General features: G+C 38.4%; 5 protein-coding genes across 5 annotated transcripts in view; 1 reads left to right on the top strand and 4 right to left on the bottom strand.

Moving 5' to 3' along the window:
• Nucleotides 1-2,247, bottom strand: part of bnip4 (BCL2 interacting protein 4) — a 3,063-nt gene extending 816 nt beyond the window's left edge. Inside the window, exons 1-5 of the mRNA XM_062430041.1 lie at nucleotides 2,111-2,247; nucleotides 1,559-1,730; nucleotides 1,346-1,406; nucleotides 1,111-1,217; nucleotides 603-752 (exon numbers count right to left, since the gene is read on the bottom strand). Coding sequence (XP_062286025.1) covers nucleotides 603-752; nucleotides 1,111-1,217; nucleotides 1,346-1,406; nucleotides 1,559-1,730; nucleotides 2,111-2,192 — 572 coding nt within the window. The 5' untranslated portion in view covers nucleotides 2,193-2,247. The remainder of the gene's footprint in view (nucleotides 1-602; nucleotides 753-1,110; nucleotides 1,218-1,345; nucleotides 1,407-1,558; nucleotides 1,731-2,110) is intronic.
• A 10,547-nt stretch (nucleotides 2,248-12,794) lies between these two features.
• LOC133992054 (alpha-2A adrenergic receptor-like) lies at nucleotides 12,795-14,000 on the bottom strand. The gene has a single exon (XM_062430730.1). It carries the CDS (start codon nucleotides 13,998-14,000, stop codon nucleotides 12,795-12,797), a length of 1,206 nt encoding a protein of 401 aa, XP_062286714.1.
• Nucleotides 14,001-17,482: 3,482 nt separating this feature from the next.
• smndc1 (survival motor neuron domain containing 1) lies at nucleotides 17,483-21,899 on the top strand. Its single transcript, XM_062430948.1, has 6 exons — nucleotides 17,483-17,619; nucleotides 18,018-18,137; nucleotides 18,259-18,401; nucleotides 19,516-19,671; nucleotides 20,372-20,525; nucleotides 21,257-21,899. Exons 2-6 carry the CDS (start codon nucleotides 18,018-18,020, stop codon nucleotides 21,392-21,394), a joined length of 711 nt encoding a protein of 236 aa, XP_062286932.1. The 5' UTR covers nucleotides 17,483-17,619; the 3' UTR covers nucleotides 21,395-21,899.
• Nucleotides 21,900-23,841: 1,942 nt separating this feature from the next.
• Nucleotides 23,842-30,226, bottom strand: LOC133991669 (max-interacting protein 1-like). Its single transcript, XM_062430158.1, has 6 exons — nucleotides 29,947-30,226; nucleotides 28,630-28,732; nucleotides 28,303-28,332; nucleotides 26,814-26,928; nucleotides 24,450-24,621; nucleotides 23,842-24,256 (listed from the first exon to the last, which is right to left on the bottom strand). Exons 1-6 carry the CDS (start codon nucleotides 30,164-30,166, stop codon nucleotides 24,093-24,095), a joined length of 804 nt encoding a protein of 267 aa, XP_062286142.1. The 5' UTR covers nucleotides 30,167-30,226; the 3' UTR covers nucleotides 23,842-24,092.
• A 3,367-nt stretch (nucleotides 30,227-33,593) lies between these two features.
• add3b (adducin 3 (gamma) b) lies at nucleotides 33,594-47,942 on the bottom strand. The gene is made up of 15 exons (XM_062430157.1): nucleotides 47,792-47,942; nucleotides 46,693-46,947; nucleotides 45,592-45,736; nucleotides 44,733-44,884; nucleotides 43,651-43,731; nucleotides 42,258-42,407; nucleotides 41,847-41,990; nucleotides 40,686-40,784; nucleotides 39,945-40,118; nucleotides 37,933-38,193; nucleotides 37,619-37,735; nucleotides 36,714-36,803; nucleotides 36,470-36,593; nucleotides 35,445-35,540; nucleotides 33,594-35,258 (listed from the first exon to the last, which is right to left on the bottom strand). Exons 2-15 carry the CDS (start codon nucleotides 46,891-46,893, stop codon nucleotides 35,014-35,016), a joined length of 2,079 nt encoding a protein of 692 aa, XP_062286141.1. The 5' UTR covers nucleotides 46,894-46,947; nucleotides 47,792-47,942; the 3' UTR covers nucleotides 33,594-35,013.
• Between the last annotated feature and the right edge of the window lie 3,914 nt (nucleotides 47,943-51,856).

Here is a 51,856-nt window from a genome sequence, read left to right as displayed (position 1 = left end):
TATGGTTACATGCTTTGGCCACAAATCACTAAGAATAATTCTGAGTATATACTAGTAATTAACTGTCCTAATCCTGTCCAATTCCATATCCCACCAATCCATTGAGTAATCATCATTTTCATGGTTTGTTTTGGGGTTTTTTTTAACTAGAATTTTTAAAATAAACTTTATCAGTTTGCTGTTTGGTGGATGTACTATCAAAGATTATTAACAGAACAATGATCTTGTTAGAAATAAAAGCTTCACCCCACCACCACAAATACAAACACAAGATTGGAATTTGCATCCCTCTCAAATTGACTGATAGATCTTTTAATACAGGAACTAACACTCGATAACCACTAAATTATTCATATTGTGTTGCTGCAATTAAAGGTCTGTTTATATCAGTGATGTTTCTAAGCAGGTCTACGTTTTCAAGCAAGATTTTTTGCTTTGTAAGTCAAATTACTATATTTATGAACGTGAATATACATACATTTTATATGGTCAAAATGTATGGGTTTCCGCAGCTGCGTCAAGAGGTTCCTGTAAGTGTTTTAAGTTTTTGATACACTGTCAAATACAATGTCAAAAGTTAGAGATTAAATCATGTTGCTTACCCTAGGCCAACAGCAAGTATGTGTGAAATGATTAATGAGGGAAGGAAAAGCTTCAGAAAGTCAGCAGAGAGAACACCTCCCTTCTTCATGACGCTGGTGTTCCTAATGCTCAGGGAGGTCGAGCGCTTAGGGTACTTCAGCAGGAACTCCCTACAGAGGAACACATTTATTTTTCATTGTTCTGAATACATTAAACTCAATGAGTGCCAGCAGTTTAATGTCATACTGGCACCTCTGCTCACACAGACTTCATACTCTAATTTCTATAAATAATTATAATCACTGCATAAAATAAATATATTTAGGCTAATATTTGTAAAAGATTTAGGCAGTAGGGTTTACGATTTACGCTATAATTGTTGTCACATGGTACATAGTCATCTACTGTTTGTTATATCATTGAACTTAAATATTAGCCCAATGATATTGATTAATATAACCCTACTGAAATTATAAAAACAATTACTACCAAATACTAAGAGTTACCATATTATTAGTTGCTACATACTTTGGTGGATTGTTCTCAGGTCGACTAGACCAGTCCCAGATCCAGTCAGCATTTTTCTTCATCATCATCTCCACTTCCCGTCTTCTTTCTTGGAAGTCTTCATCTGACTAAAAGCACCAATTGTGGATAATCAACTGCAGATTCAAAACAACCTTACACTACACAACAGCTACACATTTAGTTAATTCCACTTTGATAAATAGAGTTTGTTAAAGGTTTTTGACACCAAATGTACCTGTGAGCTGTTTCCCTCTGAGCCTCTCCACACAAGAAGGGGGGTCTGTGCTCTGAGTGGGCTGTTGTGAAGAACAAGGCATGGCAACATAAGGCAAACTTTGGCTACTCAATATTTAGATGATTTGATAACACAACTTCTTGACAGTTTGTATTACACAACGCACAAAAAAGGCACAAACTGTGCTTCCTTCCCTTTTTCCCCCCCACAAACCTGTTGCACTGAGAGCTTCCTCTGGAACTGGATCTTCCTGACTCGTGCTGTGCATCCAGCAGCATTTTCTCCAGGTCTCCCTCCTGGCTGGACGTGGGGATCTGCTCCTGGCTGCCATGGTGACTACTACTTTGAGAACCAGTGCTACTGAAGTGCAGCTCAACCCAGGAACCTTAAATCAAACACATAGTCTTTACACAGGAAACTTGATGTGTATGAGGTACGACATCGCTGGCCTAATTAGGCTAGGACAACAACAGACACAGACTGTGCCAGTCTTGAAGGCATTTACATGGTGTAACGTTGCATAAGCCTCGTTAACTAACTAGGACAATGGGCTGTCCTCTTATTCTCCTCACGTCTTGTAGGTCGATAAACTAATGTAATAACGCTAAGCTTTAATGTAGCTAGTAAGACTCACAAGCTCAAGCTTTCCACAGGGTTAGCATGCTTTAACATTAGTTTAAGTGCGTGACGTGTCCTGTTCACTGTCGACTAGCCTCTAGCATCAACACTGGTGAGCTACAAGCTCTTGTGTTGTTTATACTTCACCTTGCAAACTCTCGTCAGACGAAAAGTCCTTCTGAAGCGACATCTCACCGGTGTAATCTTGCTGGTCCGCTCGTTTTTGCATATTTAGAGGCCTGAATGTAATCGAAATGGTGGCGAAATCTGTGTCAGCAGCTGGAGCTACCACAATAACAATGACGCAATATTTTGTTTATCTTGAAGCTGATTGGCTGCGAGAGCACGCGCATCGTGCACCTTGAGCAATAACCATACACATGTTTTGCCAAGTCTCATACTAGTTTTGTTAAAACATTATAATTATCATCCAGTTTTGGGGAGTGAGTTACGTGTAACGGCGTTACGTAATTTAATTATAAAATCAATGTAACTGTAATCTGATACAGTTACTGAGAAAAAAAAATGTGTAGTTAAGTTACAGATACTTATGAAGATGTTGATTACAAATGGGGTTACATCTGAAGTCAGACCTTTAAGATTTTGCTCAGGAGGGTTTTTTTCCTCAAAATATTTAACATGTTAATATATTTCTGTTTTTAATTTTTTGAAAGCAATATTTTTTTATACTTATAAATCATGACGTGGGCTTATTTAGAGCACACATGGGCTTCAATGGTGTAACAGTACCAATTAAGCCCATGTCAGACGTTAAAATATCTTTATACTTCAAAATCTACATTTTCAAATGAGAGATACATCTTGCTTTATAAGAAATGATTTCCCTTATAAATCATGTCAGTATCCATGAAAATCACCTGAACTTAGATTTTGGTGGGCTTAATGGGTACACTTACCCTAACAGTTGAAAACATTTGTTATTTAGAAAAGAAAAGTAATCAAAAAGTAATCAAATGTAATAAGTTACCTTACTTTGATTAATTGAAATAGTTACATTATTTATTACATTTTAAATAGAGTAACTAGTCATCTGTAACCTATTACATTTCCAAATTAACTTTCCCAACCCTTTTATCACTGGAAAGGCATCCTCAATGTATGTCATCTCATTTTACCTGTTGGTCTAACTCATGGATGTTAAAACAGTTTATAGAAGCAGTTTTACACACTTGTCTGCAGATGGCAGTCATTGCACACTCCCCCTTCTCTCAATTGCTATTGATCAGAGCATAGATAATGAATATACACTCACTCACACAGCCACTATATAAGGAACACCTGTGCAATATAATGCAATCTAATACATCAGCTTTGCCATATTCTAGTTTTTGTTGACACTGTCAGAAAGGTGACAAGGTGTACTGGAGGGCATTATGTTGAAAAGTGTTATAATATATAGGCTAATGTTGTAATATCTTGCCCCCTTCAAGTAATGGAGTGAACAAAATACTATGACCAACAGTCAATATAATGCACCTCAGTACACCACCACCACCCCAATAATACACATAAAGTAGAATTATCACCTTTCTGACAATGTAAACAAAAAATTGAAAATATATAATATCATTGAACTTAAATATTAGCCCAATGATATTGATTAATATAACCCTACTGAAATTATAAAAACAATTACTACCAAATACTAAGAGTTACCATATTATTAGTTGCTACATACTTTGGTGGATTGTTCTCAGGTCGGCTAGACCAGTCCCAGATCCAGTCAGCATTTTTCTTCATCATCATCTCCACTTCCCGTCTTCTTTCTTGGAAGTCTTCATCTGACTAAAAGCACCAATTGTGGATAATCAACTGCAGATTCAAAACAACCTTACACTACACAACAGCTACACATTTAGTTAATTCCACTTTGATAAATAGAGCTTGTTAAAGGTTTTTGACACCAAATGTACCTGTGAGCTGTTTCCCTCTGAGCCTCTCCACACAAGAAGGGGGGTCTGTGCTCTGAGTGGGCTGTTGTGAAGAACAAGGCATGGCAACATAAGGCATAAGCTTCATAGATGTAGAATTGATGGCAGAGCTGTTGTATTGGATTAAATTAGATGGCACAGTTGTACCTAATAAAGTGGCCGGTGAGTACTTACAAAATACTATGGTATTAAGGACACTCACACATTAATAAATAATTTTACCTAAAAGAATGAAAGAAATATCATTCAATATTAAATGTACCGTGGTTAAATGTGGTTTATAAGTATTTTTTCAATGCACTTTCTTGAAATTTCTTTAGGTCTCTTACCTGTATTGATCAGTGCCCAACACTGTCTTGCTATTTACAAATAAATGAATGTTTTATTTATTTACTTATTTTAGAGTTTATTTGCATTCTGACCGGAGGAGCATAGTCAGATATTAACCAAGCAAAACCTTGTTTCTGTTGACTTCTTTTAATGCGCTACATATTACACAAATGACTAACAATGTGCCCTGTTTTGACAAGATAAAACATGTATTCATTGTTCATGCTCTCTTGAGGAGGTGACTCCAAATGTGAGACCGAAAAATCTAATTATGTTTACAACCATGGAGATTCGTATGACTGATTATTCTTGCAAAATTAAATTATTTCTAAAATTGAGGGGGGTTATTATTCTGGGAAGTGTTCTCCTTCCTGGCAGACCATGGTTTACTTGAAGCTTACTTGATTATTTCGAAAACTGAAATAAACAACTTTGGTAAAAAAGTTATTTTTTTCAGTTATCCTTATTAATAAACAAGCTGGTACAAATAAGAAAAATGAACGAAATTCCCTTTTGTGCTTCATCAGGGTTCTGTTTTGCAATTAGTCCTTTTTTTCTGTACACTGTTTGTTTTGAACAGTTGGTGAGTATTGACATTGTGCTTACTCTAAACAGTGAGTCTTTATTTTATCACAAAGTTGATTGAGAGAAGAGTCAATTAAGAATCATCCGTAGTCTGAAGGAGATACACATTGATTAAGTTGGAAAACAAAAGCAGTACACTCCAGCAGTGGTGAAAATATATCCATGGTATAACACCTGGGAACACAACTGAAGCCAGACAGATAGATCATTTAGAGTAGACATATTACCAGATAATGGCAATGTGAGGGCAAATTCTCCAATATTTTAATCAGTGCCATAACATTGTGTCAATAAGTGGAACTATTAAAAGTCAAAAACAAAAATGTATCGCCTTAGAAATCAAGTGGTTTTATATATTCTACAAACATATATGCTTATTATCAAGCCTTCTGAAGGTATTATGTTCAACACCGTTCAATGTAGTATGATAAAATGATAAACAACATCTAAAAGTATATATATACATCCAAAATTGATAACATATTTGTCACCAGTAATATCAAATATTATTACATTCTGTTGGTGTAAATTGTTTAGACTTCCACGTAGTGCTGTCAGAATTTATGATGGGGACAATATTACCAGTAATTCTGTTACGTGTTATGAATGTTTTGTTCTGTTCCACATCTCAACCCTAATTACAAAATTGCTTTCAACAGGTGGCATATGTGTTACAATAAATGCATTGTGCAGTGTTATAATACCCCTACATTGTTACATCATGCTATTTGCCATTTCATGTCTGCCACATGTATGCTTTAACCCAAAGCTTTATAACACAGAATCTGAAGACAATGATCAAATCAGAGATTAAACCTTTGAAAAAAAATACTTTGACCCATGTATGTTATGCACCTCACAAGTAAAATTAGCAACAGGGTTAGAGAATACCTCAGAATGCACACTTAAGGCATAAACTACAACAGCAAAGCTTATGATATTATCAAGCTGCATGGATGAGCAATAGTTTTACAAGAAAAACTCAGAGCAACTCAAATAAAAAGAAAGTGTATCTGTCCAAATAAAAAACAAATACCGCTAGATTACAATTAGTTTAAGGTAAATAGGATTCGGAGAAACTGGTAGGATGGTGACAGAGAACATTTACATTTTAATAATTTATAATGGACCAAAGCCCAAAGGGAGGAAGTCACCCCCCTCCAGGCCATTAAATTACACCAGAAATGAACATCTGGAAGTCTATCCCTGATTATCATAGATAATTTACCCCGATCAGAGGTATCCCTTCAAGCCAAAAAAAAAGAAAAGAAAAAAGACATCCTGTGTTTCTGGCCAATGCCAAACAGGCTACTAATTAATTATGTAAAAAATTAAAATAATAATAAGAAGAAAATCTATTATCAACGAGTGAACAGTGTTAACACAAAAACAGGGAAGATTGACATCCACTCAAGATTCAAGCTGTAAACTCACTATACACTTGTAATCAGCCACATGATGGAACAACCAATGAATGAAATGATGCCTATGCCAGTTCAGTGGTAGATGTTTCACAAGAGCAAAGTAAAACACTCTAAATCTTTCAAAAAATGTCTTTCGACTCTGGAATAATATGTTTATTGTTACTGTACAGGATGTACAGTCCACATGTCCACATGCCAGCTACCAGCCATATGTCCTTCCCTGGAAAAACTTCCTCCAATACCTCACAGAGGCTCCAAAAGTACTCTATTTCAACCACAAGCTGTAAAAGATATATCCACTTAAAACAGAGCAGTACAACAGTATTTGTCCTCGCTCACTTAAAATATTGAACTCCTTTGTCAAAAGGAGCTGATGTCATTTTATCAAGTTCAACACTGCCACTAAAATAGCACATCCTGTTATGATTGCTTCAGTCAAAACAGTCAAATGTTAAAGTAAACCATGTCAGTGTTTCTTTATGTTGTTTCTCATTATACACCGTAATTCAATTATGTAAGTCAATTATCCATCACAGCAAATTGCTTAAACTCATATCATCAAAACACCATTTGCAGTCTGTTCATATGTTGTCCATCTATCTCAAGGTAGTGTTAAACAAAAAATAAAAATACAAAAAGTATATTAGTAATAAAATTCTCATTACAACAAATTGAAATGAAGACAAAACATGCTGATTGACTAATACTATGTTGTCTGTTTGGTCAACGTGGTTTGAATGTGTTCAAGAAACCAACAGAAAGGTTGCCCTTGTGAACTATATTTGATCATGAGTTCAATTAGAATTTGAGGACATGTTACTAATTAAATTTAACCAGTCATCTGTTATCAGTTCTTTTTAATCAATCAGATTAATGACACCTATAAAACATTTATGTTTGAAAGGTTGTGGCAGGTGAATCAAATATTTTGCCTGTGAGATGAATGAATAATTACATCTCTGAGTTTTACAAATCATTATAGAGATAAAGTTTGATCTCAGAGGTTAACACTGTAACACTGGATCATTTGAAGATTTGTACTTTAACATCTGCATGAAATCACTGAGGAATGCATGAATCAAGAACTGCACGCAAGAAAAGGAACTTGAAAAGCTGTAAATGGCATTACTAAAGTATGTAGTAGTCATACTACTATCAATACTACTATTACTTACTTCAATTTACGAGTAATCTTTAACCTTTTTGAAAAACCACAACCACTACTCTTCATCTTTGGAAGTGATGTGCCCAAGCAGGACAATTCGACCAACTGCTTGAGAAACTTGGAAATATCTATTAAATAAAAAATTAAGTCACTTAAATGCCCTTAAAGTTTAAACTATTCCCATAAAATTCAAATTCAAGTGTTATTTTAGTGTAGTATTTAATACAATGTCAAAAATAAATACAAAGTCATAGAGTGTGCTTTACTCTAGCTCAGATTGCTTTTAATTCATCTTTTTGAAATTTTGTGCGTTGGAAATGTAACACAATAAAATGACATTTGGTTCATCCTTTATGTACAAATAAACAGGCTATTATATCGCCTGGAAAATTAGATTTTATTTGTAAATATACAGAAGATCATTTGCAACCTGCTGACACCCTTAGAAATTTTAAATTCAAAATAGTTTAACTGATGTGCATGATGTAATCAGGTCGTCTCACTTCGTATAATCAAATGTTGTGTCTATGTCGGTATATTTCCCTTATTGCCTGAGACCCTGTCAAAAAGAGATAAAAAAGAAGACAATGTTGACACTCTCACAATAGATGGCAGGGATGAAAAGGCAGGAAAAGGAGAAGTGGCGAGCCCATAGACATAGCAGTTGTGTTACAGCTTGCTCTATGTGTGTTAACTGACAGCTTATTGAGGGATGTATTGTAGTCCAGAACAGCTGGCTGGTGAGGAAAGATAAAGTACAATGATGGTTAGCTTGATGGAGAGTTGATGTGTGTTTACTTTGTGTGGGCATGTGTGTGTACCTGATGTCATCCAGGAGCTTGTTGCTGTGTAAGGGTCGACTGTGGGGGAGCTTGTGAATGAGGAAAAGAAAAGGCCAGACTGGAGTTGTATACGTTTGATAGCACAGACAGGACAAGAGGGCTGAGGAGGAATTATGCTGTCCGGAGCACGAGATTTGCCCAAGCTCAATTTAGTATCAATAAGGACTCACTGCAGAGCATAGAAAGCATTGCTGCAGTTGGTGCATGAAGTTTCACAGAGGGCAGAGAATCCGTACTTTAGATGAGAAGAATCAGTGTTTTTAGCCTCATTAGCGCTATAATGTATACTAGCACCAACTTCTTATTAAACGTTAGTATATTTTGACTGATTTCTAAAAAGACACACTTACAGTCAGGATCACTTAGACTCATTTTGACTTGTTGGTAGTAAAATTTAAAGATTTACCTTTAAAATGAGACATGGGTTATAATTATAATCAAAAGGGTTGAAGAACCTTGTGCACAAAAATGGGGGGCCTGGTAAGAGATTAGTATCCCCAAAATGATTTGACAAAAACAGACAGAGGGCATCCACAAAAAACAGCCTTGACACCTTTTGTAGTTACTTAATTACACCCACTTAAATACCACAGGGACATTAGATTAAATATTTGAAGACAGAAAGTTACACATTTACTGTATTTTTTGGCATTGATTCATGGATACAAGACTCATTTCATTTACTGAGCAGATATATTTTTTGCAATCGGAAACAAAACAGCAGGGCCTGAGCTAAATTCATATTAATTAGGTACATTTGGTAGCCATTGTGAAATACATTCATGTTAGCTTAATCTGATGATTGTTTTTTTAAATAAGCTTTCTCCTAACACAACTAATTAGCTTGAAGAAAGGAATCTGTAATGAATAATTTAACAATCTTTTTCTGTGGTATATAGAAACAGAGCAAAGTTAAAGATATAATTAAAAGAAAGCATGAATGAGTAGAGATTATCCCCAGAGAATGAACTTCCATTTGTTGATACGTTTGTTATCTTTGGTAAATTCCACTTCATCAATGTGCTCTGGCTTCCTTAACTCCCAGTGAGGCCCTCGTTCCCTTGGGTTGTTGAGCTTTTTTCAGAAGAGCATGTTCTGTTTTTGCGATGAGCTAAAACAATATAAGAACCTACTAGCAGAAGTGTAAATCACAATAGTCCTTCTCTCAAGGGCTGGAAATCAAAATATCTTCTAATTGGTCAGTAATAATAGGCCTGAAATGGCCTTATTTCCAAATAACAATTAATCTTAGAAGTAGAGCGTTTCCACAAATGTTCTTACATTTCTTATCCTATTTACATTTGCATTACCACTAGGGAAGTGGCACTTCAGCTATGAAGAAATTAATATATTATGCAAGAAGAGGGACAAGATGATGATGATACAAACTGGCAGATTAATTGTTAAATTAATTAATTTAAACACCAACATGTTTCATTCTACATCATACATCACATAACAAAGAACATCAGTGTTTGTGATAAAAGTATTAACTTAAAAATGCACAAAAACAATGAAAACTTTCTTTCTGCTAGTTGCAGAGCTTGTTAAGATGGCCTTAGCTTCCTATTGATCTACGATCATTTCTAAGAATTTCTTCAGTTCTGATGCTTTTGGTAAATACCTCTTAAGCTTATGAAGGTCATTTTAGCCTTAAGATGCTTTTGGGAAACGAGGACCTGGTCGGTCATTTCAAGATTACTATTTCTTGCAATAATGCAGACAGAGAGTGTGATTGCATGAGGCACATTAAACTGGATCTTCCTGCTGCTTACATCAATCCGAATATAATTTGATTATCTAGCATCCTTATCAATTAAAGAGGGAGGAAATATTCTATACCCCAGTGTTTATGATGCATTGTATTTAATCCATAATAAATGACCCAACATTCAATTAAAGTCACTCTATTCATCACTAGCTATGATTTAAACTTATTAGTATGGTCTACATGCCTCTGTCTGACTCTGTGCAATCCTGCCTTGACAACTGCAGTATGTCTGGGACGCAGACTGCTTTCTTTGGTCTTTAATTGGCTTTAGGTCACCAGCCTTTTTGAGATACATGACCAGCAGCTTTAAAAAGCACTTATTGAGTTGCAGGTGGGTGAAATGAGAAGGAAATGGAGAAGACCGACTGGAGGTGTGTGAAAGTTGAGGGAACTCCAGCTTATAAAGCTATGGTTTTATAAGATGTGGTGTCACAGGTATAAATCGTGTTGCTCTAAAATGGCCCTTACAGGAAGAGATAAATCATTGTGTGAGCAGACAACGAAAGTGTGTGTGTGTGTGTGTGTGTGTGTGTGTGTGTGTGTGTGTGTGTGTGTGTGTGTGTGTGTGTGTGTGTTTGTGTGAGAATAGCAATAGTAACCAACTGTTTACATTTCGCAACCAACATAATTTACAACCATGTGGAGTGACGCACTAAAGATTAAAGACTATATTCACAGAAACATTATACATTCAATAAGATGTGATTAATTCCATATGTCGCCAGTGTTTTTGCTGTTTACATTTAACAAACTAAACATGAGATACTGCCTGTCAACACTGCTGATCTTTACTGCTTCATTATTCTCTGAGGATAAGTAATGCAATGGGTACTCTGACATTTAATCTTTACATCTTTGCATTTGCTTTAACATAGTAATGTTTGCACCCTGCTGCTCAAGCATAACTACAGTTGTCATTGTAGTTAAAGAATGCATTCAGATGGCAATCAATGAACTTAAATCTTTCAAGACACATTGATGTGCTGTGGATCAAGGCCAAGTCAAAATATTTGAAGGAAATCCAATTATTCTAAATGTTATATAATGTTGATTGCTCAGCATTAAAACACCTACTGTACTTCTGCTAAAATGGTCCAACCACTGCAGTAATCTGCTGGAGTCTGTTTTTTTTAATTACAGCAATCACTCATTTCAAGTGCTATTATAACAGACTTTTCCTGTACGGTTTATATGTCAGTATCCGTGTTCTAACACAGCCATGAAATGATTTAACAGCCTTGAGGAAACAGATTTATCTTGAGCAAATTCTCAGTGCCGCAAAGCCTCAAATACCAATGTTTTCTAATATTTCTCGTGTCAGATTGTTCGTGGGAACTCTATCAGCAATATACTAGGTCTATAATTTACCATTTGTGGTAAGTAATAGATGTATTTTAAGACTCAGAGACATGACGGAACCCAAACATGTGTACCACAGGAATCTTAAAACATGAGAGTCCCAGAGACCAAGTCATGGGAATCACTCTGTTATTTACTGAATATATGAACAGTGGTTAGTGGAAATGTTTGCTAGGTTAAATCAATTATGTATGGTACTTTTACTGTATTCCAGGGTCACAGACTGATATATGTGTATCTTAATCTCTATTTGTTAAAGAAAAGCTGATAGAACAAGAGGTTATCGTACTGTGAAAACTGTGCTAAAAAGGAGAAGAGAAAGGGAACTGTGATAACAGACCCGGAACACAACACATTGATAAGCTTGTGTGGATATTAAAGTCACTGTGTAATTTGCAGCAGCCACTCATATTTCTAGTGCTGCACAATTTCTGTTTGACTCCAGGGGAGGATTTAATGATATCCTGATATGAAGGGCTATAATTCATGATAAACTGCTTTCAATATTGTTGTACTGCCCGTTCCTCCTAGGCATAATTTTCATATAATTGCCTTGTTCTTGTGCTTGTTAGTAGAGAAGGGGATAGTTGGTGGTATGGGGATAACACATTTTTGGATACAGTTAGTTTTTGTGCTCCTGTTTTTGTTTGTATTGTTGTACAAAGATAAATATCTTTTTAAATCTGCGATGCAATAGCATTTACAATTACCTGCTTGTCTAAATCTGTAATTAATTTTATTCTCAGGGAAGTTACAGAGAGCACATTGTGTAGTTTTCAGTCAAAATCTAAATTATTATCCATGTTTGTTTACACACTATTAACGTTTCAGTGGATTTACAGTATTTATAACATATTGAACAATATTAGGGACCCTTTTCTTGCATTACAACAGATAATCAACTGTCAATTTGAAAAGCTGATAAATGCTGTGATGTGAGCCTTTAACATTTGCCTTTACATTACCAACATTATTATTTTCACTGTCACAGTTTTCTATTTAAAGGATGTGAGCTTTCTCTTTTCTGTGTTTAAATCATACCATCAATCATGCCTTAAACTTAATATCAGTGTGAAAAAGACTTGACAAATTATACCTGGCAGTTGACTCGTCTGTTGTCACAATTGTACAATGTCAAAGTCTAAACTTGTAGGTTGTTATAGTTTAATACTAGCTATAAAACAATTAGATTACTCATTAAATAACATTTGGTTAACATTAGAAATTTCTGCATGATTAAATATTTAAAAATAGCCATTTACTGACATGGAGGTACACAAAACACAAATATTCAATAGATATCTTCAAATATGTTTTTCATTTATTAGTTACACAGATATGAGGATTGATGTAGATGGCCAAAAATGGATTTTTCTTTCAAATGAACACATAAAAATCTTATTTTATAAACCTCTTTTGTCTGATTTACAAAGAATCATTTTAAAAGACCTCCTGAAATCATTATTAAAAATAGTGTATATAACAGGGTTTAGTGAGCTATTGCAGTAACTGAGCCAGAAAAACATTTTGAACAACGTCTCTGGGACACAACAGGTGTCACACACAGCAGTGAGAGTGTATGTGAAGAAAAAAGGGAACCAGCAAAGAACAAACACTCCCATGACCACAGCCAGAACAAATGTGAAGCGTCTCTCTCTGTACTGCCTTCCTTTCCACCTGCTCGTTCTCACACAGGGCTGTGCTTCTGGCTTTGAAGAGATTTCTCCAGGCTTCACCTGAGTCACTTTGGCCGTTTGCATAACTCCCTTCTTCTTCAGGGAACATAAGGTGATTTCATTCTCATCAGATGAGGAGGGCTCTTCATCCACATCAGCGCCGTTGACTTCTCTACCTTCCGCGGCTTCCACACTCCTCCCTTCTCCATTTTTTCTCTCTACAGGGTCCAAATTACACTTTGTGTTTTTTGTGTTCTCGTTTTCTCTTTGCCTTTCACCTGGAAGGGCTCTTGTCATTTTCTTGGCAACCTGGTAGATTCTGACATACACCATGATCATGATGACACAGGGTGCAAAGAAGGAGGCGGTGCTCGAGAATATGATGTACCATTTTTCCTCATTTATTTTACATTCAGGGCTGTCCTCTTTACCCTCGTCCTTCGTCATAGTGATCAGAGGAGGGAATGAAATGATGGCTGCGAGAACCCAAACTATGAAGATTGTGCATTTAATCCTGCGCGGTGTCCTTCTCTGGTTGTACTCAATTGCTTGAGTGACAGACCAATATCTGTCCAGGCTTATGGCACACAGGTGAACGATGGATGAGGTGCAGAAGAGCACATCCAAAGCCAGGTGGATTTCACACCACACTTTCCCAAAGTGCCAGTAACCCATCAGTTCATTAGCTAAAGAGAAAGGCATCACTGAAGTGGCAACCAGGATATCTGCACATGCCAAAGAGACTAAAAACAAGTTCTGAGGTGGTCTCAAGGCTCGTCTTGTAAACACAGCAATTACTACCATTACATTGCCAAACACAGTTAGCAGAATGAGGATACCCACCAGGATCGTGAGGGGCACAGAGGTCTGTGCAGTATAAGGGTGCCTGCCAGGCAAAGTCTCATTTATGCTCGTGAAGTTAATACAACCCATCAGGATGAGCTGTGGTGTCCAAGATATTGTCTGAACAGTGCTCTGTTAGTTGGTCTGGAAGCTGTGCTTGCCAGCAGTCTATTAATCACATCCATTCAAGAAAACTGCATCAGTCTTTTCATTTTGTTCCCTGTAAGATATTGTTGGAAGAAATCTGTACTTCTTTCTTCTTTGTCAATGAGAAAAATAGACATCAGCTGGAAAATTGAGAAGAAATGTTTCTGTACATAAAAAATAGTGAAAGGAATCAAGGGAAATATATTCCCCGTTTCACGTCAAATAATTTACAATATCGATATATTCTTTAAAAATAATTCTTCATTCACCAACCTTTAAGAAAAAAACTTGCAGTTAAGTCCTTGGTAGACATATCACAAAACAGGCTTACATTACAAACAGTGCTGGCTCAGGCAGATCTTTTCATCTGTTGTGGCTGAAGTGGAGAGTACGTCTTTTTATATGGGCTTGACGTATCTGTGATGCTGGCTCCACTTCAGTGAGAATGGGAATGGGCGGGGTTCATCTGCTGCTGGAGATTAAAAAGCTATTTCTCAGACCCTAAAACCACTGGCTGATTATGACATTGACAATATTTTTGATTTATAGTAATATCTGTAGTCTATTAGATTACAATGGATTAAAAGAGCACACTACTGTATATGTTTTTTTTTGTTTTATTTAATAGACAAAATGTTGAGATCTATCCTAAAAGAGAAATAGCTTTAAATAATATCTGAATCTACAGTAAGAACAGGACCAAAGAGAAGTAGCCTACAAAAAACTGAAGTTTGTCTTAAGTATAATGATTCACTTTTTGTGTTTTTTTCCTTTCTGGAACAGTCCAATTAGTGTTTTCCATTTTAATATACTATTTTAACCTTCCTCTAGTGTTAGGGTCGGCACCGACCCGTTTTTAGGTTTTAAATGCATAAAAGTACTACATAAATTTGTTAATTGCATCAAGATTTTTTGACTTTGTCAGGAACTTCTATTTAAACAAAATTAAATAAAAAAAATCAGTTTTACTAAATTATAAAATGCTCTGGTGAAAATTATGACCTTTGTGTTGTTAGGGTCAGTTTCGACCCAGTTATAATATAAGCTTGTAAAACAATAATAAGTGCTAAAACTGAAATCATAAACACACTATCAGCCAACAGCCCACAGCCAGCTCTTCCTCCAACCACTTGAGCTTCAGTTAGTGGCTTCTCTCTTTGCCTGTTTGACCAAACAAACAAAGACAGACATGTCCAGGTATGTAAGGCCAATTCAGTTTAGAGTCAGTGACTTGCAGAGTACACATCTCCAGTTCACAGCATGCAACAATGAGAAGAAGATTTACTGTAAGCCAAATTTTGGATTATATCTGTGCTGACAATGAGGCAGAGGACACACAGCAACATAGCGATACAGATGAGCAGGTTTCTGAGGTGGAAGATGATGTGGAGTATCAACCCAAAGACACAGACAAATCTGATCAGTTTGATGAGGAGGTCACCAGTGCTGAAGCTGCTCCCGCTTCTGCTGAAACATTCAAATCCAAAAGTGGCAACATCTGTTGGAGCTCAGTACCTCCTGACGTACATGGCAGGGCAGCTGCTGCAAATGTCATCAAAATGACCCCTGGGATCACAAGGTTTGCTGTGATGAAGTGACATCAAGACAGTGGACAACCTGGACAAGCTGAATGCCACCTAGAACTTGCCAGCGAATGACCAGGAGATGGCCAATGGTTGTGTTTTACAACATCCTCGATTTGTCTGCATACAATACATTTGTGTTGTGGACCCACATTCACCATGGGTGGAATTAAACCAAAAAAAAACCAAGCGGAGAATGTTTCTTGAGGAGCTAGGAAGTTCCCTTGGCAAGGCACACAGGGAGCAAAGGGAACGGGTGCTATGAGACCCAGCCGCTGCAGCCTTGGTCAGACAGCTGCAGAGCTCACCAAGCACTCCATCCACGGCCACAGCAACACGAAGAGCATCAGCGCCAGCATCCTCCTCAGCCAGCCCTGCCTCAACATCAACCACAACAGCCACAACCCCAGTGAGACCACCTGATTCTAAAATAAAGAGGTGTCAGATCTGCCCTAGCAATAAGGACAGAAAGATAAACATATTGTGCTTCACCTGCAAAAAATACTCTGCTTTTTGCCACACATGCATCCAAAAATACACAAATACACATGCATGTTCTTGCAAACAGTTTCTATGGTACTAGTACTTGATTTCTGTTGGTTTGATTTGCTTGATTGGTTGTTGTTTGCTTGCAAATCTACATGTTGTATAATTACTAGTTCTGCTTTTCATTTGCTATCTGTATTAGTTCTATTTTTGAAAAAAAAAAAAGACTTGTTTTTTGCCTTTTTCTTGAAGTAAATATATATGGGTCGAAATTGACCCGTAACACCATAGATGTTACTATAGTTAATAATATAAAAATTAAAAACTATATTTTTTTGAACATTTAAGAGATGTGTTCTAATACCCCTCTGTAATAGTCAGGTAACATAACAACCTTTTATTTATTTATATAATTCTTTTGAGGTTAATTTAAAAAAAATTTTATATTGAAAATGAGGGGTATGCTGTCAAGAGAAAGGCCAAGGGGCCCACTAAAAAAATATTAAAACCAATCTTTTCATGGATAAGGAAGCCTAACAAGGTAAACAAGAGATAAGAAACACATTGGATGATAAATAATTGTTTTTAGGGTATTTTATGGCTGATTTAAGACATGGGTCAAAACCGACCCGTTAACATAAGAGATGGTAGCTGAAAGCTAACACAAGAGGAAGGGTAATACCATCTAACAATGTGTTGATTTGTATAAAGTAGTTACAAGCATCCCGAGCTCCATGCATGGCTTGTTATGTTTAGCACTCAGAACACATATAATGACTTAATGACATTTATTCATCACACTATTATTTATCACATAAGGAGGTAAAACTAAATAGTATTATTTCACAAAAAGAAAAAAATAGAGAAAAGTGTACAAATATTTATACCTGAATAACGCATGTTTGTCATGGCACGCAGGACAGTGGGTTGTTGTTGTTCCTATTTCCCAACCTCGGCCCAGTCTGGTTGTGTTTATTTATTTGAAAATACTAAAACTAAGCTTTAAGTTACAGATTTTAATTCTTTTTTAAAGGGGTAACCATTGCAAACATTGTGCTCTCTGAGCGACGAAAAGAGATTAATGCACACTTTAATATTCAGCAGGCTGGACTATTATAATGCAACCACCTGAGTAATAAACATAAAGTAGAAGTGTTGTCAATATCAACAAAAACTGAAAATATCTAAACTTTTTTTTTTAAAGTAAAATGTATGGAAGAGCTTTCATATTGTATTGAATTACATTGTACAGGTGCACCTAATGAAGTGGCTGGTGACTGTATCAAGAGCTCATACCTCTATGGCAGGGCCGCTGGGTATGCGGATAGCCACGATATCGCGAGAAAAGTCGTGTACGGGACTTCCGCTTAGCAATTTGTGTACGGAGGGGAAGGAGAGAGCACTGTTGTTCTCCTCAGCAAACGCTTTGGCGAATTATCGAGTTCAATTTTGAATGATCACAGTATTGATCGACCAGACACATTCATACCGAGGTAAGATAAAACACTAACACTGGTGTGTTGAAATTGTAGCTTGTTTCTTTGTGTTTATGGTTGCCCCCGGCCCGCTAGTAGCTAGCATTAGCCACCGTTGGTAACTTACGTTGAAAATTACGTCGACGAAAGGGGGCCGAGGGATCTTTCTGAGCGATTTAAGTCAGCTATACGGTTGTATTAACACATAACAGCTGTGTTTTTATGTGTGTGAATAGACACGGGTTTCGTGGGTTTTTGCTGTTCATTTTAACTATACGATCAATGTGTGTATCTAGGCTAATGCTAATCCAAGCTAACCACTGTTTATCAGCTGAAGATGTTTATTTATTGATCGTACACGTGTTGAGTCAACGAGCAGATTGTTAAATAAAACTTTCTCCCATGTCTTTACTCAGATGTCGGACGACTTGATGAAACAGCTTAATAGCTACAAAGCACAACTGCAGCAAGTAGAAGTCGCTTTATCCACCGACCAAGAGAATGAAGACCTCCTTAAACTCCAAAAAGACTTACAGGTTTGTGTGAATGATACCTCACAAGCACTGTTATTTGTTTATTGTTTGTATTGGAAGGGATGGGATTGTTCTGGTCTGTATGAACAACTAACTAACCATTTGATTGTTATTCCCCCTGCAGGAAGTCATAGATTTGACAAAAGACCTCCTGACCTCACAGCCCACTGAGGGTGCTTCCAGTGCCAATGGCGCAGATACTGTCCCCCAGAAGCACGTCTGGAAACTGGGGGACAGGTGTTTGGCTGTGTGGAGTCAGGACGGACAGTGAGTGTCACCATCCTCTTCTCATGAAATTATTACATGGAGCAACATCCATATATAATGCTCTGTGTTTGAGATATCTACTACTGTGTCGGTAGTAAACATATGACTGAACCACCCCGCTTAATTTATTTTAACAAAAGTATAACAACTTTGCATTCAAATTAAATCGCTGAATGCTTCTTGTACCCCTTTATAAATATTGATACACTAAAATGTTATCAGCCGTTAAGGTAGTAGGTTGTTGTTATTCAAAGTGTAAATAGAAAGACCTGTTTCTTGCCTGGGCCCTTAAAAAGGACAAAATCTGACAAAACAGAAGCAAACCCCCGAACCTGGTGGAGATTAACTATAAGGACTGGATTCAGTCCTAAAGTATAAATAATACATAGTAGCTCTAGTCAACTGAGCTGCCAAGATGCTCTGGTATGATTTATTTGGTCACTTTAGAAGGGGATATTTAACACCGTTCTCGACTATTTCAAGACCTTATGGTATGGACAAATGAACCAACTTACATGCCTAGCTGCTTCTGTTCTTTTTTCCATTATACAGTTGTAGCACTACTCGGTTCGACTCGACTCGATTTTTTTGCTTTTCCATTAGGGATAGTACCTGGTACTTTTTTACTACCTGCTCTGGCGAGGTTCCAAGCAAGCCTAGCCGATACTAAAATTTGACTCAGACAGCCTGCCGGCCACTGACGTCCCACACAGGAATCAAAACCCGCCATTTTTAAATACCGGCAACAATAGTCACTGCAAGTTTCACACAAGTTAGTTACAGAGAGTTTCACGTGAGTTAACAATGCTCCTATGTGCAAAATTACACTGGTTCCTGTGTGTGGTGGCAGACGAGAGGATCCAGCGAAAGTTGGACGACCTCGCCCATGTTGAGGCGGTACTATGAAGTAATGGAAACGACGTACCTGGTACCAAACCGAGTAGAGCTGAGCCGAGTAGTGTTAGAACTGTATAATGGAAAAGCGCCATTATATGCCTATTACACTGAATTACTTCATATTAATCACTGAATATTAATGTTAAGCTTTGCTTATGAATTAGAGCTTGAGTCTTTGACTCATACTCACCTGCTTACAGACGTGATTCTTTGACAGGGTGTATGAGGCTGAGATTGAGGAGATAGACAGAGAAAACGACACTGCCGCTGTTACCTTCACTGGCTACGGGAATGCTGAAGTGATCCCTCTGCAGAATCTCAAAGTACTAGAGGAGGGGAAACGCCCTGATGACGATGGGAAGCCCAAATCAAAGTATGTACAAGAAACTATTTTCTCACTCATTTAATGTGCATATACACACATTTCTGCCTGAATTGTAATAACATTTTAAGGATAATTCTGTATGTTCTTCTGGAATTACTTTCACTGTGCAATCAGACTTTAAAACCCACAAATTGTTAGGCAAATTAGAATAATATATATCCACAAGTCTTAAAAGTTAGCATCAGTGAGAACACAATTGGAAGTAGTATTATATGTAAAATAAAACATGCATAGATTTGATGGTGTTCATTTTCGTTTGACAATAGTCACTTTTCCCCTTCATCAAAATGAACCCTTTCTAGTCCAGAGTGCTTGATTAAATCACTTGCTGGATTTTGGTAGGTGTCTGTATTCAATATTTGAACAGGATATTTGGTTAATCAGTTTGACTTAATTATCACAATGAAAATAAAATGTAATAACATTTGATCAAATATTCCATAGAAAGTACGAATCTGTGTTGTATTGTTACAAATCGAAGACTCTTTTGGCTGAGCCTATTAACAGTGAACTAAGATCTTTTGGTTTACGGCCAAAGTTTTACTCAGATCCCAGAAGTCTACAGCTTGTACTGATGGAAGCACAAAATAGCTGCTATTTTGTATCGAATCATTTCTAGCATGTGTGACTACGACTGTACATCATGGGCAGGATTAAATGTTTTTGTCTTCCTTGTTTGTCTTTCTAGGAAAGAGCAGATAGCAGAGCAGAGAGAGTACAAGAAGAAAAAAGCCCAGAAAAAGGTACAGAGGATGAAGGAATTGGAGCAAGAGAGGGAAGAACAAAAGTCCAAGTGGCAACAGTTCAACAACAAAGCCTACTCAAAGAACAAGAAAGGACAGGTGAGTTGTTCTTTTTCTTTTGGGAGGGCAAAAACATGGTTAAAAAGCCAAATCCATTAAAACAAAGTCTGTCTGATAAGCCATTTTTGTAAAAACTCAACTTCATGATACAAGTCAATGCAATTTTATTGCATATGATACTTATATTTTGATTAAGGCCAGAGATATGCTCACTACTGCAAAGACACTGCAGTTTGGGTTTTTAATCGGTTTTATGGCATGTCATGGCTTTAATGCATTTACAAAGCCACTGACAATGCGATTCGGGACCCTTGTGGTATGGTAACCAGTTTCCTGATGTGGATAACACATGTTTCATTTCAACCAGTATGTTGTAGTGAGACCCAGCTGATCTAGTATCAGTTTGGCTTTCTAGCATTAAAATTTAGTTCACTGGATAAAACAGAGTCAAACGAAAGTGTGAATTCACACTGTTGCACACATTTGATTGTGAATGTTGACAGACATCAGAGCAGGAGCAGGTGTTTAACCCACCAGCTCATTCACTCCATGTCCTTCCTGCTGCACGTTATTACATACAGACGTGTTCTACAAGACTGCAGGACTGAAACTGGTGCCATACTGTCTGTAAATTGCTGCTGGAAGAATATGTATGTGTATGCGTGTAATATACGCATACAAAAGCAGTCCAATAGTCACTTGTTTGATATTTGTCACCAGTATTAATGACTTTTTTTTGCTTTTTTTGTGGTTTTTTGCCTTTTTTGTAGGTGAAGAGGAGCATATTTGCATCTCCAGAGAGCGTAAATGGAAAGGTGGGAGTGGGCACATGTGGTATTGCAGACAAGCCAATGACCCAGTACCATGACACGTCAAAATACAACGTCAGACATCTAATGCCACAGTGACCTAATATATGCTGTATATAAGAACCCCACTGTACACTAGCTGTATCAGTGCTTTCCATTGTGTTTATACATGATTTAAGTTTGTCAAGTAAAGAAAGCTTTGAAAGGAATTGCTTGCACACTATCGTTTGAAATGTTGATGTATTTTTCCTATAATATTATTGTAGGTAGAACAAAAATATCCAATAGGCAGGATTTTTTTCCTGCTTTGGAACCAGGTCACCTGTTATGTACGAAGAACAGGAATTGGTCTTTAGAAAAGCCGTAGAGTTTGCTGTTTGTGTCCAGACTCCACGGAGGCCAAATACCTGCTAAAATGTGTATAACTATACAGTTAGAGATTTGGTGTGTAAATGTGAGGCTGGATTTTAAACGCTGACCAGTTCTTGGGGAGTATGAACATTAATAATGGTGTTAATTTGAAATGGCTGAATTTACATTTTAATTTCTGTATATATATATAACAGTAAAATAAACATTGTTTTGTTTTCAGTTTTATAAATAATTGCTTCAACCTCATTTTGACTGTTTTTACATGATATTTACACAGTGGCTTTGTCAGTTCCTGTAGGTGGCAGTGAAGACTTGTAGCATAATCAATGAGTCCATGTCATGAGCATTCACTTTGCAGCTGTTCCACCATGAAGTTTTCTTGTTGGAAATGTTCAGCTTTGTTAGTTGAGGATACTTTAATGAATGGTCTTACTACATTAATGATGGACAACAACCACATTATGTCAGTTTACTACCAGAAACCTGATGAAAACCTGAACAATATTGACAAGCTCACCAAATAAAAACAGTACTGGTTTATGTCTTGGTGGTAGAGGTTTATTAAGATTCCAGGGACAGTTATCAGGAACTTTAACAAAGTATTAGCAGGGGACCAGCAGCATATGTTTTGCAAAAAAGTCACCTTGGATGGCTGATTAAGCACAGGAGGAAACATTCTGGGGTGTGCTTTGACATACTTCCTTAACAAAAGTCTTTTTCATAGTGCATTTTATCATTTCCCAAGCACGTTGGGGGGGAAAAAGACCTGTAACAAGGAACTTGTGCAAGAGTCATATACCCATGTTAAGACACAATTTGGTGGTGATCTAGTCAGGACTTGTACCAGAAGAATGCAGATAAATGGTCATATTGAAATGTCTAATTTGGTTTCATGGATTAGAACAGGTCAGCAGTGCAACCCTGTGTCAAACGGACATTATAGTTAATAATGGGAAGTATCCAAATTTCAAGGATTCAAACTTGGACTTTTTCTGCTACAATACAAAAAATATACAGTATTAAACATTGAAGTATAAACCAAACTTAGTACTCTATAGTGCTAATCTTGTTCATGCTACAGACATTTTTAAGACTTGTCAATCCAAAGCACATTACAACATGATTAGAAAAGCTACATTCAATACACATGCACCATAGGTTTTTTTTTATTTTTTAAATCAATTACATGTTTACTGCTGATTATTAACTCATACCACTACTGTAGCAAGTGTAAAACTAGCAAACTGCAATTTGGTGTTTGGACGGACAGACCGGTGTGCTAAACACATTAACGATATGATAAAACTAGACGCGTTATTGCTTTAGCCTTGTGCTTGGACAAGTGTGAGATAGCTTATTACTGTCTAAATAAAACTGTCATTGAATTTGCGCACAGTGAAAGAGATGTCGTTCTTTCAACAAAACGCCATTGAGTAATGCATTAAACACGTAGCACTGCATATGCGTCAGTGGTGAGTACGTTTATGTCAAGTAATTTTGGTAAACACATTGTAAAAGGGGGGGGGGGGGGTATTATTTATGGGTAATTTATTTCATTCAAGCATGACCAAGAACTAGCTACAGTACAATTAAATATACCAAAAATAAATACTATAATTATATGCAAAATAAATTAGAATAACAAGGGTGGACTACACCACCTGTTTGGATACAACTGTATTTCAGTCAAGAAAAGGGACGCCACGTAGATCGATGACGGCGGTGCGTCCTAAAGCAGAAGTCATAGAAGTGTAATAAACATTTTGGAATGCAGACATTGTAGCCCTTGCCACTGGCTTGTACACAGACAAGAAGTGCCATCTGGATATATAAATGTTATCCAAAGAAAAAGGGCAATGTTTGTACAAGGCAAATGGAGCAAACCTTACCATGGTGAGCTTGTAGCTGGTATTGGGGGTTTTTCTGTAGTTTTTTTTGTTTTTTTTTGTTTGTTTTTTGCTGGTTTCAGAGGATCAACGTGTTTAAAGGTAGAGTTGCCCTTTCAGTGTTGGACACTGGTGTGATCATAGGTCCTCTACAGGTTCTGAACAGGATCAGTATTGTGTGCAGGTATGGTTTATTCAAGCTGGTAACAGGAAAAGGGACATTCAGGTGACTGTTTTAAGTTGAAACTGTATTGCCAGAGAAGTTCAATTTGACGCTTCGGTGTAAAATGTTTCTGATGTAGAGACGCCCCTTGGCTTTTAGAAGCAGGTAATTTTAAACTTTTAGACTGAGTTGAACTTAAGGCTGGTTCTTGGGTGGAGCAGACGTTTCGTTTTTCAGGTAAAGGTGGGATTGAGGCTGGTTGTTCTTCAGAGGACAGTTAACCTAAACTGCGAGGGTAAATGGAGCTGTAGGCTGGTACTTTGAAAGTTGAAAGCCATAAAAGACTGCAGCTGAAGTAAAAGTATAGGCTGGTGCTTTAAGCGGAGAATGCCAGTTTTAGACTGCAAGTGGAATAGCCCTCATCACTGGCTGAGCTCAGCCGGCTGCTGTGGTCATCCAGGTCACTTGCACCACTGGTGCTTACACTGTCCATTTCTCCATGGGAGAACTCAGTGCTTTCCACATCAACGTCAATCTCCTCTGTTCAAACACAAAGACAAAACAGTAATTAATCAGATCCTTTCAAAAGCCTCTTTGAATCATGCCAGCCTAAATATTCAAAATAATTTCTCTTTCTCAAAGTGTAGATGTTGAAAATAGATTTAATTTTTTTAAATTTATTTTTTTAGCAAATGCATTTGGTTTTGATAAAAGATAACGGCTCTGAGCTTACCTCTGTCAGACTCTGAGCGGTCGGAGTCCATCCTGGAACCCAGGCTGTCTGTACGGACTCTTTCCCTCTCTCCAAGAGTCTGCAGCTGAGCTAGCTGCCTCTGCAGGTGCCTCTGCTCCCTCTCCAGGTTGTCCAGCTGGTGCTGACTCCTCCGATCCATCTCTTCAAGTTTCTGAAAAGAGGGAAATGCATAAGAGTTTGTTGTGTTGGTATGTAGAAAGAAAATCAAGACAATAAGCTTGTGTGGATCCAATGTTTTGGTGTTCCTGTCTGTTCCAGCTTGTATAACTCATACATACACAAGCATTAAAAGTATGTGTCGTGGACTATGAACCTCCATAATCATAAGAGGATCTAATCACTTGAAACCACTCATCACATCTGATTGTGCCATAAATAGCTGATTAATTGAACTGTAGCACAGCAATAAGTCCTAGCAATTTGCTTGCAAGCCAAATGCTGAACAAGATTTGTGTCATTGGGGGGATAATTGAATGAAAGCACAGACGCCTTGAACTATAACTAAAGATGTTTTTGTCTGATTAGGAGCACCTGCAGGTGTTTAGGATTGTTTGAGGAGGTTTGTATGATCAAGAATAACATTAAAGTGGTTGTTTTCTGAATGGGCTTTGGTCAGTGTTTCCTCTATCCAAATACAGTAGCGCCTATCTGAGCTTTTCCTGTAGCCTGAAACAGGGTGTGTTTTTTTCCTTCCTGCGGTCATGAGTTTCATTGTGACTGCACCTCTCCACCCTTTTACTCATACTAAACAACCTCTAGTTCCAAAACTACAACAGAGCAGCATTCACAGATCACATTTCCTGGACTTCAAACAGCCAAGTCCAAAGTCAACAGTTGACATCATAGGTACTTTATCCATTATCCCCCAGAGTGATAAACTCCCACAGACTGTTGCCAGGATTGCTTTCATATTGCAGCCCTCAATCATCCCCCAACTTTTTAAATGCTGGAACCCGCACAGACTAGACTCTACAAAAACCTGTATTTAAAAAAACGAAACAAAACACTTTTCTGGCTTAGATTGCAGCCATCAGGGGAACCAATGTGTTGAATCCTGGATGCTTTGACAAAACTGGATCATTTGCCCCTATCATCAGTCTCTTGTAGTTCTGACACATTCAGGCAGGCTGCTATAACAATCAGGACGAATCTGGTGCACTTAAGACTAGTGGTGAGTGTACTATTCTCACATGATTCTCAACTGTGAAGGACCCAATCAAAGACTTGCATATAAATCTTGCTGAGGGCAATACTGGTAAGAGCCAACAATAGATTTGTTCAAAATTGTGCAAAATTGAAATTGCCATGCAGCCACCATAATATCACAATGCTAAGGCCAAAGTGCCATAAGATGTATTTCATGTAATGGTTCCAAGAAAACCTTAATTATATAAAATGAGCTATAAATGAGCTTCCCTGTTGCTGTACATAGACAGTAACCCATTCAACCACCTCTCAAACTAACATCAAATTAGTTGTAGTTTTCCATGAATTATGTGTGCTGTCTTTTCTCTTTACATTATACATGGAATTGAAGGAAAAAGTTCAGAGTTAAAAAAAAAAAGAAAGAAAGAAAATCCAGACTTCTCTCTGCTCGTTATACCGTGTCAGCAATGGTTATGGAATAAGTAGGACCTATGTAATGATTTTAATCAAAGTGCCTTTTCATCCTAACACGCCTAAGAATGTATAGACTTCTGAAGTTCAAATGAATTGAGGCTGAAGTTAATATATTATTAAAGCTTTTTATGTGGAATGTGCAGCTGCAGTGATGAAAAGTAAAGTATCAGTGCAGCACAGCAGTTTGTACCTTGAGGAGGAACCGGAGACTGTGGGGCCACCTAGAATGAGAGCTTTGATACTAAAATACAATTTTGTTCTAAAATTATAACAGTCTACTGACTGGCAAGCCTTATAAGTCCTCACTATGGATTTGCATTGGGTCTCACATAGGATTCAGATGGAGACTAGGACCTTCCCTTATGTATCAAAGTCATCCTGTGTAGTCCTGCAGATCTATGTGTGCTGTCAATATGTATTTTACTCAAGAGAGCAGCTGTATTTCTTCTATCTTAATTTTAGGTATCTCTGAGAGATGCAGTGACACACATTTTCTTTTGCTTTTTGACTGTTTTCATTTCAAATAAAATTATGAGACATCAAAAGTAATAGGCCCCTTTCACTGATGCCATTTTGACATGTAATAATAGGTTGTAAATAACTAAAGTAAAGATGGCTTAATGGCTTACATCATTACTTTTGAGCACAAACATGATGCCATAATATATCCCTTAATTCCATGATGGTACCATACTACAGGGGCTGTCTTAAAGACTACCACACCTTGATATGTGCTTTGGCCTTGTTGAGTAGTCCCAGTGTGGTGTGCCGACTGCAGTCTGGTCCCAGAGGGATGAGGGACTTCAACCTCTCCAAACACAGGCGGAGATGTGCTCGTCTGTAGGAGGAGACGCAATCAAGAAGAGTCATTTCTCCAACATGGAGTAATGTGCACTATGCAAGATTCTTCAAGTGGCACAGCTTTATTGACTGCACTTGTACACAAAAGAAAACTGAAAGATACATTTCCAGACTAATGTATTCTTGTCTGCTGCGCTGATCCTGATTTAGTCAGATTATATTTCCTACTTATCCAATTTGATTAGCACTGTAATAGACCAGGCAAACAAGTATTTGATTGGCCAAGATCAATTCTTATCATGATACCTTTAATCCATCTGTGATGAGCAATGTAACAGTCAAGGTATTCGGGAACCTGATTTATCTGTTTATCAATTTTGCTGGTTAGTAACACCATTTGACTCCTTTGCAATTACATATGGATCTGTCTGGGCCCAGATTTAAAAGCTGCTGACGTCAGCCCGATACTCTGTCTCTGATTCAACAAGGCCTCTGGGCCTGTGGTCTGAATGAATGCAGAAACTGGCAAAGGACACTCACTATCCTTTCAAATAATGGAGTGAAATGTAGGTCAAGTTGTGATGTCATCGCTTATCTCTGCATTGGCCACCATTTTGTAATAAAGAAAAAACTGTCTAATATGAAATAAGCCATCTTCCTGAAGATTCAATTTCCAAATCACTCCCTACACCTCTTAAACCAAAATTCTCCCAACCATGGTTAGATTTTTTTTAATTACCTGATCATTTAATGTTTGGATAAATATATCCTGACATTTTTGTTTCCTGCCCAGAGCAAAAGGCTACCTCATCCTGCGGCAGTAGACGCAAGCTGCTTTTAGATTTGCAGCTGAGAATCTTTCAGGAAGGAGCCCTGTTGTCTGGAAACAGACGGTTCCCATTTGCTGACTGGGGAAATGTCTGCATCTCCTCCTGGAACAGTGCTGCAACTGAGGCTGCATTACACCTCCCTTTGAATTTGCCTTGCAAAATGCACACTGCTATCCTACACAGCAGATGAATTTCCAAGTTGTTGATAAAAAAATTCCTTTTTTCAGAGGTCCTGTGACGACAATAAGCTGATTCACAGGCCCACGGTGCATCTCGTTTTGAAATAGTATGGTCAACATATTTAGCATAGCACCAAGATATGCAAACACAGCATAATGGATAAAGTTTTGGGTTTATCAGCTTGAAGCTCCATTTTGAGACAGCTGGCTCTTGAGATAAACTCCTTGTGTACCTCATTTGCCACAGCAGGTTAAAGACTGGAGGAAATCTCTCTTTCTTCTATTAAGAATGACTTTACCTTTTGAACAAAATATGTTACATGAAAACTTGCACTGAAGTAGAAATCTAAGATGACTTAGTTCATATTTGTCAGAAACATACATGAATCTTGTTTTACTCACCTATTTTTTTCCAGTTCATTGTGTGCAGACCTGTTGAGATCATACATATATAAACAAAACTGTAATGCAAATCGTAATAATGGAGAATACAACATATAATACAATCTACAAATACAACAGTTATATAAAATAATGCCGCAGTATTGATAATATGATATTAATAATCAAACGGATACATAAATCACACGCTAGAATGTTCATCAAACATGTTGCAAGAATGGTTTTACTACATACATAAATGAAGACAAATATGATCATTATTCACCTCTACTACACTATCATGTTAACATTTTGGTTAAGGATCTTAATGCTGTACATTTAACCTACCTGTTATGAATATTGTCCAGTTTCCTGTTCTTGAATTTTCGCTGTTTCTGGTGATGTGTAGTCTGATTGGCAGGATATGTTGAAGCATACCCATGCTCACATTCTGGTGATGAAAAAGATAAAGAGGATTACATACATTGTTAAGTTTTTAAACATATGCTACAAGTGAACAGCTTCACCCAGGCTTGGATTTGCATGATAGATGTGACCTCATTTGGCCTAAATTCTAAATTACATCTTAATCAGTAGCAACACATCCGAGGAATTAAATCTTAAGAACTTAAACTCAGTGTAACAGACAGATTACCCATCTCAGAAAATGATAATACAAATACATTAATGCATTTTTGCCCCCTATGATCAACATTTAGGATGTAGCCTAAATATGTAGTATCCTGTGTTCATTTGTCAATGTGTTCTTATTCACAACAGCCCGTATTAAATATAAAAAGCCTCTAAGTGGGTCTTTAGTTGGTATTTTTTAATCAAAACACATTTTAAGTCCTCTGAAGTCAACTAGTCTTCTCCAAAGTATTGTTCCTGTTTCTTAAAAAAAGCCTACAAATCCCATGAACCCTCCCTCCCAGTAACATACGACGTCAGATATGAACTTGCGTCTGATTGGTTATCTGCAGTGACTCTAACACTGGGAACATGTGTCTGGACCAATGAGAACTTTACAATTTGTTCCATGTGGAAACCATGTGAACAACACACACAAGGAAGCGCAGCTGCCTCTGAAAGCGATAGTAGGGCTTTGAATTAGAAATGTTGATCTTGAAAAAATAAAAATAAAACCTCTTAATCATGATTTATATATTACGCAGCAGGGTCCGTGAGTGCGATATTTTGAGCGAATGTGTTATTTTAAAGGAACAACTGCGATTGGAAATTTGGCTAAATGGGAAATTTGGAGTTTAAATTATCCATAAATGTATACACATGTTGTCCTATATGTGCACATATGGAGGCCCAATAAAAATAATCAATGCACTGCAAGTCTCTGGGCTGCACAGACCAGTTTAAATGGGAGCAGATCATTTAGCTGCAGGCTATTGTTGCAAAAAAAAAGAAAAAAAGAAAATCTGTCTCAGGCGATGCAATTGCTTCCTGATTTCCAAATGTAGCAAATATCCCCTCTTCTCTTCAAATGTTGGTGTTTTTTGTGTATGTGTTTGCTCCATCAGCCTGCAGTTAGTTTCAGCTGCTGTCGGGCCAGTTCATCTGTCCGCTGCGCGTCTTTTGTCGTCTTCGCCTCTATTGTTGTCTGCTCGGCGCATTACGTGTTAATATTCCCAACAGCCCGTGTTTACTTACTTCCGTTGTTCTTCTCGACATTTTCTATGTAATTGGCTGCATCGAGCAGCACTTGCACGTTCTTCATAAAAGTGCCGATTTGGTCCATTGCGGAACATTTGGAGTATAAAACGTCGCTGAAAGAATAGTCGGACATCTCTCCGAAATCCTGCTGGTCCGTGGACGCATCAGACTCCGACAGGACCTCTTCGGGTTTCAGCTGTCGCATGTACTTTACCATTTTCACTTTAAGCTGTTTTTGTTATGTGTTGGGGGGGGGTTAGACAAATAAGCAGCGCTGAAATTGTTCTCCCTGTCCCGTCTGTGCACTGAGCGGATGACTGAAATGAACTAGGCTGGATGGAATTGCAGTCCTTAGCCTCAGCCACTTGCCCTACTTGGTGGATAATCCCTCCCACTAACGCATGCACATTGCATTCATTGTCAACCGTGCCATAATAAATCCTCATTATCAATACTGCACTAGAGCAACAAATAACACACTTATGTCACGGTGACATTATAAGAATCACGTCTGCTTTCATTTGTAGCAATGCTGCTTTATTTCAGTTGAGATTTAAACTGAATCATTGGGACAAATATGAGCTAATGTGCATCTGTGCACAGTGAGGCCATGTCTCAATGTGTGTGAAGAGACTTTAAAAGTGGTAAGTAATATAGACCACATGGTAGTAGACAGTATCAGGTCTGATCAATAGTACAACCTGCATAATCAGGGACAGCTGCCAGGGTTTGTCTCAGTTATAAATATGTAATCACCTGAGGCTTCTGTGTTGCTGAGGAGCCTCAGTGTTTTAATTTAGGAAGCACAATGATTTTACTCTCATGTATTTTGATATGTAAGTAACATTTTGTCCATTTCTGTTATTTGGATGAGTTTAGAGTGATTAGATTCTTCTTGATGTCACAATTTCCCACAGTCATTGTCACAGTGGGAAAAAACACCACTGTGAGATTTAAAAACTGATTCAATGCTCAATATGCTGCATTCAGGTCTGAAGTGGTACTTTAAGTTGATTTGCTTACTGTGTGCTGCATCCCAAACATACAGTAGGAGTGTTTCAGATAGATAGATAGATAGATGGATAGATGGATAGATGGATAGATTTACTGATCCCGAGTGAAATTTAGACATCCAGCAGCTCGTATGGCACAAACAAAACACCCATACACACAACAATAAAGGAATATAACACACAGTAGTGAAATGATCGTCTAGCCACCAGAACTACTATACAGTGCTGTCACTATGATAGATTATTTGCCAATGGATGCAAATGCAATATACAGTGCAAGGATGATAATTACTGTAAATAATGTAAATCACAGATTAAATTGTGCATAATGTTGTTTCCTGTTTAGGAGATTTCACATGGACGTGAGTCTAATACATACAGGTGATTGTAGAGACAGTTTGAGCTCTTTTTGGCCCCCAGTAAGCCCAGTGTCACTCTTCAAGTCTTTTGATTTAACTTAAGCCTCGCTGGGCGTGTTGTGCATTTTTTATTTTTCCACGTAAACTATAAGATAACAAGAAAGTAAGAAACTAGTAGAATTATGTTGCCAGAATGGAAAGGGCCCATTAATAGTGAAAGTGACCACACTTTATATACCCATACATTGCTATAAACCTTTAAGTTATCTGTTCGTTAGAAAAACTAACCTTGAAATTGATTTTACTTCTATCTTGATGCTCCACCTCTGCTGTCTCTTTGACTGATTAAGAAGTCAAAGAGACAGCAGAGACCCCACTGAGGGGTGGAGGAGGACAGAGGGGAAAGGGCCTGCCTTTACGAGGCCAGCCATGCGTGCAGGGCTGTGTTGTGCCTCTGAGACAATGGGTGCAGATGGCTGGCCCACTGCAGATGTGGCCAGGCCTGTAACGGACGCTTGTGAGAGAGTACACCCTCCCATGGAGTCTATTTCAGCCGCCTGGCAAGGCCTGACACACACAGACGGTCCTGATCTGGACACTGGAACAGAGACACTAATTTTAGTGCAAATGCAAATGGGGCTTTATAAAGCTTTAAAAAAGGAAGTCTATTTTTTAATTTATTAATTTTCTTATTACTGGAGCATCCCCAATATATAAAACCACAATTTTCGAGTACAGTCAGACATCATCTTCTGCCAATGCAAACCATGCACTCAATAGGGCAGATAGATAGTCAGACATGGACAAAGAGTTCAGCGGAGGGATGGAAACTGACAGTATTACACCAGGAAAAGGCTCATCTGTGCTGTGAGGCTTGTGTGCAGACTGAGTGGCTGTGCGTGCGGCACACTGATAGTGACAGCGTTGAAAGCTGACCCGCTGTAGGTTGGTGTAGAATGTGACCCCAACTGGAGTAATCTGAAAAGCCTGAGGATTACACCAGTGGCTCGGCTGTCACAGAAGAGGCAAAGTCACACGGTGCTGGTATGTGTGTGTGTTTACGAAAGAATGTGCCAAACATCCCACGTTGGGTCTCACACAGCAGGGAGTATATGGCATTATCGGTTTTAATGAAAGGGAGAGTAGGAAGACTTTTTCTCTCTGTGTCTCTGTGTCACTCTCTCTCTCTCCCCCATCTATCTATCTATCTATCTATCTATCTATCTATCTATCTATCTATCTATCTATCTATCTATCTATCTATCTATCTATCTATCTATCTATCTATCTATCTATCTATCTATCTATCCATCTATCTATCTATTTATCTGTCATGATATAGTCCTGATGCTATCGTCTCCCATGCTGGTGGTCTGTAAGATGAGGGTGTCAGATTAAGCATTGTGCAGTCCCCTGTTGTTTTAGAACAATGGCTGCCCTTTGCCCCGAGGTCACAGCAGAAGGACACTCCAGCAGGCCAGACGTGTGTCACCTGCTCCGTCCTCTCCTTAGCACTGACCGTGCTAAGGAGAGGACGGAGGACGTAGCTCAGCACTAAGCTTTGTCATCCACACATTGTAAGGGATTGTTAGAGGTAACAAGTTTGGAGCCTGGTGCTGGCATTGCTTTTGAGATAATTTCCTTCGAAAATAAACCAAACAGCTCATCAAAAGCTAATTTCCATGCAGAATTTAATCTTAATATATATTTTCCTACTTTACATTCATAAAAACAAATCCTAATATATTATTAAAAAACATGTTATTATATATTTTTTAACATATAATCAAATGCACAACTTTTGACCCAATCTGCTTTTTTTGTCATCTTAGGTCAGAGGTGTGTAGGATGGGGGTGGTGTAGGTGTTGATCCTGCCCCCCCCCCCCCCAACATGAACACCTGTTGGAGACACCAAATCCCCTCTTTGTCTCCACTGCCCCCTCTCAATGGATTACCATGACAACACCCATTCATATCATGGCTGAAGACTGATTATACAGCTTCACACGCTCAATTATCACTGAACGGAGTGCATTGTTTTAGGGGGACGCTGCTGTTTTTTAAAAAGAGGGAAGCTGTGTCGATAGTTTGGCAGAAAGCTTTATTTCATACCGGAGGTGTCGGTTTGCCTCCTGGAGCTGGATATGATTGGCTCGACTTTCGCACAATGAAATGTTGCGTGTTGTGGAATAAATGCATAAATAACCAACAACTTGTTCATGTTTAAAGATCAAATATCGTTCAGTCAATAAGCAAGAGGGCAATAAAACTCTTATGGAAACATATCCCAGCTTTTATTACATCAGGCAGACTGGAAGGCAATTTTAAAAGGACTGACTTTGAGGCCAGGTGACTGTAATGTAAAGCACCGTGGATAAACCCAGGCAATACAAATAGCAATGTAAACACAGAGGAAATACGAGCACTAGGTACACAACGTACATCATTTGTAAACACATTGTGTGGTGCATGTTTAGTAAAGAAGGAGCTTCATTACGGTGGATAAAAAAAAGATAAAAGTAGTGTTAAAATGTTATTAGATTGTACTGTCACATTTTTGTTTCATTGTCTAACATTTGGTTTAACGTAACAAAAGAACTTCACACATACAAACTATGTACAAAGGCAAAGAATTCACTCCCTTTGGGTCAAAACAAATCATTCACATTATTGACTGGGATGTAAATATATGATCCTCTAATATATTTTTATATCAATCTACAACAGTGGCTACACAGAAAAGCTTTCCACAGCATATTGCCATCAACCGAATATTTGGACAAAATTAGTCAAAAACATCCATCATGTTCAACTAAACTTCCTGTGATTCAGGCTTGCCAGCTCCCATCCCAACAGAAATTTAAATATTCTGTAAAAGTCGAAACTTCTCATTCAAAACCATCAATAAGCAAGAATCATCACTTTGCTGAGCTCATTCTGTCAGTCACAGTCAATTCCTTCTCACAATTACAATAAAGCAGCAACCATGGGAACAATGCCAATGACATAAATGTAAAAACATGAATTATTATTGTATCATCAATCACAGCATGTTTAGTATAAAGGTTAGTATGTAAAGTAAATATGTAGACTATCAAATCATCAAACACTATAATGTAATATCTATAATATAAACCAACATATATTATTACAAGATAGTATAACTATGAACATGTTCAGATACAAATCGTACTTCTTGGAAGGCTAAATGTTGTATATTAGTGGTTTTGTTCAGCCACTGTTACACTACTGGTGTTAAATCTTTCAGTATACATTCAAAAATGAATTTGTGCAAAAAGAAAAGAAAATCACAAACACTAAACAGGCCCAAATCTAATGAATTCATGAATTTGAACCCAATTAAAAAATATGGGTAAAAACAACCACAAATACACCCCCCCCCCCATTTACCTTTCATTTCATTTCACTGAGCCCTCAGGAGCGGTCAATCACAAATTCTCACAGGGGAAAAAGAAAACACATCCATATTACCATCTGCTGGCACATCTTGGAAAGACTTTCACATGAAATAATAGCTGTGAATGAGGAAGGATGTGCAGGATGTAAAAACAACACTGTCCTGGGAGACTTTCTGACTAAATGATGAACTTCCCTTCAACAAGCTGAAAATTAAGAAGGCAACTCAGTTGTTTTCCTAGCAAAACACTCATCGTTCTTACAGTTAATGCACTCAGGCTTCTGTTTTGTCCTTCTCCTTCTTCTTGCTCTTTTTCAAGAATGAAGGTGTGCGAAACTTCTTTTTCTTTTTCTTGGGGGACTTGCTTTGGCTCTCTGGGGTCTGTTCCTCCCCTGTCTTCTCATTTGTTGTTATGGATATTTCCACCGTTTCCGAAGTGCTCACGCTCAGCTTGGATACCTCGATGCTCAGATCCTCTTCCAGCTCCACCAAGTGGTCTTTCCCATTGGGTATTGCGTCTGTCAACAGATTAAACCAAGTCAGCGGAGAGGGATGTGGAGAAGAATTGCAATCACACAGATGCGCCTGTGATCTATCAAATTTTAAGGTATTTCAGGTCCTAATACAGTAAATATTGACATAAAACAACATACAAACAAGCAACTGCACGGAAACCTTTAAATAGCTCTTGACTAGCTTATTACCTTGCTTAGCTGGCGTCATGATGGGAGAGAGGGAAAGGGAGATAGTAGAGCCATCAAATGTTGTCATCTCATCTGCATCAGTGGCATCATCATCGTCTGTAAAAATGATCAGAGGTCAGTTATTCATCACAGTCGGTATGTTCTGGTAAGTGAGGCTTAGGTGAAAAATATGTCATCGAGACTTGCACTTATTTTACTGTTTGCAGAAGGCACTGAACAATAGCCCGGTTTATTATCAGATGAGTTTGTGAACTGCCTCTGTGAAAAAAAAGGTTGCTCTAACACACAGCTGTAGAAATGGTTCACTCCTGCGCACACATTTTTTCCTTGTCCAAAGTCATAACGGAGACCTGAGTGGATTGACACTACTGATGTCTTTGCAGCTCATCTCTCATTCCTTCTGAGACAACTTTCAACTCAGCAGGAATTCAGGAATCTCATCATTTTAGTGAACTTAGTTCCCACATTTCCTCCAGGCAGGAACCAAGCACTCTGACTGGACTAATTAACTTCCTGGATTACAAGCTGACAACAGAGTTTTTATGAGGATAAAGTGTGTACAGCAAACATGTAGAGCACATAAAACTACAAGTTGTAAGGAAGAAAACCATCACATAATAGCATCAGCCCCAGATTTCAATTCATATTCCCATACAATAATGTCTGCTGGATCAAACCAGTTTTAATGTGATTCACACTTCTACAGAAATCAGCATTTAATGGGTCCCAGACTCCCATTTTTGCTCTAATGCTGGCCTTGCTTGATGATGTCAGATCATGTCCCACAAGATTTGCTTTGTCTCTGCATCTCAATTTCTTTCATGACCTTACATGACCGCAAAGGATTATCTTCAAAACATCAGATGCACACCATCTACATGGGATGCTGTCAGATATGACCCCATGTAAGCCCAAGTAGGATTACAGTAAGTAGAGGTTTTCTATGCCCCGGACTGTAAAGCTTTCTAATGGTAAAGAAACAGCTTGACTGATAGAGACAGTGTATGAGGGATAGCAATGAGTACCGTCTTGGCCTTGCTGCTTTTTTTCCACCATGTTCTTGTATTCCTCAAGCACCTTCTCTGTGAACTCGTTGAACGGGTTGGGGGGAAGAGAGCGAGTCTGCTCTTCATCCTCAATGATGAAAGCCTGACAGAGAGGAGAGCAACAACAGAGGAACAATAAGGTCTGGGAGAATGTTTATGTCTAAAATAGAGTGATGCATTCTGTATGAAGCAGTGCTGAGAGTGTGATGTTTAATATACTCACTGGGCCTGGTACGGTGTCCACTACAATGCCTGCTAATAACTGAGACTTTGGTCCGGAAGTCATCAAGTCACCTCTGTGCTGTTCTTTTATCTGAACAAATATTTTCATCAAAATCATATTAAACCTGATTCAGATATCTTTGACATTATATACAGTCCTTTAGATAGATAGATAGATAGATAGATAGATAACTTTATTAATGCCCAGAGGGAAATAGAGTGAGGTAGAGTAAAATATAATAAACAAACAAACAACAACAACAGAGGTACATAAAGTGCACAGTAGAGGTCCAGTTTACAGTTTCGATACGTTAAAGTGAGAGTTTGAATAAATAGTAAAGGTTCACGGTTTTTCATGTCTGTCCTAAAACATTAGTCAGGTGCTCAAATTAAGACTGACACGTTTTTCTTGCCGTAATCATCCCTCCTGTTCATATGAGCCTATAGAGATCCATCATAATTCCCATGTAAATGATAGGGGACGAATCTACAGCCCTCCTTCCATGCAAAATTCCTCTTAATGCCAAATTTCCTCTTTTTGTAACTATTTTTATTTGTAACTTCTTCTGCTGCTCATTTGGGCACCTCACTATTGTTTTAAGACACACTCAGCAAATAACAGCACAGTTCTTTAATGGATCAATTCTTCAGCTGTATGAGTGATTCTGTATGAAATGCAACATATTTGTGTCTCTAATCAGCATCAGTTAAGTGATATACAAGACTTTAGTACCAATTTATATACTGCATACACTATACTGTATTTCAGTGTAAAAATATGTGTAATGTTTTTAAATAACAGTTCCAATCCTGATTAATCACGAGATGAAAGTATGTAAGAATGAGTAAAACATCTTTTTGAGTCTCTGCTGTCCAGGATTATAACATGTTGATGATTCAACTCACCTGGTTCCTCTTATCCAAAACCTCTGTGGGATCAGTGTTAAGTGGGACAAACTGGTTAGGGTCCTCAATCTTTATTGGGGTGCCAATTTTGTTTCCTGGCTGTGAAGACTTCATCCACTGAGGAAAGAAAAACAGATTAATAAGGAAAACTTCAACACTCAACATTAAAACATGCATTCATCAAACTGGCCACAGGATGGCAGGCTAATATAAAGTAACAGCAGCTTCCAAGATCATAGTTTCCTTCTGAGGCCAAAACACTTTGAGTTAGATTATTAAATTTCATGCTACAGTGTAACAGAAATTCAACGCACCATTGTCTTGGTCCTGGGGCTGACATCTCCGCTGGGTGATTGTTCAGGAACACTGACCCTTAAGTAGCTGTTGGGTGAATTAAGCCACCGAGTCCTTTCTCTCTGCTGTTTCTGCACCATAAACTTGAAGGGGCTATGCAGACCCACCTCACTGTCCTCCAGTGGCACTGCAGACACTGTGGCAGGGATCTCCACATCGTTCTTGGACCGAGGTTTTTCACGGACAATGGGGTTCCTATAAGAGTAGCCTGTTCTGTATCCCTAGAAGGTCACACAGAGAGGAATAGTTATCTAAAACAACATTTTCCTTTGCCAGAAGTGTCTGCAGTATTCTGCAGTGTCATTCATTGTTCCCTCACAAACTTTTCAATAATAAACTTTCTGTATCAACTGTTAAGATACAGAATTTAAAGGATGCACGGGCCACCCAAGATCCACTTCCACAGTGCTTCTAAATATTTAAACAATGCTGCAAATACAAACAGCATTTGTGCAGACTTGACCAGTTTCAGAGGGAAAAGATGAAACTTTGAAGGAGTGCATTGTTAACAATACATCAAAGACAAGGAGAGACAACTCAAAAACCACTGATGGGAGCTCGCAGTGAGAGCAGAGCACAGTCTGAAGCTGGCAGTCCAGCACTACAATCAAAACCAAAACTGCCATTTTCTCACAGGCCATATGACAAGTTTTATCTCTGCATTGGGCTTTGATGGTCACAGGCAGAGCTTGTCAGAGATTTTAGACATTTTTCAGAACTGTTCAGTGCCCCCAATGCACAGTCGCTAATTGGTTAGCAGTGTCATGTGAGTAGCTGCACTTATTGCATGTAGGTTGTTCTGATTAAAGAACAAAACACCCTCAATTACAATGTGTTTGGGTCTGAATCATGGCCCATACACAAAATACAGAATACATCAATTGCACCATTGAAATACCTCATTTCTGATGCACTGATTATGGTGCTGTTAATTGCTTTTTCAATGTGTTGGACAGCTTTTTAAATATAATGAATGGATAACATAACTTTATGAATGAAAGTGGTTACTTTTGTTAGCTCATTGACTTGACTAACACACTCTCTTCGTCCGCACTCCTCATCTGCTTTTAGATAATTATTAACTCTCCATTTAATCTCTTCGTTTATTTAAAAAAAGTGACACAGCATGTCCTTTTTTTAAATGTTTTTCTTGTTGCTGCTGTAAACATAGGGCCAGTTCCAAATCATCCTCTTCCTCCTGTATTATTAGCTGTGACCTTTAGAGCAGCCAGGGCTCTTGTTGTGTGTTTTGGATTTCAACGATTGCGATCATTTCCGACATCATGGCATTCGGCACAACTAGCAAACTCCACCTTCTGGCATGGACAGACAGACGTCCCGCTGCAGTGTGTGTGTGCATTTGCACTTAGCGAACACAACAAATCTGATATCAAAATTGAGTGCACTAGAGTCTTTACACTAAGTGATTGTGTGGTCTGTGGCTGTAACTGCCCACAGCATGCCTTACCATCTGGAAGCTATGATTGAGAGGGTGGGCGGGCTATGATCACACAGAGCTGAAACAGCTGCAGCCCTCTTCAGCCACAGTTGTTAACTAGAAGCACACTCATATAGACATAATCTGACATCTTCTGTGTCCACAGAGCATATCAGGCCCTGGCTATTAGTAGTGTGGTAAGAAAAGCACGGTTCTAACTGACAGAAGTGCAGCAAAGCACAGAAATCCTGAGGGTAGAACAAGACCATCGGACAACATGTTAGCCACAGACATGCTTAACACGGTCTGACAATAGTTACATGAGTTTGTTATTGTAGTGAAAAATGTTCACACATAGACGTCTACAATACAAAAACACGATCCAATCACACATTTTTGAGGTAAGATTTTTTTAAAAACCCCACACATATAGCTTCATTGTTGTTCCCTAATCAGACATTTCCCGAGGAAGCGCCTTAGAGACAGGAAACTCGGAGCATCATGGGTAAAGGGCACAGGTTAGGGTTCACTCACCAGGTTGTCCAGCATCCTCATAAGGGACTCAAACTCTGCCTCGCCCACTTTCCACTTGACCTCACTGTCGATTACCACCCCGGCAGCAGCCACTCCCTGGGTCAGGGGTTTAAACTTCTCTCTGTCCAGGAGCACGAGGTTGTCCGTGCTGCCGGCACACCTCAAAGCATTCAACTAAACAAGAGCATTTAATAACAAAATGATTAATAATGAAAATTATTAGAAAATGATCATGCAGCACAAATTCACTGACAACTTTCTTCTCAAACATTTGGTTTGGCAACTTTAAAGAATTGTAATCATATGTGACCTGAGCTCTCAATATGTGTCAAAAACAAACACAATCCAGACACAGCTGGATGTTGAAAAAGCACCCACAGCGTATCCCTGACACAAAACAACAGGTGTGTGTCAGTAACACCACAGGGTTCCACCTGTTCTAACTGGGAACAGAGCTCTTTACCACATATCTGACTTTGTTGAACAATACTGTATGTCAGACATCAGCTTTGATTCCACTTTGATATTTGCAACCAGGTCTTACTGATTTGTTAAAACAGGAAACGTGTGTTTAAAAGTGAAGAATTATATGACTGATTTATACACATGTAGCTAACCCATAAATGTGTAAATATGTATCAAGGCTCCATTCAAGTCTACAAATTGCTGTAGCCTGAATGGTGTAATTAAATTGCAAAATCAAGCAGAGGTAATCAATAGTACAAATCAACCTTTTAATACCTGGATATCGCATGCTTGCTGGGAGTGGTACACATAATGAAAAGCTTCTTCCACTGTTTCTCCCAAAGCAAGCAGCCCATGGTTCCTCAGGACCATCACCTGCAAAACATAGGAAACACTTGAGCTTATTAATGGCTCACAATAATCACTATGATACACTAATACACTCAAATCCAGATGAGCAAATGCATTGGCATATTCAGATATGCTCATGTGCATTAATTAATTTATGTGTTGATAAATACATGTTAATAAATGCTTCTTTAACAATGTACTTGTTTTGACATGATACATATCTAGAATTAATACAATTTCTGCATCTTAAAGCAAAAATCCAACCTATGTCTCCCTAAGATGAAAGGCATAGAGCTGAATTCATGGTATCAACTACAGACGGCTTTTGGGCATCTATCCATGAATAATTCCGATGTGAACCTTCAAGGTTTTTGTTAGGACCTTGCCAGATGTTTGGATTCAATTCTGTGAATATTTTTGAGTTTACTTAGGGGTGATGTTGGTTTGGGACTGTATCACATTATTATGAATGTGAATCGTCAGAGGTTCTGCACAAAAAAATAAGGTTTTCTTGGTTTTCAGGCATTTCCTTATTAGTAAGTGCCAAATTGCACATATATCAGAAAATCCCAGTTTCACAGTCGTAATTACAAACATATACATACATCGACATATACATTATTTTAAAGTCAGAAGCTTGTAATTACAATAACTCTGATATGACATCCCTGCCTAATAAAGGCACATGTCTTTAAAACTCCACACCCTCTGTCTGTAACACTGGCTTTCTATCATAAAGCCGAAATAACCTTCATCCCCGTGACATCACCATTATCAGACTTGTGAAACTTTCCTCTAGAGTCTGAAAGACATTAATACATTACATGCTGAGTAGTCATTGAACATCAGTTATAAAATTAGTGCAGTGCCTCAATGATGACTTCGGTTGGCAAAAGAACGGTATTCAATTTAGTACATCTGTATAATATACTCTATGTAAGAATGTATACAGTATTAATTTATCTATATTCACCAGCAGTTTACAAACGGCCTCATATACATCCTGTTGTGAATACAGGATAATTTACTGTGCATCCCATGTGAAATTGAGCCTTTCATTAATGGAGTCCCTTGGTTTGACAGTACCTTGGCAGTAGGGCCCAGAGCTTTCTGAAACGCCACCTTCTCCTCTTTATTATCCAGGCTGCCATGGTAACCAAAGCAGCTCACGTCTCCCAGAAGCAAAGCCTCCTGGGAAATGGGCAGGATTCCACATTTCATCGAGGACACCTGTTAACATGGGATAAAAGCAACAGTAACTGTGACGCACTGACATGTAAATGGTGGCACATTTTTGCTATCAGGCACAAATAAAAATTCAACACAGCAGTGTTCATCATGTGCTGTGCATTTTACTGCCGAGCTTCAAAGGAAAGGGCTAAGCATGCAGGGGGCTGCTTTTAATTCAGCCTTTTTCCTCTGGTGCAAAATAAACATTTAGCAGCAGTTTTTATGCTTTGATTAAGCTCGTATATTATTAGCCTGGAGCATACTTACAGCAGCTGTGGCAGGGGTATGTATGTGGATGATACATCTCACATCAGGGCGCATGGAGTAAATGGCAGCATGAGGAGCAAATCCAAAATGGTCAATACCCAGATCAGTAGAACCCTGGTCCACAACATTACCAATCATGTTTACTTTCACCTACAAATAAAACAGAATGTTAGAGAAGGATGTCAGCTGGCAGTCTACTACAGTTGTTGTTACAGTAGTAGTTGTTGCTACTGTAGTGAAGCAGCAGCCATTTAAACAAAGAACCAACTCAATATTAGTTAGAACATAGAATAGAAATGTTCAATATTAACCTATACATGCTTACATATGACTGAATCAATAAACAAAAACATGAAACCACACATCTATATTGATGCAATTCACTTAGAGACAAAAACTGATTCTCCAAACTAAGGAATCTCTGCACGTCAGCCAACTCAAATCTCAAAACAGTGTCTCAACAGACAGGACAATTGTGACAGGATGTGGACTAATGAGTCGTTGTTGTTAAAACTTTTTAATGAGCAAAATGGCAGCATGAGGAGCCCCTTATTAAAAGTTCTGACTACCTAGAACCATGTGATCCAGTCTTCATCAGTCCACATTCAAACTCCAAACTGTCAAACATTTTTCACATCTTATATTTTAAAATACAAATAAAAATCTACATGTGATCCTGTTTTATTGGACATGACCTTGATTCAGATCAAAAAAGCTTGACCTTCATCACTGTAATGAGGCACTGCATACTACATATTTATTATACTTGTATGTTTGACATACAGTATACAGTGTAGGCTAAGATGGTTTCATTTTTAGTGGTTCTTGCCATTAATACAACACTGTACTGTCATATTGGGATCTGAGCACTTGCAAATTAGAATGTCCTTCATTTAAAAAAAAAAAAAGGTCTTTGCTGAAGAGACTTTAATGTGCTCAGAGTACATGAATAGAGACAAATGACAACTTACAACAGAGAGAAGAGAGAGCTAGAATATGTTGAATGGTAGTCTGTGTAAGTGAGAAACTGCCAAGAAATATCATCTTTGAAAACTTTAGCCTTTACTATTAAATCCATCTAGAAACCTAGAAAAGAACTGATTTACATCTATCAGTGTTAGATATAGCTGACAACAATACATTATCACTTGCAGATGCCTAGCCATCTCCAGTAAAAAGTTACAAACATTCCCCAGTACCTATTCCTTACTTGTATTTTGAAAATGTATTGTATCAATTTAATGGATTTATAATGACAATGCATGACATTTCAACAAGAATTAAAAAAAAAACAATCCTAGTATAAGTACCAAAACACTGTGACAATTCATTCTGACTCATGACTGGAAAATTGGAAAATGATGGCATACACACAGACAGACATTGTTCTTACCAAATTTGCTGCCGTCACCTCATTGAAAGACAGACCTCGTGGATTAATGAGAACATGATCCTGCTCTTTACTGACACGCACCTAAGACAAAAGGAACATATTATAAAATCCAAAACTTATCTAGGTAAAAACATGGATTACATAAGTCAAAATCCAACATTAAGAAACATTTGTGATGTGAAAAGTGTTAATCCACTGTACAACAGTATTTGTTAAGCACAGGAGAAATGCTGCAGTGTTTTCCCCCATTAATACATTCTTGTCAGGTTCAAAAAGTCTCTTAAAGACCAGTGTGTAGGATTTAGTGGCATCTAGCAACCATCGGAATACCCCTCTCCTTTCAAGTGTGTAGGAGAATCTGCAGTGGCCATGACAGTCGAAAAACTCTCTAGAACGTTTATCTCAGTGTTTGGTTTGTCTATCCTGGGCTACTGTAGAAACATGTTGGTGAAACATGACTTTGTGTAAAAAGATCTGCTCCCTATATAGATATACATGGAGCATTCAAAGGTAACAAAAACAATATTCTCATTTTCAGGTGATTAAACACTAATTACATACTTAGAAATATTATATTCCATTTCTGCCTAGTCTGTTCCACTAAATGCCACTAAATTCTACATACTGCACTTTTAAAAAAGCACCAAGACCACAGGAGACCTAATCTCTACATTAAAAAAAATCTTTAAATTGGGTTAGCAGCTACTTAGAGCTGAGAGACACATCTCACCTGTTCAAGGTTACAGGAAACTCTCAACCACAGAGGAAAGATCCCTTCACTCTGAAAGCTTCAAAAACTGACTTTCTAAGCCTTGTCTTTAGGAAAAATACGAGTTTTACATCTTGTTATCTCAGGTGTTCATCACCTTTTTCAGTGAGAATTCTCACTATTGGGGAAACTCACATCCACAAAACTGACTTTTCTAAACCATAAATAATATATGGATTCTGAAAATGCAGATGTACTCCCCTTCAGGCCTTCCAGCAGCTAGAGAGCACAAAGCTCACACAAAGATACACAAGCCTTGCGCGGCATACGTAATTAGATGTGCACTGGAGCGTGATGGTGAAGTTGTACTCACAGTGATGTAGGAGCTTGTAAAACGAGCCCAGCTGAAGAGGTCAACAAGCCTGTAGAGGCTGGCCAGCCTGCAGCGACTCTGCTTCTCCCCCTTAGCAAAGGATGGAGACTCGATGCCGTACAAGTCATTGACTGGAGTTACCATCCCAAAACCTGCCACAACACATAACATCACTGGTAACTTGCTATGCATTACAAACACTTAACTTTGTTTTTTGGGGTTTTTTTTAAACATCTACACGGATGTTTACATGGCTTGCTTCCACAGCATGTAAAGCTAAAACATCCCAGGGAGTCTGTCCAGCTGAAGCTTAAAAAAAGACTTTTCTTAGAATTCCCATCAAGAAACAGAAGGATATTTTTGGACTGTAATACCATATAAGGCCATTTAATGATAGAAGGCTTTATCTTTTACAGCCACTTTAGCCTTTTACAAGAGCAGGTCTGCCTCAGTGACTTCTCAGACATTTTACTAAAGTGACATTTTCCAAACATTTACAGTTTCAACAGTCAAACTTTTCTGCTCTAGGCTGCTTTGTGACCTCCCCGGAAACATAAGGCATAGAGGTTATGCTAACATAATTAGCATTGCAAACGGCTGTAATTCATTACCAAGACTGGTCATGGGGGCTCTTAATAGAAACATTGACAATCAAGAATGCTGTCAACAACTTTCTGCCTTTTCTGCTGTTTCAGGGTTGTTCGGAGTCACAAGAGCCTGAGAATTCAGCTTCTGACAATAAAGATATTCAGCCTGCATAATGCACACAGACAGAGTATACACACTGCATGACAATCAGGACAGAAGGGAGATAGATGGAGGCATTCACACACACACAAACACACACTCTACAACTCACTGATGGGTGATGTCAAGGCGCCAGCTCCTCCCAAGGTATTCGCCATGACCAGGTCAGCAATCTGTCTGAGAGCCAGGAGACCTGTGGGGTTGTTGCCCTTCGTCATCTGATCCTGAATCAGGCCTTCCAGTTCATCTTTAAATACCTGTGAAGAAAAAAGTTTTTTTGTCATTCAGGGTGAGGTGAGGAGAAGAAATACAAACACTCTGTTAAACTTCTATTAACCTAGCAACTCTTATAAGCACAACCCGACCTTCACATCAGTTCAACACCTGCTCGGGATGTGTCAATGAGCTCAGCATCCTCTCCTCTTTATTACAAGTGTACACAAATCACTACAGACCACTAAAAAAACCTCTTTGTGTGTTTGGGGGGGGGGGGGGGGGGGGGGGGGGGGGGGGGGGGGGGGGGGGGGGGTCTTATTAAACCAGACTATAAATTTTTGCTTTCAAGAGTAGCCTGTGAATCTTGAAACAGCACTATTTTTCCTATGTGCTGCAGCTTAGCTCCTGCATTCTGCTTCATCCGACCACGGTTCCCATGGTGATGAGGCAAGTTCCACTTGTTGGGCCTGTTATGTAATCGCAGATCAGTGTGGGCTTGTCTAATGTTCATGCACTTCATGGGCATGTGTTGCACCTCCTTGTACTCCATCTCAACAGGCTGCACTGCTCAGTTTGCATCCTTATCATACTGAGATAATAAAACTAAAAGCTACAACACAGATATGATGGTGCTTAGAATATGCCCTCTATTTTACTGTTCAATATAATCAGTTATACACTTAATCTGTAATAACACTGCTAAGACAAAACAGAGATTACAACTGCTATTTCAATATTAAAACTGGGGGATTTTTGTGACCGTAGCTGCAGACATTTCTAAGCTTTACAGCAGATATATTTTAGAGTAAACCAACAGCAGAGCATATGAAATGACCATCATATAAACAAGGCAAAAACAAACAAACAATGCATTTCAGTCCATCTCAAGTGAAGGTACGGTATGCCTCTCTAGCTTTTAAAAGCACCGATCATTACTAATACACAGTGAAAGCTTGTGTGTAGGAGGGCACTCTTTACAGAGCTGCGGGCTACATACAGGACTCTGCAGTATCTGGGTGACCCTCTTCTTCTGCCCCATCATGTTGAAGTCCTGCCTCAGGTCCGGTGACATGTTCCTGCTGCGGAGGTACTCAGGGTCACTCTCATCCAAGCGGTCGAAGTAGCTTTCCTTGGGGTCGTTGCTGGACAGGGACAGGGTCAGGGACCCCGCTGCCTGCCTCACCTCCACCAGGCTCATGTTCCTGCAGAGTCGTCACTGCCCCGGCCCCGGCCCCTGTTCGTCCTATGAAATCTGTAGGAGACGATGCAACACTGCTGCTTACTTCACATTCAGGCTGTCAAGGCAACCAGCATTGTTTTAACAGAAAAGATATGGGTGCAATGGTGAGTCATGTAATTACATGGATGGAAACAAAAGGAGAGGAGAACATGATTGAAGCTTTTTCAAAGCTGTCGGTGCATAAAAAGAGTCAGATTTGGTCAGAGCTGCTGGTAGAATAATGCAAGTATTTTGTATAGGACAGTTTAATAACACAGCAATGACCTCTGCACACACACACTCACAGAGCTAAAACACATCTCCCTCTCACCAGCATTCATTCTCCATCACTTTGTATGTTTTCAGCACAAACGTTGCTCTTTCTTCTCTACACAGATGAAGGCCAGCTCATAAAAAGTGTGGGATGAAAGCAGCAGCAACAGTTTTCCCACTTCTACTGCTCAGCCACAAACTGTAAAGCATTGTCAACAGTAAACAAAGGCAGGCCTCATGTAAATCAGCCACTTTGAATAGCAGTTAGCACCTTTGGCGCTGCAGTGTTACCTGGACGGTGGGGGTGGAGGGATACATTAAACTCAGCCACATTACATTAGGCCTAGAAATGCGATAGTTTCAAAAACTGCAAACAAAATAACATGGTAATTGCTGTGTTTAGAAGTCGCCTCTAATCCAGAACACTCGGTACATGGCATCATATTACAACTTTAAAACATTTATAGTAGGAAAATAAACGCAGGGAGCAGATATAAGTTAGTACCAGAGGCTGCACTTTGAGACTTGCACAAGTTCACACTTAGTTAATACAAAGCGAATAAGAAACCACGAGGAGAACTGTTTCTGAAAGTTGAAAAATTACCTGTGAAAAAAAAAATTGAACTGCCTCCGGACGATGTGATGTCGAGTTTCTCCGGCAGAGGCTCCAGAAATGTGTATGAAGGCAAACCAGGCGGATATTATTCCAGATACATGGTGAGAAAAAAGAGAGAAAAATGTAGCACGGCTCAAGTTGCAACAGTATCCAGACAGAGCTGCCTGACTGCCCGCTGCGGGTGTGTAGTGAGTTGAAGAAGAGAAGAGAGGCTGCATGGAGGAGGATGTGGGTGTGTTTGTGTGGGAAAAAGGAAAAGTGACCATGTGACTTCACTTATCCACCCACCAGGCCTCTATGTATTCAGCGGGACAAAGGAATGGCCACTCAGGCTGAGTTCAGCTTTTTTAAGCTCTCCTTTGCAATCATACTGTAGTTTTCCTTAGTAATTCCTACATATCCTTGCAGCGACCTGATTTCTGTGCCATTGTTTTATCTCTTGTGGAATCCCTAATATCCCTGAAGGAACTTGTTATATTGCCAGTTCTTGGTGAGGATTTGAAGCAACGTTTGTGATTTTTTGATTAATCTTCCCTCTCTCCCTCTGCCTCTCTCTCTGTCTGTGTGTGTGTGTGTGATTCATTAACTCCTGCCACTTCATTTCATAAATAACTGAGGCTCCTGTGTTCCCACAGCCGCTCTCAGCTAGAGGTTTTCATCAAAGCTATATGGTCCTGCCATACCAAAACAGAGCACTTCAAAGCCAGAGCAAGTGCTTCCCTCCAAAAAACGAGTGCCTCCACCAGAAAACAACAACATTTTTTTTTAAAAACATAGGATGTTTGCTCACAGAAAGTAACGCAACACATATGTTCTCTCAAAGAGGAGAAGACACTATTTCTATTCATATATATTTTTATTCATATCACACTTTATCCCACATGCATCAATACATATGATATAAATAAAAGCTTTATGCAGCTGCAACAATTAGTCAGTCAATAGAAATGTAATCGCCAAGGATAGCTTTTTAATCTTTCATGTCTGTCTTGTCAGCTGCCCATATGAACATTGGAATAGGTTTTGCTCGCTGTAATCATTACTCCTGTTAATACTTGCTCTGAAAAGATCCCCTCCAACCATGCTTTCAATGTAAGTGATGAGGGACAAAAATCCACAGTCCTCGTTATGGGCCAAAAATGTATTTAAAATATTCTCTGAAGATAATATGAGGCTTCAGCAGTCTGAGTTAGACAAATTAAGTGGATATCTTCCACAGTTACAGTCTTTTTAGTAAAAAGTTCCCTCTTTGTGTCTTGAGGGACAGCGTTTTCCTGTTCAGCTGCAGTAGAAGTATAGTAACTAAGAGGGAATTTTGGCACTAAAACAAGGTAACTTTAAAAAGATATCTACTTGTTTACTTCTATTGGTATGCATTATGATTACAGCAAGATAATCATTTTGAGCCAAAAACACAAACATCCTATGATTCCAGCCTTTTAAATGTGAATACTTTCTGGTTTCTTAATACACTGAATATCTTTGGGATGTGGATTGTTGGACTAATGTTGACATTCGAGATTGCAACTTGGGCTTGGGAAAACTGATCAATCATTTTTTCCCCACCATTTTCTGACACTTTATAGATCAAATGATTAATCAAGAAAATAATCAACGGATGAATCAATAATGAAAATAGCTGTTGCAGCCCTAATCTCATACAGGACACTGACTACACCAATTACTCATCCACTACTTGTTTACTTTTCATGGTAATAATGACCGCTGTTGAATGCTTTGCTTACTTGCAAATCATATTGCACATAAGTGAAACTAATGATTATATAGTGATAATAACATCAGGTAATGGAGCCTCATGCTGGGTTATTTCAGAAAACACTTGCACGCTGCGTTTCTTCAAGTGAATTAAATTGGCTCTCTTACTGTAAACGGAAAATAAGATCAGGATTAAAGTGAACACAAAGCGTTACAAATGTATCCTGCTAAGAGAGCAGGGAACCTTATTCTCTTGCTGACACCTTTCAACTCTTTTCTGCCTTGCTGGTCAGTCTCTCCAGAAAGTATTGCAGCAATATTCAAATGAACTCCATATCAAGTGAATGCAACTCTGGAATCTCTCATTTTCTCAGCACACTGCTCCTGCCAACCCCCAGAGTTATTACCCCTTTAATCACACACAATCAGACACACTCACACAAATATCTAGATTTTGGGGGAGAAAGAGAGAGAGAAGGATTGGATCACTGACTGACATAACAATTCCAGGAAACAGAGTGGAGTCTGGTAGGCGGAGCAGTTATGCGGACATATGGGTTGATGTAATGAAAAGCAGAACTTTCTCACTCTGGAGTTGTGTGACCCCTTCAAACCCTGAAACCCTGCCTCCCTGCTTCTGGCAGATTTCCAACCGAAACCACGTACAAGCTTAAATGTCTGTGCACAGAACTCACAGACAGACGTAGAACATCCTCCCTCCCAGCAGCCCCCGCATTCTTGCTGGCTATTTGAACTTTTCAGAGAGGGCAGTGTATCTTGGAATCACTGGCTAAATGTCAGGTGTTATTAGTCGACGTCTCATTCATACAGATTACTGTTGAGGATATTGATGTCCACAGATAAAAACACGCCTTTGTCTTTTTACGAACCAGCTACTCCACTGGAAGGAGCCTCTGAATGCCCACACGCAAATGCTGCCTTGATAATTCAATGAAAAAAGAAACATGTGCAACAGAAATAGGGAATAGAGAAAAAATCCCTCCATCATTCTCTAGACTCTAGAAACTATACAAATGGGATGAAAGATTGTTTCTCAGGAGCCTATGGTGCAACAGCAACATAAAACATCAGGACATAAACTGAACTAATTTGTGCATAACATAATAGCGCAGTGCTGGAGGCGGAGAGGAGGCAGCAGGGAGGTGAAGAGCATGAATGCCTGAAGGAAGAAGCTGTTGTAGAGTCATGGATGGCCCAGATGCTCTGGTACCTTCTGCCAGATGGCAGGTGGGTGAATGGTGTGAGGAGGTTCAGATAAATCCAGGATATGGGATAAATCCGGGAGACACCACCATAAAAAGATCTACATATTGATTGGTAGCTGAAATTTTGCATCACTAAGGAAATGCAAAAGAAATAAATGCATGATGAGATTTATTGGAAACACAAGCCTGAGCCATAATGTTCATGGGAATCCCAAAGCTTTTTTAATGGTCATAGTCAAGTCAGAAAGAAGACCTGTCCTCATCTCTAACGTGGTAAGTCAAGTTAATTTTATCAGTTCCTCTTTAGGTTTTACTTGCCATGGGTTGATAAATTCTCCTATTTTCAGCAACCTTCCTGGTACATCAGCACAAAGTATAAAGCAAGCTAAACCCAACTGATAACCAACAACTGTGTGGTGGAAACTGAAAAACAAAAGACAACTTAGAAAGAAAAATACTGACAACAGCAAACTGCATTTCTTTGACAAGAGCAAACCCAAGGAAAGATGATGTTAATGGGAGACTTCAAACTATGACAAGGCAAAAAAAAGGTTTGGATAAGAGAAGGCGAGAGTTGTCAGCGTATTGTGCTAGATGAAGAACCATTGTGTGAACAAGAGTAAATCTATGGTACCCACCTATTACTACTATTTTCATGAAATGAGTCTTTGACATTTTCTTTTTTTCATTGTTTCTTTCATTTCATTTTTCGTGACTTATTGACAGAAAAATTGCACACAATTAGCATCAAGACCCTCTATTGTATTTGTATGACCCTTCATATTAGTGTTTTTTTATCGTTGTCTGTGTTGACACGTGAATGTGATTAGATAATTGGATATCTTACTATATATATATATATATATATATATATATATATATATATATATATATATATATATATATTGATTGAGTGTGCAGGTACTCCCTGTCTCTAACCAGAGTAAACCCACATAAAACCCATAAAGTCAATTTATGTCTCTTTCAGAGGCATATGCTGCTGCTGTTAGTTTCACACACACATATATTGCACAGATAGATATTTTACTAAAAACTAAATCACAGTATACAAAATATTATGGGAAACCATCAAAGAAAGTCTCAGATGCAG

The sequence above is a fragment of the Scomber scombrus genome, chromosome 12 (assembly GCF_963691925.1).
Source record: "Scomber scombrus chromosome 12, fScoSco1.1, whole genome shotgun sequence".
Lineage (NCBI taxonomy): Eukaryota > Metazoa > Chordata > Actinopteri > Scombriformes > Scombridae > Scomber > Scomber scombrus.
This window is presented reverse-complemented; position numbering and strand designations above follow the sequence as displayed.

Excerpts from the sequence above, each read along its gene's own strand:
- LOC133992054 (XM_062430730.1), bottom strand. The coding sequence starts at position 14,000 with ATGGGTTGTATTAACTTCACGAGCATAAATGAGACTTTGCCTGGCAGG.
- smndc1 (XM_062430948.1), top strand. The coding sequence starts at position 18,018 with ATGTCGGACGACTTGATGAAACAGCTTAATAGCTACAAAGCACAACTG. Across the intron at positions 19,672-20,371 it reads GATGGGAAGCCCAAATCAAA|GAAAGAGCAGATAGCAGAGC; the intron begins GTATGTACAAGA and ends TTGTCTTTCTAG. Across the intron at positions 20,526-21,256 it reads CAAAGAACAAGAAAGGACAG|GTGAAGAGGAGCATATTTGC; the intron begins GTGAGTTGTTCT and ends CCTTTTTTGTAG.
- LOC133991669 (XM_062430158.1), bottom strand. The coding sequence starts at position 30,166 with ATGGTAAAGTACATGCGACAGCTGAAACCCGAAGAGGTCCTGTCGGAG. Across the intron at positions 28,333-28,629 it reads CTGGACAATATTCATAACAG|GTCTGCACACAATGAACTGG; the intron begins GTAGGTTAAATG and ends TGATCTCAACAG. Across the intron at positions 26,929-28,302 it reads AATGAACTGGAAAAAAATAG|ACGAGCACATCTCCGCCTGT; the intron begins GTGAGTAAAACA and ends CTCCTCCTACAG.
- add3b (XM_062430157.1), bottom strand. The coding sequence starts at position 46,893 with ATGAGCCTGGTGGAGGTGAGGCAGGCAGCGGGGTCCCTGACCCTGTCC. Across the intron at positions 40,785-41,846 it reads CTCTGGGCCCTACTGCCAAG|GTGATGGTCCTGAGGAACCA; the intron begins GTACTGTCAAAC and ends TATGTTTTGCAG. Across the intron at positions 37,736-37,932 it reads GCCCCAGGACCAAGACAATG|TGGATGAAGTCTTCACAGCC; the intron begins GTGCGTTGAATT and ends TTCTTTCCTCAG.